The sequence below is a fragment of the Solanum verrucosum genome, unplaced genomic scaffold, assembly GCF_900185275.1.
Source record: "Solanum verrucosum unplaced genomic scaffold, falcon-dt-bn FXZP01000023.1, whole genome shotgun sequence".
Taxonomy (NCBI): Eukaryota; Viridiplantae; Streptophyta; class Magnoliopsida; order Solanales; family Solanaceae; genus Solanum; species Solanum verrucosum.
This window is the reverse complement of record NW_026019842.1, coordinates 1,034,611-1,106,699: the sequence shown is the minus strand read 5'-3', so window position 1 is coordinate 1,106,699 and position 72,089 is coordinate 1,034,611. Positions and strand designations below refer to the sequence as shown.

Genomic DNA, 72,089 nt, shown 5'->3' with positions numbered 1-72,089 from the left:
TCTTCTGCATCATATCTTCAATACGCGCCATATTGCCTTCAGCTTCCCTAGTACCAGATTACCGATTTTGAAGGGGACATAAGGTCCAATCCAATCGTTTCTGTTGCCATAGTTGTTCTGGTTTTAGTTGTTGTCGTGATTGAAGTTCCCATCCCGGACATATTGACCCTCTCGGTTGTAATTGCCATAGTTTTGACCTTGGTTTCCTTGACCTTGGCGCCAATTATCCGTGTTGGATCCTTGGGAATTTGGTCGAAAACCCCCCGTCTGATCATTCACCGCATAAGCATCCTCTTCATAATAACACTCTTAAACTGGTGGTGGAGTTCTAGTCAAGTAATTCGCAACATTTACCTTTTCCGCACTTCCGCTCACATGCTTCAATACCAACCCTAACTCGGTCCTCATCTAAGCTATTTCCTCATGAATATCATCTGCAGACTGGTTGCTTGTAGTAGGAACGACAAATGTGTTTCTTCCGGTATCCGACCTCTTAGTGCTCCATGCTTTATTGTTGCGAGAGATTTTCTCCAGTTTTTCTGCAATCTGAGCGTATATGCACTCACCATATGATCCTCCAGCTATAGTATCAAGCACTGGTTTATTGTTGTCATCTTGTCCTCAATAGAAATATTCCTTCAGCAACTCATCATCAATTTGGGTGATTCGGAACACCTCTTACAAATGCAGTGAATCTGTCCCAAGAGCTACTGACAGATTCTCCAGGTAATGCCACACAATTGTTGACCTTATCTTTGTGATTGAGCTTCTTGGACACTGGATAATATCTTGTTAAGAACACATCCTTCAGTTGGTCCCATGTATAGATTGAGTTATAAGGGAGCTCAGTGAACCATACAACAACATCGCCTGTCAATGATAAAGGGAATACTTGCAATCTGATAACATCCATATCCAAGGCTGGTCGACCTACACAACTTTTGCAAACCACCCTTAGCTTGGCTACGTGAGCATGTGGGTCCTCCGATGGCGACCTCGAGAACAAGCCCCTCGCTGTAAGCATCTGCATCAAGCTACTGGTCACTACAAATGTGTGCCCCGGAGGCAAAAAGGGTAGGACAAGAGGTCCATCTGAGTCAGCAATGTTTACGTTTCCCCTAAAGGGTAGTAATTATCTCCCAATTGATTTTCAGCTAGAACTTGGTTGTCTCCACCAACTACCCTCGGAGGTGGCAACTCAACTTCATCACCTAGGTTACCTCAGATAGGATTAACTTGAACTCCTTGATTGTTCATTATTCGCAAAGTTCGATTCAACTCTGGATCATAAGGAGTAAGTGGTTCACCTTGGCTCCATGTACTTGGCATACACTGGAGTCAGAACCTGAGATAGACAAAAACAAAAAGAAAAAGTAAAATTAGGAAATATGTGACCAAAGTTCAGTAATGTAGTTAAAATTAATCTAAAAGCCAATTTCCCCCGGTAGCGACACCAAAATTTGATACACTCAAATTACACCTCCCAAAAGAAGCGTAAGCGATCGTTATCAAGTAAAGAACCCAACTTGTAGGTTGGGGTTGATCCTGAAATGACCCAAAAGGTTCTTAAAAATGTGCTTCGGAAGTTACCGGAAACTTGTTTAGCTATATCAAAAAAAAATCCGTTTCGTTTTTTTTCAAATCCGACTTCATATTCTTGTTTAGGGGGTCAAATTGAGTGGGAAATGGGTCTAACCCAAATTTTAGAGCAACCGTATCAAAATCCAAAATTTCCAAGTGAAGCCTTTTTCGAGGGTCTACTTTGGAGGGACATATCTCCTAGCACACAAATTATTGGGTGGCCAATAACATATCCATGGAAAGCCCTTTGAGTTAGCTACCTAACGCACTTAGTTTCACCTCATTCGGAGTTCGGACGAAGAAGTTATGTCCATTTTCGTAAAATCTGTCCGGTAGGAAATACAATTTCCAGTGAGCGTTTATATCTCACCACCTAGGATGCTTGGGGTGTGACCAACATCAACCATATGAGAGGTTTATATCTCACCACCTAGGATGCTTGGGGTGTGACCAACATCAACCATGTGAGGGGTTTATACCTTGCCACCAGGGTGTCCGGGTGTGAACGACATCCCCCATCCTAAGTTGGGGTTATAGATTGGTTGGATCATGCATACACATATGGTATCTACTATTAGTATGGATTTACTTAATCATGTTTTGACTTCACTTTGATCATGCATCCTCATATTGTTATTCATAATGCCTATGAAACTATTTCTTGTATTTCGATTGTGTCCTTGTCTATTGTTGTGTTGCACCCCGCATACTTAGTACATTCTAAGTACTAACACATATTTTGCCTACATGATGTCACCATGTAGGGACCGGAGCTACTCTTGATCCTTCTCTCCATTCACGTGGCTAGTACGGTGTTTATCCGAGTTGTTGGTGAGTCCTCAATGATTCGAGGGCTATGTTATGTTTCCTACTCCTATGTTTTGAGACTTTAGCTTGCAATTGTATTTTGACTATGAGGGGAGCCGGTAGTATGTCATGGCCCCGTCTTATCTATGTATGTAGAGGTGTGCGTTGGACAAGTATTTTGTAAATGAGCTTGACTCTTGTTCTATGATGTCTTTTTGAAATGGTTTGCCCTTAGTCCCTATTTCCCGTTAATTAATGTTGATTGTACTTCCGCGACCGATGAAGTGTGATGACAAGTTTGAGAGGCTTGTTTGGGGTTCCTTCGGGTTCCTCATTCGCCATGTCACGTCTAGGCCCTAGGCTTGGGTCGTGACAGATCCCACGAGGAAAATGGTCTAGACTTAACTTTAACCAAAAATTATATTAATTTAGTCAAATTACTTCCAGAAACAAGTAATTAAAGAGGAGGGAGTTTCGTGAAACAACTTGTAAGAATTTAGTAAGTAATTAGTAAACAAAAGTCAATTTCGGTTGTTATCAAGATGAGAGAATTAACTAGGGTATACGTGTTCCCCACAAGCTCATAACGCAATAATCCTAGTAATAACATTCCTTTCCTAGTGTACTACATGCAAAGTGATAAGTTAGGTGTCACACCCCAACCCTACGTAAGGCGGACAAGTACCATATGAACACATGATTTACAAGTGACTTGTGATTAGAAAGTAAACTACTATGCATATAGATTTACTGATGAGAAGTTTCATAAACAACACATATTGACTAGCTGAACCGATACATGTGACAAGTGAAACTATGAATACAAATGATAGCTTTACAATGTCTACAAAGCCTCTACTGGAATCCATGACTGTACCACTACGAAATACGCATAGTAAAGACTCGGTAAAGCCCCGAATCAACCTGGAGCTCACTAACAACCGCTGAGTATCATGTGCTTCTATTGGGGAGATCTACTAGTTGAGTACCTGTACCTGCAACATGAAATGCAGCATCCCCAATAAGGGACGTCAGTACGAAAGAATGTACTGAATATGTAAGGCATAATACAACCATATGTAAAATGAGAGCTCAAGTGAAACCAAATAGCAATAAATAAAGATTAGAGACCACCTTTGCTTATACTTGTGGAATTGTGTATGTTACATTCTTTTCTTTACTTTTCTTTGCATTATAATATTTATAAGACATATGATACAAATAAACAGTTGATCAGCGGTAGAAGAGGATGAACCATGCTAGGCATTTTAACCCCTGAGATGCTGTCCTAATAATTCCACAAATTAGGATCGGCCCATGCTAGGCTTTCACCCCTGAGCTGCCACCCTCTTATACCAATTGGGATCGGCCCATGCTAGGCTTTCGCCCCTGAGCTGCCACCTTTCTATACCAATTGGGATCAACCTATGCTAGGCATTTGCCCCTGGGTTGCCACCCATAATTATACAGATAGCTTCACTTAAATTCTTTATCTTTGAGATTATTGTTTTGATGTTCATAACTCTTTTGAGATTGTTTTTTGGATAATCATAACTCTTTAGATATTGTTCTTTTGATGATCATTATCTCTTTTGAGATTGCTGTTTTGGTGGTCATAATCATTGTTGAGATTTGGAACTATGGACCAGTAGTAGAAGACATATGAATATGGACTTACGATAATAACAATGACATGGGAAGCAAATGTGACGTGCACATGTAATACTTAGGAGCATATGACTCAGTTGAGAATTTTGACATCTCAAATTGAAGTACATATCAAGTGAAGACATTTAACATTCAGCCAAGAGATTTGAACTCTATATGATAGCCGGATACTCACTAACTAATATCAAATACAAGGTATACATGAAAGTGGAACCAAGGGAGAACGTGGGCAGAATCAACTTAAAGACGGATACATATTCCAAGTAAGTACATATAAAATGTACAACAGAGCAAGTAGGGATCTTGTGAGGTAACATTATAGTCTAACACAGTGGGAGTAATAACCAATAAAGGGAACATATGAACATGTGACAAGATGACATATATATAAATAATTGAAGCTAGTTGGCATGATATGGGCAAATTGTATATCCAACATACAAACATATGTACCATGTGTAATCTAGGATCATTTTGATTTATATAAGGGAAATACGTGCCAAGGGTAATTTGACGGTGAAACAAGTTTAAACCTTGCATGCTAATACTTGGTAGAGTAAGCACATACATTTAGTAACAAACTCATATTAGAGTACTCACTTTAATGCTCTAGGGAGTAGGAACTGCACCTATGGATCAGTCACTACCAAGGGAACTTAGAAAGTTTACTTTTTGTAATGCAAGTGTTGGATTCATGCCAAAGAAATAGGAAATCGAATATCCTTACATACCTTGCTGTACAATTCAAAAAGTATGACTTAAGCTCCTTCTCTTCAGATTACTAATCTACAATAAAATAAATTGTAAGACTAGTATTAGTAGCTAATCAATCAATTTGAGCTACTTGATCTCACCAAAATAATAACCACGCAGTAAGCATGCAATTTATCTAGTCAATGTTTTATTTCCTTCCCTTTCCCTTAAATCGCGTCTATATACTGTACAACCTTCGTATCAGGTCCTCCCCAAACCTCCCTGCAATATTTAAGTCCTTTAACGTCTCCATAACTTACCCACACATCCAGTCACATCCCTTATCATAACATACATAAAACAATTCTTAAACATAATAATGTAACAGAAGAAATATGAATCATGGTTTCTGATCACCATCACTTGAAGAGTTAACATTACTTTTAAGGTGCTCAAACAAGCTCATGACTAAAGTTAAAGAGGACTCCCCTCCATGGCTGTCCCAACATGCACTAATCACCAGAACATCCTCCCCAATATTACACCATGTAAAAGTAACAATTTCCAACTCACTAACACATACCAAGTGTCCTAATTAAATCAAGCACAAGAGGGAGAAAATTGCAGTAGCTTACCTTGCTGGACAGAACTATCACTTGCTAAGACTTGGATTCTTCAAGGTAAAGGTTGTCCTCCTTAACTTGTCTTAATTTATACCTTCCAATAGTTTGAACTCCCTAATATTCAAGAACCCTATTGGTATTTAATGGCTGCTGTATGAAGCTAAGAGAGAGAAGAGAGAAATCTCTAGAAATCAGATTTTTGGCAAAGTAAAAATGGTTGGAAAAAGCTGATATCAATCCCTTTTAAAGGGATCTGCTTTGGCTGACTTTCTCACTCATTTTGGGCCATAATTGTTCAAGTAGGTGACCCACCTACTTGGACTTTTCACTTGGGCCTTTTTGGACTTGAGAACATTGGGTCTTTTGCCACCTTTCTTGTACTTCTTTTGTAGCCAAACATGTGTCTTTAATTTAGGCCACACATTTAAGTAGGTGATGCACCTACTTTTCCATTCAAATTATTTCTTGTGGGCTTGGAAAGATTGGGCCTTGGCTGTCCATTTTCCCCTTATTCTTCTATTCAACTTGGGCCAGATTAATGCAAGTAGGTGTAGTGTACTTGGCCCAATGACCAAAATAGTCTTAGTAGGTGATGCACCTACTTGGTCCTTTGGGCTGGTCAATAAGTCAAAGTAGGTGATGCACCTACTTGTCATCTACTATTTTAGTGAAGTCAAGCAAGCACCTTAATATTTTATTCCATTTCTGGACCTTAATACCTTTAACTTAACTTAAAACTTATATACACTATGTCACTTTAAACTTTAGACTGAAATACCAACTTATGATCTCAAGTTTAAATACTTCCATCAATTTCAACTTAATCGGGTCACATTAAAATCTACAGACAATTCACTTTAAATCTATTCTATTGTCACTAGTTGTATAGGAAACCGAGTCCATAACTATACCACAAGGAAGTTTTTTAAGCGTAATAAATAGAACTAGTACACGTAGAATACGGGGTGTTACATTAGGTATCTCTAAATCCTTGGTCCGACATCTAGAGAATTTTACCCCGCACCTTGGTCCGGCTACGTGTGTATAATTTACTAACCCTTACCTTTACCTCATATTAGACATCACATCGATGTTTGGCTTAGTTATTACTTCGCACCAATCGACACTAGCCTATTAGATAGTATCACACTAAATCTATGTTGATAATTCTTTTCTTGTTGATTACCTCCTTGGTCTGGCAAGTAGCAACAAGGTGGTTCTAACACATGCACTCGTTAAAAAGACTTCTAAACGAAAGAATTATCAATGCATGCAACAACACTATTCAAGAATTGCTTAATTACTATTCATACTTTGTTAATCGCTCATGGTTCCCATAAACCTAGTTATGGAGTTTAGTTACCCATAATCATATGAACACAATTCATTTTTTAGATGAAAAAATTATGAACTTACGTAGGAAGAATAATAAACCCAGAAATTCAACTTGAATTGCAACACCAAAATCTTCAAAACGAACTTAGGAAATCAAGAATTGCTAAAGTTGCAAGTTAATCTCCCAAGTCAAGAACTAGAATAAAAGTAATAAAGTCTAACGTCCCAAAATGAGGTTTACATGCCCTATTTATAGAAAACAAGTCCTAAATTAAAAGGGAAACAAAATAAGAAAAGTTTGTTCAGGCACACGTCTTTATTCCACAAGACTGACTCACGGACCGTCAATGGATCTACGGTCCGTGAGTCCCTTCCGTTAGCCAAGACTTAGAAAATATTGCAGCTTCCAAAAACCAGCTTTTCTAAAGCAAACGACGGAACTCCAATACGAACCGTAGATCGATCTACGGTCCGTCAATCCCTCTCTATAGCTCCACACTTATAATCTTCAAACATCAGGTACTGGATCCCTTGCAGTATCATTCTACGGATCAACAGTACGGTCCGTAGATCAATCTACGAACCGTCAATGGCCAACGTGGTTCCACACTTGGTCAAATTTCCCTGAGTTGATTTCCATGCCTTGCCTGCTGATCTACGGTCACCATCTATGGAGCGTCAATGGATGTACGGTCCGTAGATCACCTCCATAGATGCCTTGTTCTTCATTTCTTTCAGCTGTATCTTTACTTCCGTGCCTAAATATCTTTCCTGCAAAACATGATAAAAACACATCAAAACCAATACAAAAAGACCCTAGATACACACAACTCTCAAGTGAAATGTATTAAAAATACCGTAAACTCACAGTATATCAGTACACCTAGCTCATCTGCTCATACTACTTCTACTGCTGCTTCTACTTCCCTCCCCCTGTTGACACAGGCGATGCTGTATAAGATGGGCCATCTAGCCTAGTCGGCTGATATATGTGCTTCTCGAGTTGAGGCGGCTGTCCCCTGATTGATTGAGCAGGCCATTGCTGCTGCCTTTGCTCCTATCTGAGTCTAGTTACAAGAGCACCGAGAGTTGATTACTACATATGGCCTAGCATTGGACGCCCTCACTATGTGAGTTGAGGCATGTGAGCAGGGAGGTTGCCAGTCCGATGATGTTACAACCTTGAGGGTCGATATTGCATGATTGAGGCATGATGTGGATGAGCTCAAATCCACTAATTTATCTATGTTCTTCGACACTGTGGACCTTCCTGAGGTTCCGAGTTCAGAGATACTAGTTATTTCTAAGATCCCTCCGGCCACTGCAACTGGAAATGCTATTTTAGCTAATGATGGTGATGAGTCGGACACTGCTGAGACTGATGATGAGGAGCTTAGGACCAGGATGCGGTAGTTTATGATGAGCTGGAGGACTTGGAAGGTGCGATGGCGTAGGTGGTGATGGAGGCCTTACTTTAGGATACCTCGATGATTGGATCCACTAGAGCACATCCTTCTTCTAAAGGTGGGCCAAACACTGATGCCCTGATAGAGACAACCTCTGATGCATATGCTTATCTTGAAAGGGGATCTTGACTCTTTTCCTGTTCTATTTCAGAGAATTTTACATTGAGGACACTGCTTAGTTTTGTTTGGGGATGGGGGGCTATCCCCTTAGGTTGTATTTATTCTATTTTGAATGATTGTCTTCTATTTTGGATGATTGTTTTGCTACTTTTGGTTGTGTCCAAAATTGAGTGCTTATTTTTGATCCCATTGGTCCATTCCATGATTTCTTAATATGTGATTGTTGTGGTTGTTCTCTTGCATATTTGCATATCGGTTGTGATCAATATCGATGACTTGAATAGTGCTCTTGATTGAATGATATGTTTGCGCAAGTCCAATGAGGAAAAATTGAGTTGCTTAAGTCATGTGTGAACTATTAGTATCTCATTGTGACTAGTCGATTGTTGAAGTGAATCTGATGATGATCGTTGCACACGAGCTCAATTTGTAGAGGCATGATCGATGATTGTGTTGAATGCCTTGTGTGATGAGATTTTCTTGAAATATGTTCTTGGTGATGCCTAGAACTTGCCCCATTGGTCCAATTGACTAATGTTGGTGAATGAAAGAAATGATCTTAGGCACAACTATTTTGGCTATTACCTTCTCCATTACTATGTTCTCATATGCAAGAATACCCCCGTTAGCCGGCATTCTTGATAGTGAATCAAATTGCTATTATACCTCTTTGTGACCACCTTGTGAGAGTGTGAACCTAGCTTGGTACTATTTGAGCCTACCCTTTTATTTGGATGAAAGATGAACCCATTTAGCCTTTTTCCTTCCCTACTAAAACCTTCATGAAGCTTTGGTTCGTTTGAATAGCCAACTTAGGCCAAAAGCCTAAGTTGGGGGTGTGGTGAAAATTGAGGAGAGAAGATGAGCAATAACTTTGTAAAATTTACCCTTTAGAAATTGTGTTGAAAAAGATTTTGAAACAAAAGATAGAACTCCTCCATATAAAAAAAAGAGGAAAAAGAAAGCAAAAGGAAATAAGATTGAAAAACAAGTGCATGATGGAAAGAAAAGGGGTGTCCAAGTGGATTGTGAAAATCAAAGAGTGGAAGAAAAGGAGAAGAAGTGAAATGCAAGCCATGCTTCATGAAGGTAGAAGTCACTAAGCCAAAACAATCATACCTTTACCCTCTGACCCGTTACAAGCCTTGAAAGACCTTGTTGAACTTGAAATTGCATTTGAAGCAAAAAGTCCAAGATTTGGACTAATTTAGGGATTTATTTACAATGATTTAGTGTCCTCAAATGCTTATTTTGTGCCAATAACTAATGTAAAACCATTAATTTCTAAGTATATGGATCGAGGAACAAAGCAAGAACACTAATTTGAAAAAAGGAAAATAGTGAGCTGAAAGAACGAAGAAATGCATGCTTGGTGGTTGCCAAGTTCACTTGGCGACTCGCTGAATGGCCACTTGACCGCGTAAAGTTCCAGTGTGCCAAACCCTGAAGGAAAGAACCAAGCCGGTGAGAGAAAGGAGCATTCGGTGGATCGTCGAGTGGTTCCGCGATGCATTGTTGGATCGCCCAAAGTTACATACCTTGAGGATGCTAAAGGCTAAAGTAGAAAGGCGATGGAATTGACCAAAGGGCAGATTGCCGAGTGGATTGGCGAGCCCGACTTACTTTACCTCGTGACTCTTCACAGCATATTTTTAGCGACTATAAATATATTTTTAAACATTTAGTTTAGTATCAATGAATGATTATTCATTCTGAATAGTATTTGTGTTCATATTTTGAGAGTTTTCCTTAGATTTGAAGAATTGAAGTTTTTCACTTTTGAGAAATATGAAGTAGGTCTTTGAGATTCTTTAACTTGGACCATTGTAAAGACGAAATCAATCTTACCCAGTTGATGGAAACTCAATTTGTGAACGATTTTTATCTTTTTATAATGTCTAGCTAAAACCCCAATTCTTTAGGGTATGATTATGTGATTATGGGCTTATTTAGTTTATGTGTATTGCTAATTGTTAGTTTAAATGCTATTTAGAAGTGAGTTCAATCATTAATTATGGTTTAATTTAAGAATTGTAGTTGCAAATGCAGTTCTACCTTTGTGTTTTTGGCTTGCTCGAGAGAGAGGTTTTAAAACTAAGATCATTGATTGATGGTCTATGGGTATTGGGTTGTCATGGGTCTATGTTCGAGAGAAATCGACTTGATTCGGGGTAAATTGTTCGAGACAAAGTTTACCTCCTCTATAGTTCGTTCTTTTAAGCCTTTTTGTTCCTTTTGGCGCCTAAGTGTCCATGCTTCCACTAAACTTCAAATACCTGAAACTTAAGAGTTTTCATTAGATATTTAGACAAAATAAGCATTTGAGGACACTATTCCTATCAAATTAAATCCCTAAATGAGTCCAATTTGTGGACTAATCAACATCCTCCAACTTAAACTTTTTCTTGTCCTCAAGAAAACTCAAGTTCAGCCGTTCAACAAGTTGTCTCAAATAGTGATACGCAAGACTAAATCATGAATGCACACAACCAAACTCAAATTTACTTATGCAAGGATCAATTGTGTACTCAAAGATTCAAGTTGTGACACACCATTACCAAAGATTCTCATGCTCGCAATACTTGCTACTTGTGCAATCAACTCAACATGAAGTATCTAAGTGCCCTCACATCAAGAATGATTCCATATTCATACATAGAGGTTAATCGATTCAAGATCAGGAATCAGATGCAACGCTCACACTCAAAAAAGAGGAACACAATGCATGTTTTTACCCATAGGTTTGCCCTTATTTTCCAATCAACTTTCGATTCGGCTTACTCTAGATCAAAAAGGTATTTCTAAGGCTTGTAATGGGGATGAGTGCAAATGTATGGTCATTTAGGCTCAGTGACTTTTTCCTCATGAGATGTGGTATTCTCAAGGCATTCCCTTTTTTCCTTTATCAATTCTTTTTCTAGTGCTTCTAAGTCATCTTTTCCTTCACCTCTATGGATTGCTTGGAAACCCGATTTCCTTGGTACTTTATTCCACATTTTTTCCCCGAAGGGTTTCCATTGTTCTGCAACACCAGGGGTTAAGAGAGACTTTTCTTGCACTTCTTGATTTCTTCTTTTCCTTTTTACCACACCCACAACTTAGGCTTTTGTCCTAAGTTGGCTATTCGCTAAACCATAATCAAGAGGATTATAGGTAGTAGGTCAAGTAAGGTCTAGGGTTTATCAAGATTATTTCAAAGAAAGGTAAGGCTCGAAGGGTGTTCAAAAGAGTTTCACACGCTCACGGGTAGACCACAAAAGAGGTATATGTCAAATTTGGCTCAGACTCTTTAAAGTTGCCTAAGATCATTTTAAGAGCACACCTTTCTAAATCAATTAGACTAAAAGGGAAAATTCTAGGTTTATTCATGCAAGGTTCAAGGCAAGCTAATCACAGAAGGCATTGACACTTAAGTCCAACAAGACCACACACTTTCGCTAGTGTGCAATGGCCATTACAAGAGAATCAATCTGATAAATGGCTAATCACAACGAGATGCAAAGAGTTTACATATTGCCTATGCAACTTCATTTGGCCTCATCGTAGCCGTACATTCATGTTCGTTCGATTGATAACACTATTCAAGTCCTCGGTATTGATCGAAACTGGGACTCATTTTTTTTGCAAAAGAACAACTACATCAACTCACAAGTTGTGGCAAAAATGTGCGAAAATTTCAAATTTTTTCAGAAGGGTCAAAATCATTTTGCAAATAAAAATAAACGGAGCCACAAGTTCAAACAATCACGAAGCAGTTTTTTAAAAACACAATTAAAAACAGACGACCCAAATATATACAAAACACAAATCACCAATAGCACACACAAGTGGGCCTCACCCACCACAAATAAAAATCTTTTGTCCTCAAATGCAAATAATACAGAATCCAAAAGGCAAAGTAAAGAAATACAAAGAGGGGGGTGGAGAAAGGTCCTGTCTAATGGGTCGCTTCATCTGTATGGACCTCAGAACTAGGAGTGACTCCCTGAAGGACCAGCTCCACTAGATATAGCAACAGGAGATTTTGCAGAAGAAGCTTGGTCTCTTCATACATCTCTTCATGAATCTTTGCTTCTGACTCATGGTTGGCTACCTGGTTCGCTCTACCCCCATGTCCATTAATCTTCTAAGGAAATTCAGGCATGTCTGGTATCTCCACTGTTCCAATGACCATGGACACATCGGTGGCCTTTAGGTGGTCTACATCATTTCTTAGTTCAGCAATGGCAGCTTTTAACGCCATCACCTCCTCTGTGGACCCTTGTTGTGCTTACATACCACTATTCTGGATGCTAGGGCATCAATGGCAGTGTTCAGAGGTGTCATAGCATCAGTTAAGACAATCTGGATCATGCCTGGAATAGAGGCCTCTAGGCTAGCAGCTCGACGATCAGCAGAAAGAGCCAGCTATCCTATTCGGAGTAGGGACGCCCAAGTGAGTGGAAGCCGGGAAACAGAAGCAACAGTAGTGGATCTTGGCGATTGTGCAGCATCAGAAGAACCTGGAGTATCTACGGGAGTAACAGTGGCAATGGATATACCTGAAGGCCCAGGGGCCGGAGCAGGCAGAGATGCCTTTGTAGACGATGATTTTGTGTTGACTAACTCCATCGCTGCTTCCTTCTTCCTTTCTGCTTGATCCTTAAGGTACTTGTCTTCGATCTTCCGGATATCAGTAGAGGCTATGGGCATCACTTCCACATCCTTCTTGGTATCTCAAGGCACTTTGGCTCGTTTGCATAATTCTGTGATCAAGACTGGGAATGAAAGTGAGGTTCGACTCTGCCTTGCACGCATGAGTATCTCTGAAGCGATGATTGTACCCAAATTTATATGAGTTTCCTCTATTACGCAACCCAGGCAAGCTGCCTTGGCGAGGCGAATGATTGACTAATTCTGGGATGGCATAATTGCGCTGCTGATAAAACTGAACCAGAACCTTACTGCTATGTTTAGTTCTTTCTTTTCAATCGGAACTCCTTTTGCCAACCACTTGGGAGTCTCATTTACAATTAGTGGGGCTAACCACTTTTTCATCTTATCCAGTTGCTTTTTTCTAATCAAGTACTGACAATGATCCCCAATGTTTGTGGACAGGTCCAAGACTGCGTTGATTTCCTCACTATCACACTGCACCCTTCTATCTCTGACAACCACATAGTCAACTTCTTTGAAGGCTGCTCCTAGTTGCTTTTGCTGGGGTATTAGTGCACTGTATGCACTGTAGAATTCTCTTACCCAGTTTGGAATATAACAGCCACGTGGTTTGGTGAAGATTTGAAACTCTGGGTGCCTGTCTATAACCCTTCTATGGACAAACGCTTTTCCTCCAAATATTTTCTAAGCCCCTCAGCCTTTACTTGATTCATAGATTTGGGCGGAGGACCTTACACTGGAGGTGTTAATACCATTGCCTGCTTTGGAACTGGAAGTATAGTAGTGGTAGGCTGGTATGTCCTGGCCCTGGATGAATCATTCAGCTTCTTAATTTGCCGCTCGGCCCTCTGTGCTATTAACATATCTTCTTTATCAGAACCCACATCTTCGCTTTTAGATTGGTTGGGGTTATTTCTATAAAAGCCATTACTGTCAGTGCTTGCATCTGTCAATTCAAAGGTCTTGTGTTTGCCCTTCCCTTTTTCACCATTTGTGAAAAGTTTAGCAACTTTGCTTGTGAACACATATATATCCTCTTTGATTGTGATCCCTTTTATTTTACTACTAGGTGACTTGCTTCTTCCTGCAACTTTAGATCTAGCCATTTCTGCAAAGAATCCGGAAGAAGTTAAAACAACTAAATCAAGTTCAGAGGGATGCAATTACAGACAAACTCACCGGATAGATCGGTGAGTCTCCAAGTTGCTTTGGCGATCACGACTTTATCTGCTAAAGTATGCAGTGTAGAAAGGTTCGGGAATGTAGACAAAGGGCAACCAATGAGACCTTCAGTGAGTCGACGACTACGTTTGATGATCATGGGTTTTGGCCGAGAGTTACAGAATATTGACTACAAATAGTATAAATTTAAAAGCGAGATGGAGTCCCTTGGGCGAACTGCCAAGTGATTCGGCGAGCTCGCCTCAGCACACCGAATAGCCTAAATTTATCAGAGAGGCACAACATATGACATAGGATAAAATTATTTGGAATGAGAGCATAAATATCATAATTAACTGTAGAGTTTGGAGAACCAACCTTTTGGGCAGATTAGGTCGAAACTGTGATGCTAGGCGGCAAGTTATTACAGATCCAAGCACTACTAAAGCAACTAAAATACTTACGAGGTGCGAAGATTCTTAAAATACTAAGTAGGTGTGATTTTGCAAAAATCGAGAGTGAGAGAATAGAAAAAGGTTGAAAGTCCATACCCGTGGTTTTATAAAATCTTTCCAGATCTTATCCATTCGGCGACATTAGTTGGATCTGCTTCGCTACTCGGTGATCCGCTGAGTGTTCATCTATCTCGCTGAGTTTTACAGGACCCTCAGTCAAAGTGAGGATCCAAACGACGGTTTTGGTAGTAGTCGTTGATCTAGTTGGCGATTCGCCAGTTGGACTTGTGTAATTCATCCTGCACTTTTTCAAAAACTTTTCATGCCCAATCCTATAAAATCAAAACACCTTTATTTCAAAAATAACAAAATTACAGTAGTTAAGGGCTTTGGGTTGCCTCCCAAACAGCGCCTTAGTTAACGTCATGGCATGGCGCAGGTTAGCACCTAAATTTCACTTTTGGGGTTAGCCAAAACATCATTTGGTGACCCTTTGCCTTGTGCTTGATAGAGATGAGGCATTACATGACCCAAGAGAGTTTCAATTAGTTGGATGGATCTAGAGTGAGAACCGCTCATTTGGTTTAGCACTTCTACATTTTCTCTAATTTTCTCCAGCACTTTATCTTGCTCATTTAGCTTTTGAAGAATGGTTAATAACAAATCTTCGATATATTTATTTTCAATGTCCATAGATCCTCCCTGCTCAATAGGTGGTCTACATTTGCTCTTCTCTTTGGCCATCACCTCCAGTTCCTCGACCTTTTGGGTCAAGTTATCCATCTGCCCTAACAAAATGATCAATTGCTGATCCTTCTCAGTATCCTTGTTGGTTTTCACCACAAGGTCAAGGAATTTGACTGCGGTCTCATAGGGATATTTCTCACGACCACCTGGCATAAGTTGGCCGATTAACCCTCTGTTTTCGGGATTCAAACTCCTATAGAAGCATTCTAGTAGAACTAAATCGGGGATTTCATGAGTTGGGCACTGTGTCAATAGTGTTTTAAACCTCAACCACAACTCATAAAAGGGTTCTCCTTCTAGATGCTTGTAGTTCAAGATGTGATCCTTGAATCTCATCACTTCTACTGGGAGGTGCTCCATTGGTCCACCATCCCCATCATGTATACTCATTATCCTGTCTCAACACACAAACAAGATAGACAAAACTAAGAGTTAGGTAAGTAGACTACAACTAAAAAGAACAAAAAATTCTACTAATCTAAAAATTCTCAAACAACACCACTCCCCGGCTGTAATGACCCGAGAGCACCCTCTAGTCGTTACCGGCGTTTCAACCTCTCGGAGGTCTTATACAAGCCCTTAGCATTCGTCATAGCATTTATCATAGAAAAATAGTGGAAAATTTAAAACTTTTTCATAATATAACACAAGACTTAAAAAGTCACCTCATTTAGACCTTCAATACAAAATTGGAGTACTACGTCTCAATGTAGCCATCTTAAAACACTACTACAACACAAGAGGGACGCATCCCTTACAATACAAAATAAACTACTATCTAGTACATTGAACTTAAGGAAACTCTTTAACATAAAGGTCCTTGAATCTTTAAGGACACACCCGAACTTGGGAATAGTAAGCCAAGCTCATCACTTCTAGGAAAGGTCCTTTAGCCACCATCACCTACACTTGGTGTAAAAAGATGAAGAAGAATAGTGTTAGTACAAGAATGCACTAAGTATGATAACCATGCAAAAACATGCGTTTAAAAGGGACATTTAGTTGGAAACCATGCATCATGCCTTTTTAGAGAAACTTCAAGAACATTTAGTACAATAGGAACAATATAAACCACATACATCATCATACACATGGAAACCATTCATAATAGCACAAAGAGACACTTATAACATTTTAGGCACATTCAATGCATACAATACATTACCTTCCTCTTTATCTTAATTCCTTTCCTCAAGCAATCCTTAGGGAATACTTGGTGCAATGTATCACCTTAAGGTTTCCAAGGGTGAACTTACATATAGCCTTCATCAATCCAACCACATATATTCATAGAGTCATAAGCACACCATAAGACATAGTCTTCACATAGGAACCATCACCTAAGACAACCCCCAAGTCACACTAGTGCAATGTGCAAGTAGCATCCCATAATACTACTCACACCAAGTGTTCCTAGGAAGCCACCATAGACTAGGCACATCATATTCAACAAGTCATAACATCTTCATTTAACATTAGACATAAGACCAACATACTTCATAACATCATATAAGGACTCATTCATTTACTACATCATTAGTCATAACCCATTTAGTTCATATCATAGGTAAACCACCCTAACAACCCTTTCACAAGCTCACTTGTGCAATGTACACATGGAGTCCCATACCCCCACATATACTAAGCAACCCATTAAGAAGTCATAAGTGTAATTCACATGCATAATCATAATTCATGTCTTGACATAAGTAAAGTCAACCTTAACATGCTTTCATATTAACATTCATAGACCATAGTCTTCATTATATAAAGAGCCAAATCATAACCTCCCTTAGAGTCCACTTTTGCAATGCATAAGTAGGGTCCATAGTCCTACCTACACTAAGTAACTCTTCAAGAAATCATGACTAGAGTTCATATTCTTATCTTAGTTCATTTCTTAACTTTTGGGAGACATTGCCATAACCGACATAGACCATGTGAGCTACATGGAATTCGGTGTTCTACTCCCACACCAAAAAAATAGGGTACTACTTGCCAAGGTAGGACCTACATACATAATAGCTATCTAGTGGATCCAGTAAGCTAAGACCTACGGGGGTACGTAGTTATGGAACAAGGAGATTGCTACTAGAAGCCTTGACTTGCTAGGCGTGGAGGTTTCCATCTCATGAGACAACATCTATGTTGGGAACCCGGACTTGCTAAACGTGAAGGTTCTCTTGTGGGAAGCTGGACTTGCTAAATGTGAAGCCCCCACTCTCATTTTTCATGTTCACTCGATGCTAAGCTCCAACTCTCTTTTTAAACATCTTTAAGCCTTTATTTAACATTAGTTCATAAAGTAGGCTCTAGGGACTTAATCCCTCATATCATATAGCTCAAATGTTTCTAAGATGAGAATGACCTTTCATCATAGAACCTACATTATGTGAGAATGACCTTTCACATAGTCATACCACATTCATAACATAGTCTAGTTTAGAGTAAAATTGAGGAAACCTTTCAAGAGACTCACTTTCACTAGATTATCATAAACCTTATTCATTCATTCATGTGTGTGTGTATATATGTGAGAAAGCCTTTCACATAAACACCTTTATGAAACACATATTTATACCTTGATAGAACTCCTTGAATGAGAGGTTATTCAAGAATCAAGAGTTACTATACCTTAATTATTGAAGACCCATGAAATTGAAGAAAAATTTAGTTGAAAACCCATCTTCTAGCTTGAGCTTCATCAAGGTCTTCAATGGAGTTTTTGAGAGAATCTACTTTTGAGAAGGAAGGGTCAATTTGAATAAAGGGGTCTAATTCTAGGTTTTGGGGTTTTAACTAACTTAAAATACCCTAAAATAGGTAGAATGATCTTTTATAATAATTCCCCAAAGTAACCACACTACCGTTCACTTAGTTGGACCTTTTAAACAAGTCAAACTTGAGTTTTATTTTCACAGATTTCGTCGAGAAATAAGTCCGCGATGTGGAGGTGTTCCATGGAGTTTCTGGAGATTAAATTTTGAGACAATAGAGTCTGCGGTGTCTCCGCGACGCGGGGCCACTTTTTGGCCATTGGTGGAGTAGGTCCCCGATGCGGAGCCACTCCCTTCATGAACAATTTCAAGTTCCCTTGGCAGCTTGTTTGGCCAAGGGTTGGGGTCCTCTTCGGGAACCCTTAGGGTGGTCCCGAGGAGTTGTACCCGAACGTTTTGACCCTAAAATTTTTTATTAAGACACTTGGGTCACATCCACTGATTTTTGACTCCAAACAACACATAAAAACATGAGCAACATACTAGAACACACCAAAACGTAAGAGACTAGTTTCCGAACGTCTTGGTCGTCCCTTGATGTTTGACTTCCAAACTCTTTAAAACTGACTAAAAAGGTTATTCTTCATTATTTTAACAAGTTATTAATGTATAAAACCCATGTGAAGCTCTACTTTATCCTACTTCATTTTGAGGGTTGTTACACTGGCAGCGACGCCATTTTGATGCTTATTGTGACCAACGCCACTAACCTACAGTACGAGTGTCTACAATAGTCAATAATATAGTAACCTAACCAAGGGTTGGGGTCGTGTCCCAAGGGAGTGGTTTTGAGAATTAGTAAAACAATAAAATTTAGTTCAAACTAATCGTAGCTAAAGACATTAACGATTAAAAACATTGTAAATTAAAAGGGGTGACAAAAAGGTGTCAAATATCAAATGGGGGTTTTTTCACAAGTAGTAAAAAAACAACAAATATAATAAGAGGATCAAGTATGGGGACATGTTTTTGGGGTGTGACCGCAATACAAGTTGAGATAAATCGTTGGGTACATACTTTAGATGGAAATAAGTTCCCTCTCGAGCAACTTACCCCTTTTCAAATGCGTTCCTCTCGGACACCCATTTGCCGCATGAAGGCCAGCCTACGCCTTACCCCACTCACTCTCTTAAGCTGAGTGTTAGGATATGGGACTAGGGCTCACCCTCTCGGGCTGAACCTCATGTCGACCCACTCCTTAGGCCATCAGTCTAGCGGTCTTGGTTTCGCGATCTCCCTCTCGGGCAAGCCGAAAATACACGGGTGGTTTTGTATTTGCAACTACAAACCCATTAAATTAAACCACAACCACTAGGCAAAATCACGATTAAAATACATCTATCCTATCAGCAAGAAAGATCCAACAATAATATCAACACATATTTGCTAAATCACACCTCAAGAATGGGATTTTTCAGCCACACATCAAGAAATAAAAAATACACCTAAAATGATACTAAAATCAAATGGGTATAAGGAATTAAACCTTGATTTAAGAAAAGGAAGAAGAATGGAGAAGACCCACTTCCAACTTGGGGAAGATGAAATCCTTCTTTCTTCAAGTCTCCTAAAAACCCTCTCCAAACTTGAGAGAAAATATTCCAAAAAGTACTATTCTATTATAAAAATTAAAAAAGAATGTTCGACTCTTAAAAATTAATAACAAGTTTAGTATTTATACACTTCAGAAAATAGTGTTGGCGGATCTTTCAGCGAGGTTAGTCGAAATCGCTGATTAACTCAGCGATTTGCCCTTTGGTGTAGTTCGTCATCGTCTTGCACTAGCCTTCAACATCGTAGTGCTCTATGTCATTGGGTGACCTAGTACTACTTTGCGAAATTATTCGGTGAAACACCAACTGCGCCTTTCATTGCCTTTTTGATCCTACTCCTTCAAGGCTTCACGTACTGGAACAAAGAGCGGAGTGTCTCCGTTCGGCGAATCGCCAAGCATGCTTGGCGATGTGCAGGTTTCAACTTCTTCGTTCTTTTAAGCCTCTTTGTTTCTTTTTGAGCCTAAGTGTTCATGATTCCACTAAAACATAAAATACCCGAAACTTAAAAGTGTTCATTAGATATTGAGACAATAAGCATTTGAGGAAACTATTCCTATCAAAATAAATCCCTAAATGAGTCCAATTTGTGGACTCATCAGTCGTGCGGAGTAGTTTGGAGTTTTGCAGATTAAGGTGAGCTCCTGCGTCCGGAGCTACCGATTTTCATCTGTTTTGGCTGGCTTAGTCTTTACATTGTATTTATAGAAAACCTCTACTTTTATATTTTTTTTGTAAAAACCTTGTACTGTTATTTTTTATTAGATGCCCAATGATAAGTGGTGTCACTCTTTTGAGGCTCTTTTCTTATTAGTTTTGACTTACTTTAGGTAAGAATTGGTTCTTTTAATATGGTCTTCTTCATATTTGTAGGATAATGAAATGGAGAGTTGATTTAGAAGATATTTTAAGGAACCAAGTGAACTTGAGGCAAAAGGAGGTCAAGGGCTGAAAAATAAAAAATCTGGTAGAGAAAAGACCATTCGCGAATGCTCCCAAAGGACCGCAAACGTGGAATCCTGGTCAATGGAGGACCACGAATCCGCCCAAAGGACCGTGAACATGACACTCTGGTCAATGGAGCACCGCTAATGAACCCAAAGGACCATAAACGTGGCATCCTGGTTAATGGAGGATCCTGAACCCGCTAGCATTACAACAAAAATGATCTTTAGTGGCAATAAGTTCTTAATTGCCGCCAAATATATACTTTTAGCGGCAATTAACACTCTTTGTATATGTCCCTAAAGCCTTTAGTGACATTGGATCTAATGACGCTTAATTAGTGCCGGTAAAGACTTTAACACTCTTTATTAATATATTTATTTATTGCCGCTAAAAGTTGTTTTTGTTGTAGTGTAGGAGGACCATGGATGCGCCAGTCTGGTCAACTCAAGTTTGCAAACGCGAAAAACTCTCCATGAATGCGGAGTGTCATGTTTTAGGTAGTTGGGCAGAATAGAAATTTCACCAAATCAATCCCAAAAACCCTTTTTACACTCACCAACAATCATTACTCAGATGATGCTAGATAGATTAGAGAGAAGTTCATCTTCTTAGCTTAGTTTGGAGAAAGTCTTGTAGATTTCTTAATTTGGGTTAACTTTAAAGGCAAGTTGCCTTACAATTCACATTTGGGTTTGAAGATTGTGTGCTTGATAGTAAAATCTCTTGTTCCCTTTTTCATTTCCTTGTTTTACATTGATAGAAATGTGTATTTAAAATTGGGGTTTTGTGCTAGAAATAGACAATTCATTTGGGTCTTTGATATATCATTCTATTGTTTTTGAGATTCCTTGATTCAGTACTTGAATTCATGAAATCGTTTGAACCTAGTTTTCATGCTTTTATCCATGATTTGAGAGTGCATGCTTGAATCTAGCTTTAGATCTCAGTGGGTCACTCGAAAGAAAATTCATGAAGTGGAGAATTAGGTTAATAATCAAATTTGGCTTCGTGTCCTAAATTTGAGACCAAAAGGAGTAGATTTGGGTCTACTTTGTTGAATGCTTAACTTGCTAGAAATATGGGTTTAGATTTATTGAATATGATTGACACCGAAAAAAGATTTCTTGATAAAACACTATGAGTTCAAAAGGAGATTAGTGTTGATTGATGATGATCTAGCCTATTTATGATTGATTTAGCATATGATGAATTACAATGGATTATTGAATGAGTGACTGAATTCCAAATTTCCCAATTCCCATATATCCCCTGCTTATAATGTGTTGGCCCAAATCCATCATTTTGTTACCAAAATCGCTCTTAGTTCTATAATCTTGTAAATTGTGTGTTTAGGTTCAAACTTGTAGTTCGTAATCCTTTGTCTTTTCTATCTCCGGCAAATTATTCCTTGTGGAATTCTATCCTGACTCTTTTCTTGAGCTTTTATTACTAACAACTGATTAGTCTTCAAACTTCTTTTGAAGGTAATTTGAGTGTTATCACCCAACTACTGACTGATGCCATGTCCTAGGGTGGTTCTTGTGTTGTTTTCTGTTGATTCTCCTTTCTTCACTTTTTTTTGATAAATAAAAAGTTTTATTAACCAAAGTGAGCAATACAAAACACTTGAAAAAAATAGCTAAGCCTGGACATCCCCAGGATTGTAAACTTCCAACATCAAACAATCAATTCCTAACCATTATGCACCATATCCCTCCCATTTTAGAAGTTAATTACATAGGGTACCAATCTAACAACCGTAGTTTCATGCTCAACTTCAGCTTCATTCCCCCTCTTACGTGAACTTCCTGTATAATCTTTCTAACTAAAACATCACAGCTTCTTATAACCTTCTGGAAAATCCTCTGATTCCTCTCCTGCTAGATATAATACACACTAGCTGTTAGAGATATACAAAATATTTCAGCTTCTGGCAGTTTCCCTTTGTACTGCTCTTGTGCCCATGTTTGTTCCTCATTCCCTGATGCTTGCCTTTGGATAGCCTGCCATCTTAATACCTTTTGCCAAACCTGACGTGAGTAAGAACAATTGAAGAATAGGTGTTCAATGTTCTTACTTTCATCATCACACAATATGCACTTGGTATTTTCCACACTGCTCCAATTAAATAGTCTTTCCTTTGTCAGGAGCCTCCCATGTAGTGTTAAGAACAGAATAAAACTCCATTTTGGGCATGCATTTGTATTACATATAGCTTCCTCCATACTACTTTTGGATATTCCCCTCTCATCAATTGGTATACTTGCTTAATTGAGAACTTCTCCATTTGTATCACTTGTGGTTCATTCCATCCCACATCCTCAAACACTTTATATGTTTGTATGATCTTCCTCACTATCCATGAGGCCTGGTTTGCTTGTATATTCCACACTGTCCCTTGCTTCATATAGTACATGTGTACCCATTGTACCCATAACTTGTCCTTTATCTTACTCAGATTCCACAATAATTTGCAGATGGCTGCCTTGTTCCATTCGTGTATACTTACAATGTTTAAGTCTCCTGCAGTTCTTGGTTTACACAGTTGGTCCCATGAAACCAATGCTTTCTTTGATATATTTGACCCACCTGTTGATAAGAAACTTCTACAAATACCTTCAATGCATTTAATTACTTTCTTTGGTAAGATAAACACTTGTGACCATAATATTTGAATAGAAAATAGCACATTCTTGATGAGTTGTACCCTTCCTGCATATGATAAAAACCTTGATGTCCAGCTCTGTATCCTACCTAGGATTTTATCAACCAAAAAGGTTGGTATTGCACCATTGATATTCTCTTAGTACTTAAGGGAACTCCCAAGTATCTAAAGGCATTGTACCTAATGGAAATCCTAACTCCTTCATTAAGGCCAACTGCATTTCATTTGTTACCCCTCCAAAATAAATGGAACTTTTATCCACATTTGCTTCCAAACCAGAGGCTGCTGAAAAAACTTTGAATATCTCATAAACGTGCTTGACAGATGTGAGTTCACCTTTACTAAATAAGAGCAAATCATCAACAAAACTCAGTTGTACCAGCTGCAGTTTAACACATCTAGGGTGATACTTGAAACTTGGAGATTTTTTCAGTTGTTTTAATAATCTTGTGAAATACTCCATGGCTAATACAAAGAGGTAAGGGGATAGTGGATCCCCTTGTCTTAGCCCTTTCTTTGCCTCAAATGGTGTACTAGGAAATCCATTAACCAAGACAGTGTATGACACTGTGCTTATGCATTGAATTATCCAATCCACAAAGTTAGTTGGGAAAATCAGTTGGGTTAGCACCATTTTCAAGAACTCCCACTCCACTGAATCATACTCTTTCCTTATGTCAACTTTCAGCATACAGCTAGTTGATATCCCTTTTGTCCCATAACCTTTGACCAGTTCAGTACTTAAAATGATGTTATCATTAATCAGTCTTTATTTTAATAGATTTAGTGTCCTCAAATACATATTTTGTGCCAATAATTGATGTAAATCCTTGATTTTTAGGTATTTGGATTGAGGGACAAAGCATGGACACTAGTGATGAAAAAGGAACAAGGCTGCTGAAAGAATGAAGAAAAGAAGGCCTGATGATTGCCTAACCCATTGGGGGAGTCACCGAATGGCCATGATATCTCCTAAAGTTCTAGTGTGCGAAGCCCTGAAGGAGAAAATCAAGTCGGCGATAGAAAGGAGCAGTCGACGAGTCGACAAATGATTATGCGATGCAGTGCTAGATCTCCCAAAGTTACAGAACTTCAAATGCTGAAGGCCAAAGGAAAAAGGTGATGAAATTAACTAAAGGGCAGATCGTCGAGTGGATTGGTGATACCAACTTATTGAGCCGAATGGTCCTTCGCAGTACATTTTTGGCAACTATAAATATAATTTTGAATATTTAGTTTAGAATCTATCTATCTTAGTAATATCATAATTATCAGTTTTGAAGTTTGGAGCTTAGAACTGAGAGTATTGAGACAATATTTTCCTTAGTTTTAAAGATTTGAAGATTTCCATTTTTGAGAAATTGGAAGTGCATCTTTGAGATTCTTCAACCTTGACCTTTGTAAAGATGAAATTAATCTTACCCAGTTGATAGAAACACAATTTGGTAACGATTTTTATCTTTTTATAATGTCTAGCAAAAACCCCAATTCTTGGGGTGTGATTATGGGTTGATTTAGCTGTTGGGTATTGTTAATTGATAGTTTAAATGCTATTTAAAAGTGATTTCATTATGTAATTGTGGCTTAATCTAAAGGGTTGTAGTTGCAAATGCAACTCTACCTTCGTGTTCTTGGCTTGCTCGAGAGAGAGAGGCTTTAAAACAAAGATTACTGATTTGATGGTCTGTGGGTATTGGGTTGTCATGGGTTCAACTTGAGAGACTGAATTCTAAACCCTTTTCCACACATTCAGCTCGAGAGAGTGAATAGGCTAAAGCGTAGACTGTTCTTAATTGCAGCTTATTGGTGTTCGAGAGAAACCAATTTGATTCTGGGTAAATTGTTTGAGAAAAAGTTTATCCCCACTAAAGTCTAGCTTATTCACTGATTTACAGCTATTTACTATCAGTTGCAATTACCCATTTGTCTACCTTAACCCATAATCCAATCACATCCCAAGAACCCGTCTCTTTACTTGTTTTATTCGTGTTATTTGCTGTTTTAGTTGATAAGTACAATCAAACCCCCCTGTTATTCGACACTTGTGTCATCCCAAACTTGAACCATGCTTTTATTTGTAAATGTTTTTACCTATGATTGACTTGAACAAATTATACTTGGCTCTTGAATCTTAAGCACGTATCACTCCCTGTGGGATTCGACCCCAACTCACTTAGTTGGGTTATATTAATGACTAACGATCGTTGACACTTAGTATTGAATTAAGTGTCTTGATACATGAAATCAAAATGGCGCCGCTGCCGGGGAGTGGTGTTGTTTGAGAATTTTTGGTCAAGTTGAATGTTGTTTTTGTTAGTCATAGTGAACTCACTTAATTTTTAGTTCTGGTTGTGTGTTTCTGTTTTGAGCAGAAAATTGGAGCATATCTAATAGCAGCAGTGACCCAATGGACCACCCTTCTTTGAGATTGATGATTCTTAGGGATAACATCCTAAATTTCAGACTATTGGAGAGTGAGTCCATTTATGAGTTGTGGCAAAGGTTTAAAATCCTATTGCATCAATGCCCAACTCATGAAATTCCGGATAAACTACTTTTGGAATGCTTTTATAGGGGTCTTGGCCCCAAAAATAGTATGGTGGCTGACCAAGTCTCTTCGGGTTGTTTGATTCGACAATCCTATGAAACAACAACCCAACTCCTTGATTGCGTGGCCAAGACCAACAAAGAGACTTAGAAGGACCAATACTTGGCCACATTGTTGACTCAGTTGGAGACCTTGACCGAAAAGGTTAAAGACTTTGATGTAATGTCCAAAAATAAGGACATGTACATTCCCCCTCACGAGCGCCGAAGAATGAAGAAGCAAGAGGGGGGACAATTAGAAGAGGTACTCTTTCTCATTCTTGAAAAAGTCGAAGAACACGACAGAGTGTTGAGTGAGGCAAGAGAGAATGTCTTGATGTTGAATTGGATGACAACCTCTTATGCCATGTTTATCCAGCTTCTAGAGTCCCAAATGGACCAGGTGCTATCTTCTCTCTACCTAGAGCCAGAAGAGGGGTTGCCTTATGAAAATGAGGAAAACCCCACTAATGGAACTTAAGGGGGGACTTGCGTCATGCCACGACATTAACTAAGGCGCTTCTTGGGAGGCAACCCAATTGCTTATCGCTTTATTTTTATTTTAGAAATAATGGTGTGTTGATTGTTCAGGTTGAAGTGTAGAAAGTGTTAGGAAAGTAGAGGTTGGCGAGCTAAAAGTCCAGTCAGTGCATTGCCAAAGAGGTTGGCGAGCCCAACCTAGACCGTCGTTGGACTCAAGATAATTTTAAATCGGAGTCTGTTAAACTCGACATGCCTAAGAGCAACTTGGCGAATCGCCAACTAGGTCGCCGATCACGATCTAGTCCGCCGTTTGGACCCCACATTAACAGGAGGTCTTATAAAACTCGGTGAGGTAAGTGCCCACTCGGCATATTGCCGAGTGGGTCGGCGAGCAAGACTAATGTCGCCGAATGGGCGAGAACTGGACGGTTTTTAAAGGCCAAAGGTTTAAACTTTCAAACTCTTTCACTTTTCCTCACTTTTAATCTTCCAAAGCTCACACCTGCAAAGTATTTACTATATTTCTTGCATTTTTATCGTATTTGAGTCGTTGATTGTGTGTTCAGAGTGGAATACTTTGCCGCCTAGCATTTCAACCTTGATTATTTGGCATCTAAGGTTGGTTTTCTGAACCCTGTGTTTATTTTTAGCGATTTTGTACTCATTTGCAATGATCTTATCTTAGTGATGTGTGCTGGGCCTCTCTGATCTTAATTGTTTATGTATGTGCCTGTGTTAATTTGATAATCTTGCCTGAAATGTTTATATTATTGAATTCCCGTGAATTTGTTCCTTAAAATTTGTTAAAATTTATGGGATTGTGCTTGCATGTTGTTGGGTCTAGTCGGGTGAAGTCTAAGTATCCCGTATTTGTGCCAAATGACGTATTTTGCCTAATGATGGAGTGATTGACATCATTCTTGAGGGTAAAAGTCGTCAAATGGCCAAAACTGGCAAAACCGAGAGAAGTCTGAGTATCCCTTGGGCATGGGTGTATTGGGTCAGAGCTTATTTTGATAAGTGTGTTTTTTGATTTTGTTTTCAGAGGTTGCGGGGTTGAATTTGAGGATTTGGGTTGAAAGTAGGCACGTTGGGTCATTTGGTGAGGTGGGTTGAGCTCGTCGAACTACTCGAGGGTTCACCAAAGTTCCACATCTCGCCTTTAATTTCATGCTAAATGAGTAGATTGGTTCTGTAACTTTCGGCGAGAAGCTTGAGGTCACCGAAAGCACTCGGTGACTCGCCGATAGTTCTTTTTGATTGCCCTTTGTCTGCGCCCCTGACCCTTAATTGCATTGTAACTTTTGGCGAGCTAATCCTTGCTCGCTGAATCCTGTTGGTGATTCAACGAAAGCCCCTTACATCACCGACATGCCCAAATTTTCTGAGATTTTTGAGCCAATCCTTTCGGCGAGCCCGATCTAGCTCGCTAAAGAGATTCGATGACTCGTCGACCGGTTCAGTGAGTCTGTCTGCAATTGTTTTTCTTTGATCTTGCTTGAAGTGTTTCTCACTTTTCTGATGCTTTTGCAGACATGGCTAGATTGAAAGTTGTTGGAAGAAACATGCCACCCCGAAAAAAGATAAAAGGAATAAAAATCAATGAGGATGCAGCTGCATCCAAAGCCAAGGCCACCAAATTCCAACAATTGGTGGGAAAGGCAAGGGAAAAGGAAAGGCACATGCGTCATCAGAGGCTAGCTCCAACAGTGGCGGTATCTACGCCACACAACTCACTACTTCTGAGAGTGAGGGTGAGCACTGACAGGATTGGGCTTCAGCTTCGGAGCCTGAAGATGATGAACTTTTGGCAGCACAGAGGGCTAAGTTGCGATAAAAAATGATGAACGATCTGTCTAGGATCAAGACTCCTCAACCCACCACCACTCCTCCTCCAGTTCCAGAGTAAGCTGTGGTCCTAGCACCACTAGTATAGGGTCCTCCTCCCAATTCTATGAACAGACTGAAGACTGAGGGGCTAAGGACCATTATCGAGGAGAATCGTCTGTCCACTGATGGGGTCAGCAACAGGTACCTAGAGATTATGAGCTGTCTGAAGTCTTATAATTTCCAGATCTTCACCATGCCCCGTGGCCCGTATATTCCAAATTGGGTCCGGGAGTTCTACGCTGCTTATGGGGCCTTGATACCATAGAGAAAGAAGTAGGCAACAAAATTTAAACCGGTTGACTATGTAGTTGTCGGGGGAAGAGGGTGCATTATGGTTTTACTGCCATCAATGCTGTCCTATAATGCACTACGAGACTTGAAGATGACTGCCTGCATATGATCACGACAGAGACGCTGGACAACATGAATAAGTGGCTAGCCCCACTAATATCTAATGGCACTCCGAAGTGGTTGGAGGTAGGGGCTCCAATAGAAAAGAAAGACCTGAATGTAGCTACAAGGTTCTAGTTTAGCTTCATCAACAGTACTATCATGCCATCCCAGAACAAGTCAATTCTTTGCCTTGCCAAGATAGCCTGTCTGGGTTGCATCATTGATGAGATGAGGATCAATCTGGGGATGATTATGGCACAAGGGATGGTCATGAGGGCCAAGCAGCGCCATACTTCTCTCCTCTTTTCGGTGTTGATCACCGAGCTATGCAGACGAGGTCGGGTTCCAAGAGATGCAAAGAAAGATGTGAAATTGATTCCCACATCTTCTACTGATATCTGGAGGATCGAGGCAGAATATTTAAAGGATGAGGCAGAGAAGCAGAAGACAGCCCCAGTGTACTCTTCCTCAGTTGTGGACACAGACTCACTACCTGCAGAGGCATCTTTGCCTACTCCGGCCTCTAGGCGTTCAAGCACTTCTAGTGTTGTTCCTTCTGACACCCCTAGTTCCTCTGCTGCTACATTGCCTCCCAGAGCTGCTGCTGTTGCTATTTCCTGGACCTCGCTCACTCAGGCAGCATTACTCCGGATGGGGCAGCTTGCCCATTCTGTCGATCGTCGTGCTGACTCAAAGCCTCCATTCCGAGCATGATTCAGACTGCCCTGTCTAATGCTGTGAGACCATTGAGCACTACCATTGATGCCCTTATGGCTAGGATATTGGTGTGTGAGCATGGCCAAGGGGCCACCGAGGAGGTGACGGCTTTAAAGGCCGCTATTGCTTCGCTGAGAAGTGATGTGGATCAACTGAAGTCCACCGACATATCCATGATTTTTTGAGACGGTGGAGATTCCAGATGTGCCAGAGATGCCTCCGACTACCACCAGAGATGAAATTAGAGTTGTGGGGGAGGCTAATCCCAAGTCTCAGGTGGAGACAGATGGAAAGATGCTTGGGGTTGCTGAGGAGGTTTCATATGAGGGCCTTATAGAGATGAGGAGGCCATGATCGATGCAGCTGTGCATACCTCTTTGGCAGATACGCCTTTAGCTAACCCTAGTAGAGCTGATGATAATATGGATGTGACTCCGGGTACTGAGGCCCGAGATTAGAGTGATACACCGGGCACTGATGCCCAAACAGATGGAGCGACTGTTTAGACATGATCCCTCTTTACCTCCCTCTCTGTCTTACTTTTATTGACTTTTGGATACTATTTTGCTTGCATTTGAGGACAAATATTTTTTGTATTTGTGGTGGGGTGAGGCCCACCTTTTGTGACCTATTGTGACTTATGGTTTTGTTTATATATTGGGTTTTTGAGCTCTAAATTGTGTTAATACTGCATTTTGTGGATTATTGAGCTTGTGGCTCTGTGTTTTAATTGCAAATGATTTTTGGACCCTTTCAAAAAATTGTGTGCCACCTCTTGTTTGTGTTTGAATGTGGTTGTTCTCTTGCAAATTTAAATATCGGTCTTGATCAATAATGGTGACTTGAATAGTGCTCATAATCGAATAAAAATGAATGTGCGGCTACAATGAGGCCAAATGAAGTTGCGTAGACAATATGTGAACTTTTTGCATATCGTTGTGACTAGCCAAGTATCAAATTGAGTTTCTTGTGATGAACATTGCACACTAGCGAAAGTGTGAAGTCTTGTTTGACATTGGTGTCAATGCCTTGTGTGTGATGAGCTTACTATGAACCATGTGTGATGACACCTAGAATTTTCCCCGTTGGTCCGGTTGACTAAGCGATGAAATCTCTTGATATGATCTTAGACAACTTTGAAGAGTGTGAAACAATTTGACATTATACCTCTTTTTGCGGCCTACCTTGTGAGTGTGTGAACCTCGATTGAACACCCTTTGAGCCTTAACCTTTTCTTGGAAGAAACTTGATGAAATTGTGACCTTTCTTTATCCATTACCCATAATCCTCATGATTTGTGGTTTGTGTGAATAGCCAACTTAGGCCAAAAGCCTAAGTTGGGGGTTTGGTGAAAAGAGAAAGTAAATCAAGAAGTGCAAGAAAGTCCCCTTTGACCCATGGTTTGAGAAAAATGGAACCCCTCCATATAAAAAAAAGAGAGAAGAAGAAGAAAATAATGAAAAAGTTGTGGAATAAAGTTCTAAAAGTGCAAAGAAAATGGGGTGTCCAACAGACCATGGAAGATGAATAATGGGGTGACTTTTGATCATGAATGAGAATGATAAAGAAAAGGAAAGAAAGTGTTGTTGTTCACACCACATGTCATGAGAATTACATCCTTTGAGCCTAAATGACCATACCTTTACACTCAGCCCCGTTACAAGCCTTGAAAAGATCTTTTTGATCTTGGGTGAGCTGAAACAATTATTGGTTGGAAAATAAGGGCAAACCTATGGGTGAAATCATGCATTATGTTCATCTTTGTGAGTGTGAGTGTTGCATTTGATTCTGGAGCTTTAAATTGTTGAACCATTGTGTGTGAATATGGAATCATTCTTTGTGTGAGGGCATTTGAGTACCTTTGTTGAACTTGAACTTGCATTTGAAGCAAGTATTATGAACTTGAGAATCTTTGATAATGGTGAGTCACAACTTTAATCTTTGAGTGCACAATTGATCTTTGCATGAGTAAGTTGAGTCTTTTGTGTGCATTCATGATTGAGTCTTGTGTAGCACTATTTGAGACATCCTTTTTGAACTGCTGAACTTGAGTTTTACTTGAGGACAAGCAAAAGTTTAAGTTGGGGGTGTTAATGAGTCAACAATTTAGACTCATTTAGGGCTTTATTTTAATAGATTTAGTGTCCTCAAATGCATATTTTGTGCCAATAACTGATGTAAATCCTTGATTTTTTTGGTATTTGGATTGAGGGACAAAGCATGAACACTAATGAGCAAAAAGGAACAAGGCAGCTGAAAGAACGAAGAAAAGAAGGCCTGATGATCGCCTAACCCATTGGGCGAGTCGCCGAATGGCCATGATCTCGCCTAAAGTTCTAGTGTGCCAAGCCCTGAAGGAGAAAATCAAGTCGGTGATAGAAAGGAGCAGTCGGCGAGTCGCCGAATGGTTCTGCGATGCAGTGCTAGATCGCCCAAAGTTACAGAACTTAAAGATGCTGAAGGCCAAAGCAAAAAGGTGATGGAATTGATCAAATGGCGGATCGCCGAGTGGATTGGCGATCCTGACTTATTGTGCCAAATGGTCCTTCGCAACACATTTTTGGCGACTATAAATACATTTTTGAATATTTAGTTTAGAATCTATCTATCTTAGTAATATCATAATTATCAATTTTGAAGTTTGGAGCTTAGAACTGAGAGTATTGAGACAATATTTTCCTTAGTTTTAAAGATTTGAAGATTTCCATTTTTGAGAAATTGGAAGTGCATCTTTGAGATTCTTCAACCTTGACCTTTGTAAAGACGAAATCAATCTTATCCAGTTGATGGAAACACAATTTGGTAACTATTTTTATCTTTTTATGATGGCTAGCTAAAACCCCAATTCTTGGGGTGTGATTATGTGATTATGGGTTGATTTAGCTGCTGGGTATTGTTAATTGATAGTTTAAATGCTGTTTAAAAGTGATTTGATTTAGTAATTATGGCTTAATCTAAAGGATTGCATTTGCAAATGCAACTCTACCTTCGTGTTTTTGTCTTGCTCGAGAGAGAGGTTTTAAAACCAAGATCACTGATTTGATGGTCTGTGGGTATTGGGTTGTCATGGGTTGAAGTCGAGAGAGTGAATCCTAAACCCTTTTCCACACATTCAGCTCGAGAGAGTGAATGGACGAAAGCGTAGGTTGTTCTTAATTGCTGGTTATTGGTGTTCGAGAGAAACCAATTTGATTCAGGGTAAATTGTTCGAGAGAAATTTTTTCCTCACTAAAGTCTACCCATTTTTCTACCTGAGCTCATAATCCAATAACATCCCAAGAACCCGTCTCTTTACTTGTTTTATTCGTGTTATTTGCTGTTTTAGTTGATAAATACAATCAAAACCCCCCTGTTATTTGACACTTGTGTCACCCCAAACTTGAATCTTGCTTTTATTCGTAAATGTTTTTACCTATGATTGACTTGAACAAATTTATACTTGGCTTTTGAATCATAAGCACGTACCACTCCCTGTGGGATTCGACCCTAACTCACTTAGTTGGGTTATATTAGTGGCTAACGATTGTTGACACTTAGTATTAGATAAAGTGTCTTGATACGTGAAATCACCAAGTACAAAAGCAGACTGTCCTTTATCTATTAAATTATCCATCACTCTCTGCATTCTGTTAGTCATCACTTTCGAAATGATCATCACTTTCGAAATGATTTTGTATACAACAATACAATAAGAGATAGGTCTATACTCTGTTATTTTTGAAGAGTGCTTCACTTTGGGAATCAGAGTTACTGTGGTACAGTTTATAGCTTTATGTAATTTCCCTATTACGAAGAACTTTTGGACAACCTCAATGATCTGTTCTCCTACTATTGCCCATGTCTTATTGAAAAAGTATGCATTAAAACCATCACACCATGGTGCTTTATTTTCATTTATCCCATGCAAAGCCTGTACTATTTCCTCCTTTGGCACAAGTGCTATTAGTTGAGCTTGTTGGCCTCTATCTAATTGAGGTCCATCTTTCATTACTTGACAATTCACAGCTGGTAATTGAGTTGCACAAGTTCTCAGTAGTTTTTTTTGTAGAAATCAAGTATCTCATCTTCTATATCATTAGTGGTTGTCACTATGTTCCCATTGGCATTGATTAAGCTAGTATTTCTATTTTGAGCAATCCTGTTCCTCAAGCTAGCATGAAAATAAGCTGTATTCCCATTTCCCAATTTCAACCATTGAACTCTAGACTTTTGTCTCATGATGCTTTCTTCTACCTTCAACCATTTCTCCAAATTCATTTTGGTCTCCCTTTCTGTTTCAATCATGCTTAAGGGTTCCCCTGGTTGTCTCATAGCTCTTTAGATATCATGTAATTGTTGCCTGAACATCTTTATTCTCATTTCCACTCCTTGAAACTCAGTTTTGTTTAAGCACTTCAAACCTTGCTTCACTTTTTTTAATTTCTGCCACACCCTCATCATATTTTTTCCTCCTGCACTATCTTGCCATGCTGTCTGCACTGTCTCCTGGAACTTTATATGCTATGCTAGGTGATTTAAAAATCTGAATGGTCTAGATCTCAGCTCAACTCGTTGTACAAAGTTAATACTGAGTGGTGAGTGATCAGAACAACTAGGGTCCATATTATGCACCTCTATGTTAGGCATAGTCAGCATCCATCTTGCATTTACTAGAGCCCAATCTATTCTATTATATGTGTGCCCATTAGTCCAGGTGTATTCTCTGCCAGTGTGTTTTAAAATTGTCAGCTCCATGTTAGGCATAGTCAGCATCCATCTTGCATTTACTAGAGCCCAATCTATTATATTATATGTGTGCCCATTAGTCCAGATGTATTCTCTGCTAGTGTGTTTTAAAATTTTCATACTTCTGGCCCTCAGAAACCCATCAAAATCTCTTATTTCTGCATCTTGTACAGGATCCCCCACCATTCTATCTTCCCCTCTATGAAAAGTATTATAATCTCCCATAGCAACCCAAGGTGTCTGCTGGTTATTATGAATACTCCTTAATTGCTCCCACAACTTTCTTCTATCTGCTACAGTATGTAAACCATAAACAACTGTGAAGCTAAAACTAATATTTATCCCTCTACAATCTACCTCTATATGAATATGTTGCTTAGACCGATCCACTAGATTGCATCTAATCACTTGAGGATCCCATAATATCCATATTCTACCTTTACTACTAGATAGAGAGTTAGTTATACTTTCCCATCCAGGTGCAACTTTCTTCAAGATGTGACCTTCATGCTAGACTTTTATTTTATGTTCTAGAAGTGCTATAATACTAACTTTAGTAGTCTTTATAATCATTGCAACTTCTTTCTGCTTATAAACTTTATTCAAACCTCTTACATTCCAAGTAATTATCTTCATTTATGAGGGGTGCTGGTACATTACTGTAACACCCCAGAAATTCTATGACTTAAGTTAGAGCCTCACTTTATGAATAATGACTTAAAAATAGTTAAAATTATGTTTCTAAACCTAAATTAATGCAATCGACTTGGTTTGGAAGAGTAAAAGTCTAAACGTCAAGAAACGACCACGACATCCGAAAACTACAGAAAAATGTGTTCTAGTGTGTCCTTAGGTTTTGGGAAGGTTTGGGAGTGTCGTATAATGGTATAATCTTGTAAAAAGATTTAAATTAGGTAAATATATGTTTATAGGGTCAAAATGTTCAAATACGACGCCCCGGGGACGCCCTAAGGGACCCCGAGGAAGACCTTAACCTTGGCCAAGCAAGCTGCCAAGGCAGCTTGCAAATTGCACTTGGAGGGAATAGCTCCGCGTCGCGGACTAGCTCCCCCAAGGAGCAAAAGTTTAGTTCGCGACGCGGTCGTGTCGCAGACTCTACTGTCTCTCTCTACTCTCTCTCTCTTCTCAAGGACTCCATTGAAGAAGATTGGAGCTTCAAGAAGAAGACCAAATCTCCAAGGTTTCAACTCGGATTTTCGTGGTTAATTCGTCAATAAGGTATGGTTGCTTATCACTCTTGGGATTCCTTTCCCCAAGAGGCCCCTTCAAGATGAATTTCAAAACCTCCATTCTAGGTTTCAATCCAAAAACGTGGGTCTTCTTTCTAAAGTGAAATTGATCTTATAAATTGACTTTGATTGATGTTATGTGAACAATTATGGATGAATTTATGTTGCATTGGTGGTTTCTTGAAGAATTCCCCATGATACCCATGTTTCTCCTTCTTTTCCTAATTCTAACCCTAGTTTGTGTTGGATATTGATTGAAGGCTATGAATTGGATGTGATGTTATGTAATTCATGTTTGTATGATGATTCTACCCTAGGTTATGTATAATTTCTATGAAATTAGGGCTGAGTCTTTGAATGAAGCCTTGAAGGCTATGAAGGGAATATGTCAATTGCTTATATTGATGTGGATTATGTTATTACTTCATAAATTACCTTGTATTATGTATTGGTTATGAATTGTTTGGTAATTGAAGTATGAATGTCCCATGAAGGGCAAGAAGGTATGAAGGTTGGTTCTTCTTTGAACTCAAGTATGAAAGGTGAATTACTTAGATTGTAATGATGCTATACCTAATGTGTTGTTGATGACCTAGTTTCCTCATCCTTAACCCTCTACACTTGAATTAGCTATGAAGTATGTATGTATGTTATGGTATGATTGCTATATGATTGAAAGGTAGTCCTCATGATTATAGTGCAATGTAAAGTGAAATGTTTACTTACTTGCTAAGTGTTTCTAAAGTGAAAGGATTGTTACTCACTTATGAATACATATGAGCTATTATGATACGATGTCTACATAAGAGTCTAGTAAAGGCTAATGTGAACTTATGTGATGACTAAAGATGATTACAAAAGGGAATTAGATGCTTAGCACCGAAAGGGCATGTAAATGAGATGGGGGTCTCACGTTTAGTAAGTCCGGCTCCCCACATAGGTTTCCTCATGTTTAGCAAGCCCAGATTACCCACGGTAAGTGTTGTCTCATGAGATGGAAACCCCTACGTTTAGTAAGTTAGGGTTTCTAGAAGCAATCTCCTTGACCCTTAACTATGTTCCCACATAGGACTCTAACTTAGTGGATCCACCTAGATAGCTATGTACGAATGGTTACACCTTAGGCAAGTGTTAACCCTCTCTTTTCGGTGTGGGAGTAGAACACCGGATTCCATGTAGCTCTCATGGTCTATGTCGGTTATTGAAATATTTCCCTAATGTAAAAGTAAATGAAGGTATGAAAGATGTGAACTCTTACTAAGGCTTTCTTAAGGGTTTCTACATAGTGTAAGGGAGGGTATGTGACTTCTCTTGCACATTACACTTGTGGGATCCTAAGAGATGGTTGTAGTAGTGTTCTCTTATGATTATGATGATTATGACTTATGTATGTTGAAGCTATGTTATGTATGATCATAATGAATATGGTAAGTTATGATGAAATATGATCTTATGAATGTATGTATGAAGTAGGTTGGTTAATGTGATACTTGGCTTTTGATAGGGTTATGGGATCCTATCCTTTGCATTGCACTAGTATTGCTTGGTTGTTTACATGTGGGATGATAGTATGTTGGTTTGGCTTATGATGTTTACCTTATGTGCATAATGGGTTTTTACTTGACAAAAACATGTCTTTAACTAAAATGTCCTTTTATGCGTGTTTTAATGGTTTTTATGCATAGTAGTCATACTTAGTACGTGTGTTGTACTAACCCATATTTTCTTCCCTTTTCCCAAACAATGTAGGTTCGGGCCTTTGACGAGATTCAAGGCTATTTCTCAAGATACTTGGATTTGCTCCTCCAAGTGTGTGAGTCCTCAAGTCCGAGGACAAGACCCCTATGTTCTAGCTTTTTTAGTCTTTTGCTTATATTGAAAGACATTGTTGTATTTTCCTATTCTAGACTTCCTATTGGTGTAAGGGCTAATTCCCAATTTCTATACTCCTATGTCTAGATTGTATGTTGAGACAAAGTTAGTTTATATTTTTCATATATGAAGGGAAGTTGAACTTCCAAAGTAAAAGTTTTAATTTTTCCGCTATTTTTCTATGATATATGCAATGATGAATGCTAAGGGCTTGTATAAGACCTCTTAGAGGTCGAGTTCGCTGGTAACGACTAGGGGGTGCTCCCGGGTCGTTACAATTACCTTTCCCAAGCTCCTTCCCTGCTCCTCTTAAACCTTTATCTTTATCAGCTGCATGTCTCGTATCATGGTCATGCAATGGATTAAACTCATTTGCTATGGGAATTATAACCTTTCTATGCTTTGGCTTTGCCCTTTTGTTGTTGATTTCCCTCTTGCTTCCTCCCATTTTCCTCCAATGTCCTGTATTTGTAGCCCTCTGCTCACCTACAAGTTTACTGTATCTTCTTCTTACTGATTGATATCCTGCCTTGAGCTTATCACTTCAGCTAGCCCACTATTCTCAAGAGTGTTGCTAGATTCTGCTTGTAGCTCAGTTCTCTTTAGTTGCCACTCTGTCGTCCTCTTTACTGCCTTATATTTTTGTTTATGTTCTTCCCCTTTCTTATGAAATTTGTGCCCAATGATCAAACACTTAGGACAGTAAACCGGCACCCATTCATAAACCACATTCTGAGTGAATTCTCTACCATTTGGATCTTCCACTTTAATGTCTACTGGCAGTTTTTGAATGATATCCATTTCTATTAGAACTCTAGCATAAGAAACTCTTTCTATCTGCGTAATGCATTCATCCGCAAAAAGAGGAATTTCCAACCCACGACTAATTCTACTTAATGATTGTATGCCCCAGCAATTCAATGGGAGGTTTGGGAATTTCACCTATACTGGGATAGTTTGCATAATCTCCTTTCCTAGATCAAACTCAGGGACCCATGTCTTCACTATGATTGGCTTATTCCTTAGCATATGAGGTCCTGAATATAACACTTTTCCCTATCCTCAAAACTACCAAATCTTACCAAAAAATAACCATCATTATGGTAGAATGCCTTTGGTTTTGCTATATAGTTCCACTGCGCCGCTATGTAGCGTTCTATTACAGCAATTGTTGGCTCAACTCCCACCACATAGAGGATTAAAACATGTTTCCATCTTAGCGTCTCCACATCTACCTCATCTTTGCATAGCTCGATAATTTTCTCCCCATTACAAACTGTGGGAGCTATATAATTCAGCTTCATTCCCTGTTTAGCCATACGGTTTCTCTGAAATAGGTTCAACCATTTCTTTCGTTCAGGCTCTTCCTCCTTCCCTTCTTGTCCTTCCTTTTCTGGGATTAGCTCCACCAACACCTTGCTTGTGCTCTGGGTACTTTCAATTTGTGGCGTAGGTTCCCATTCTCTATGTGTTCCCCTCTACTCCGATCTAGTCTTCGAGTTTGGTGATGTAATCAGAACTGGGGTTTTGCTTAATTTCGGCCACTGCTCAACTGGTTTCGTCCCTCTATTATTAATCTCCCCTGTACTAAGTGTGCTTCCATTCCCTGCGCTCGTATGTCCGCCAATGACCATCTTCTTCTGACCTCTTGCCATGGTAGGCGTACGTTAGCTTACCTAACGTGCGCCGAGAGAGGAAATTCTTCACTTTTGTCATGACCAAAAGTACACCCTAGACGTGATATGACGTATAAGACCTCAGAGGCCCTACAGAAGTCACTTGACATACATATACACAACATAATATAGAAAAGCAAGAAATCTTATAAGATGTAAAGAGTTTGACATAAGTGGAAGTACAACAAAGTCTTGACAAGCCATCTATTACCTCAAAAGAGTGGTCAGGATGTAACCGGTACACCACATACAAAGTCTAAAAACTAAAATAGAAGGAAAGGAAATAGAAGTATCATGGTCCTCGAAACACGAGGACTCACAACTCTTGATCTTCGAATCTTCAATGAGATCAACAAGCACAAGTAGAGGGAGAGAAATCATCACGCCCTACATTAATGAAACAATGTAGGCACAAGTATGCATTAGTACATGAAATTTACTAAGCATGAGAGGAATGCAATAAAACATGAGATGTGATCATATAGGACATAATGGAAGACATGATATGTATGACCAAGCTAACATAGTAAAAACCTTTAAATAGAATCATAATCATAAACATGGCCAATGCATCTTAATATCATAATAGGAAGCTTCATAAAACATTTGAAAGCCACTTAGTTCATTTTGTGAGATATTTACTTTTAACCGACATAAACCATGTGAGCTATAACACGAAATCTAGTGTCTTGTTCCCACACTGAAAAGAGATGTCAATACTTTCCAAGGCAACAACCTTAAATTTCTAGCTTAGGTGGATCCACTAGCTATGTCACTATAGACAACCTATGGGGGCATGTAGTTAGGGACAAGGAGATTGCTACTAGAGACCTGACCTCTACTAACAGGAGAGCCTCCATCTCAATATCCTCTGGGTGCTAAGTAAAAATCCCAGCGGAATAGTCATATACATAAAATCATTATCATCCATGGAAAAGCACAATCCTTCAACTAAGAGCATCCGCCACCACAGTCGCCTTATCGGGATGATAAATGATACTCATATCATAATCCTTTAACAATTCAAGCCATCTCATTTAGTGAAGATTCAAATCCTTATGAGTGAACATATATTTCAAACTCTTGTGATTGGTAAACATATCTACATGAACACCACACAAGTAATGTTTCCAAATCTTAAGAGCAAACACCACTGCTGCTAACTCCAAATCATGAGTCATATAATTCTTTTCATGCACTTTCAATTTCCTAGAAGCATAAGCGATGACTTTTCCATGTTGCCTTAAAACATAACCAAGACCTACTCGTGAAGCATCATAATAAACTACAAACCATCTGATCCTTCTGGTAGTGTCAAAATAGGGGCTGAGGTGAGTTTGTCCTTCAAATCATGGAAACTTTTCTCACAAGCTTCCAACCATCGGAAATTCACTTTCTTTTGAGTCAACATTGTCAAAGGCGAAGCAATAAAGGAAAATCCTTCCACAAACTTTCTATAATAACCGACCAAAGCTAAGAAACTCTGTATATCTGAAGCAGACAAAGGTCTAGGCCAATTCTTAACCACTTCAGTTTTCTTAGGATCGACTTGAACACCTTCACCGGAGACAATATTGCCAAGGAAAGCAACAAACCTCAACCAAAACTCACACTTTTTAAACTTAGCGTACAACTCATGATCCTTGACAATTTTCAACACAATCCTCATATTCTCAAGATGTTCATCCTCACTCCGTGAGTAAATCAAAATTTCATCGATAAACACAATCGCAAACCCATCAAGGTATTAATTAAAAATCCTATTAATCAAATCCATAAACACTATTGGGTCATTAACCAAACCAAATGACATTACCAAAAACTCATAATGACCATACCGAGTTTGAAAAGCCGTCTTAGGAATGTCTGTCTCTTTCAACATCAATTGGTGATAACCTAATCAGAGGTCAATCTTAGAGAAATAACTTGCTCATTGGAGTTGATCAAACAAATAATCTATCCTTAGAATAGGATACTTATTTTTAATGGTGTCCTTACTCAATTTCTGATAGTCAATACCCATTCAGAGAGAACTATCCTTCTTTTGAATACAAAATACCGGAGCAGCCCATGGTGAGATACTTGGTCTAATAACACCCTTATCCAACAAATACTTTAATTGGTCCTTAAACACCTTTAGTTCTGTCGTGGCCACATAGTAAGGTAGAATAGAGATAGGCTAAGTATTTGGGAGAAGGTCAATACAAAAGTCTATTTCCCTTCTGGGAGGAATACCAAGAAGATCATCGAGAAACACTTCTGGAAATCAATTACAGTTGGAACTAATTCAAGAGTAGGGATTTCATAATCTGTATCCCTAACCTGAACTAGATGATAAATGCAACCCTTGGAAATCATCTTTCTAGATTTTAAGCAAGATATAAACTGACCCTTAAGAACATAATTTCCCCCTTCCCTTGACATGATAGGTTCATTCAGAACCTTGAATGTGACCAATCGGGTCCTACAATCTATGGAAGCATAACATGCATGAAGTCAATCCATCCCAAGAATAACATCAAAATCTGATATATCAATCTCTGCAAGTGTAACACCTCAGATTTTGGAAAAGGAAAAAAAATCATTTTTTTGCTACTGCTTGTGTTCTATCGGTCCAGTCTACGGGTCGTAAAGAATTTTACGGACCGTAAAAGGCATCTGTAGAAAGTGGGATTGAGTTTTGGGAAAACTCAAGTTTCTGAAGTTGAGTCTACAATTGACCAGGTTAGTACCTCAAATGATCTACGAGTCGTAGATATGTCTCGTACGAAGTTCCTAGACTTAGTAAAATTTTGAAAGTCAAAGTTGAGTTCTAAGGATGGGGTCTACGGACCGTAGAAATTTCTATGGGCTGTAGACAGGTATCGTCAAAAGTTGGTCAAATTTAAGGCTTCTGTACTTTTCTGTGGATGACCAATACAGTCTGTAGTAAGTCCTACAGATAGTAGGTCCAAACCATAGAAGGGTTTGACAGTTATTTTTAAGAGTTTTTTGGGTCTCCCCCTAAGTGTTTAATGCCTACAATAAGTCGTTTTGATCCGAATTATAAACTCTATAAATTCCCCTCAAGTCCTAAAACTACCCTTTACAAATCATTTACCCACATTCCCAATTTCCCTCCAAGTTCTTCCCCAAATTTCCCTCTCTAGCTAAGGAAGAATAAGCTAGGTTTCAAGGTCAAGTCTCCAATTCACCATAGCTTTTAAGCTTTGATCGTAAAGGTATGTTAGTATTCACCAATGGAGTCCTCTCCTCCATTGGGTCCCCAAAGATCCAAATTCTCCAAGTTAAATTTAATTGATCAAAGTTAGGATTTTCTCCAATCTTCATGGGTTCTTTTTAATTATGATTCAATTATCTATTTTCTATCTCCTAATACATGAATTGAAGTATTTACATGATTTTGAGTTGAATTCAAATGAACCCATGTATGATCCATGATTTTTGACTATGAACACATGACGAAACTTATGAACTATGAACTATGAATTTATGAAGATATACATGTTTTTTATGAGAATGATGTTTATGAATTAAGCATGCTTTTAGATGAAAGTATCAATGAAAATTGTGAAGGGTTTTCTCACATATTAATATGATCATGATTATGAAAAGATTTCTCACATAAAGATTCACAAGGTTTAAAGGTTTTCTCACCTAAGTTTAATCAAGATTTAAGGAGCTATCCTAAATAACTTTAGGTTGGATTGGTAACTTAATTTGCCTTTCCATGGATTATAATATGAATATGATTAATGACTATTCCATGGGATTTTACTTAGCAACGAGAGGCTATTGAGATGGAGGCTCTCCTGTTAGTAAAGGCCAAGTCTCTAATAGCAATCTCTTGTTCCTACTACGTGCCCCCATATGGTGTCTTAGCTAGTGGATCCATGTAAGCTAGAAGTTTAAGGTTGTTGCCTTGGAAGGAAATGATATATCTTTTTGGTGTGGGATAGACATCAGATTCCATGCTTTAACTCACATGGTCTATGTCGGTTAATGGTAAAAATCCCACAATAATGAACTAGGTTACTTCCGAGTACCTCACTAAGGGTTTTAATATGTTATGATTGCATTGACCATGATTATTACTTGTGTTTTCTAACATCTTATATTATGCTTTAGCTTGGTCATTGCATGTCATGTAAAGTTCTTTTTAGCATGATTTCATATCTTTTATTCATTGCTATCATACTCAGTACATTCCATGTCCTAATACATACTTGTACCTACATTGTCTCATAATATAGGGTCTGACGCTCCAACCGCGCACACTTGTGGCTAGTTGATCTCTCTTAACGATTATTGATTGGTGAATCCTCAAGCTCTAAGGACTAAGACACTTTTATAACTTTTTCAGTATTTCAGTTTTCAGACATTTTGTATGTGGTGTATGAGTTACGTCCCAACCACTTCTTGTGATGTATTAGATGGCTTGATGAGACTATGTTAGACTTCCACTTTGTTAAACTCCTTTATGATATGAGAATTGTTCTTTAGAAATCTTTATTTCGATCATCTTGTATTATGTATTCTAAGTGGATTGTGTAAAGCCCTTTTTGTGGTTCTATATGCCATGTTACACCTAGGGTATACTTTGGGTCATTGTCACGACCCAAGCCTAGGGCCTAGATGTGACATGGCGAATGAGGAACCCGAAGGAACCCCAATCAAGCCTCTCAAACTTGTCATCACACTTCATCGGTCGCGGAAGTACATTCAACATTTATTTAACGGGAAATAGGGACTAAGGGCAAACCATTTCAAAATGACATCATAGAACAAGAGTCAAACTCATTTACAAAATACTTGTCCAACGCACACCTCTACATACATAGATAGGACGGGGGCCATGACATACTACCAGCTCCCCTCATAGTCAAAATACAATTGCAAGCTAAAGTCTCAAAACATAGGAGTAGGAAACATAACATAGCCCTCGAATCATTGAGGACTCACCAACAAACTCGGATAAGCACCGTACTAGCCACGTGAATGGAGAGAAGGATCAAGAGTAGCTCCGGTCCCTACATGGTGACATCATGTAGGCCAAATATGCGTTAGTACTTGGAATGTACTAAGTATGCGGGGTGCAACACAACAATAGACAAGGACACAATCGAAATACAAGAAATAGTTTCATAGGCATTATGAATAACAATATGAGGATGCATGATCAAAGTGAAGTCAAAACATGTTTAAGTAAATCTATACTAGTAGTAGATATCATATGTGTATGCATGATCCAACCAATCTATAACCCCAACTTAGGATGGGGGATGCCGTTCACACCCGGACACCCTGGTGGCAAGGTATAAACCCCTCACATGGTTGATGTTGGTCACACCCCAAGCATCCTAGGTGGTGAGATATAAACCTCTCACATGGTTGATGTTGGTCACACCCCAAGCATCCTAGGTGGTGAGATATAAACCTCTCACATGGTTGTCCGGTTCTTTTCCCCCGGACCGGGCATGGTCATGCAACACTTTATATAGGAAATTCCCATTAGGCTCTAATGCAATCTCACGTATGGAATGAACATATACACAAGCTTAGTTTGTCATCAACACATCTCTGGATTTCCATACACCTCATAACTCAAGCTTTAAAGCATCGATTCATCAATTCTCCATAGTTGGACATTTTGTCAAAAACCTTGAAGGCATGTAATGGAATCAAAGAGCATGGAAAATAGGGTAGTAATTATGCAGCCAAACCAGTGAACAACCTACAACAACACCTTTTAACACCCACAATACCACATGAAAATCTCCACATCCATTCCAAATTTAGATTCAAGTTCTAGAGTCACAACATGCTCAAAACAATCACTTTTCATGTTTAAAATTCAATGTGCAGGAAATTATTACAAAGAACAAGACTAATTTATGAATCTTAACTTAAACCATGAATTAGTGAGTAGAATAGAGTCTAGGCACTATGGGTGGAAGGACCCATGAGTTCAACACCACATACCTTGAGTTCTTATGAAGGTCTTGAGAGTGTCTTCAATGGAAGCTTCGAACTTGGAGCAAGAGTCTCTTCAATCTTGAGGAAGGTTTTGGATTAGGGTTCTTGAGAGAACTTGAGAGAAAATGTGTCTATGTATGGGAGAGGTGTTTTGGGAAATGTTTTAGAGATGGGAATTGAACTAATGGTATATAGGAAATAACATATGCCCTTTGGAAGAAAATGGTCCAACACTTAGAAAAAAAAATGAGGCGGGTGAACAGTAAAAACGCTCACTGGAAATTGCATTTCCTGCCGGACGGATTTTGATACGGTTGCTCTAAAATTTGGGTTAGACCCATTTCCCACTCAATTTGACCCCTAAACAAGAATATGAAGTCAGATTTTTGAAAAACGAAACGGATTTTTTTTTATATAGCTAAACAAGTTTCCGGTAACTTCCGAAGCACATTTTTAAGAACTTTTTGGGTCGTTTCAGTCATGACAAACTTGGTATTCAAAGAACAAGGTTTAGAAAGGTCCTAAGATGTCTCACAAGCCACATCAACTAAAGTCTTGTGTATGAGTTTGAAGCGCGCCACATTTATGAATAGCAGACTATAAGATGTTTAGGAAATTATATTTTATCATCATTCTAAAGTCGTGTGATAGAGTGTAACTCTATATGTCTCTCTCCTAATCCTTATCTGATGATTTTTTGGATGTGGTCCCTCAAAGAGCTTATGTGAGAAGGAATGTGGGTAATGACAATGTCCAGCCCGATGTTCCTTAAGTTTCAGTTCATCCTTTGGTTTAGCAAGTGACTCATACCAAATTCTAAACCGCTCTCCAAGTGTTGGCTCAATCTTTGATGACTCAAACCAATAGAGAGGTCAATGCTCCCGTGAATCCAAATATGGGTACGATGACATTAAGGATAAGGGACTTCAATAGGATGAATCGTTCAAAGTTTCATGGTTCCAATGGGGATAAGAATCCTCAAGAGTTCGTTGATGAGGTTCACAAGATAGTGGAAATTATAGAAGTGACTGCGGTTGAGAAGGTGGAGTTGGCCGCTTATCAACTAAAGGGTGTTGCTCAAGTTTCTCAACCAATGAAAGGAAGAAAGGGCGGTGATGTGGGTCCTCTTGATTGGAAAAAATTTAAGGTTGTGTTTCTTGAGAGGTTCTTTTCCCTTGTGATGAGGGATACAAAGGTGCTTGAGTTCGTTAACCTAATTAAAGGAACATGAGTGTTAAATAATATGCCTTGAAATTCACACAATTGTCCAAATATGCTCCTTCTAAGGTGTGTTTAAAAGTGGTGGTTAAGGAATGTCGTACCAATATGCTCATTCAAGAAATGGATATTTCCCATTTTACGACACATCTCCAACAAATTGAAGAGGAAAAGCTTAAGGAAAGGTCTAGGGAGTCCACTAGGGCAAAGAGTGGTGAGGTATTTTTTTACATTCAAGGTCCAATGGACATGGTTGCTCTAAATTCTGACAAAGTATTTCTGGTCAAGGTTTCTCTAATGCTTCGGCTCCAAAGTTCAACAAAGATAGGGTGTCTAAACCTAAGCCTCAAGGAGGAAATGATGGTGGATCTTCTTTTCTACTTGTGCTAGGTGTGGAAGAAAGCACGATGGTAAATTCTCAATCGGTAGAAATGCTTGCTTTAGTTATAGTAAGAGTGGTCACAAGATGAGGGATTGTCTGCCCCTTGATATTAAGGGAAGAGATGGTAGGCAAGCTCCGCCTAGTGATTCAGATTTGAGTGGCCCAAAGCAAAACAAATTCTATACACTTTAAACCTGACATGATTAAGAGGGTTCTCCTGATATGTTAGTGGTATGTTGAAAGTCTTTCATCTTGATGTTTATGCTTTGCTTGATTCCGGTGCTACTTTGTCTTTTATGACGCCATATATGGCTATGCAATTTGATGTTTCTTTGAATGTGTTGATATACCCTTTTTCTGTCTCTACTCCTATTGGTGAATCTATTATTTCTAAGAGAGTCTATAGAAAGTGTCCCGACTCCTTATACCATAGAGTCACTCATATTGATCTCGTAGAACTTGATATGTTGGATTTCGATGTTATTTTTGGTATGGATTGGTGTTATTCTTGTTATGCTTTTGTTGATTGTAGAATCTGAGTGGTTAAGTTACGATTTCTTAATGAGCTCATCCTAGAGTGGAAAAAGGGAAATTCTATGCCTAAGGGTCAATTTGTTTCTTGTCTAAAAACTAGAAAATTGATTTCTAAGGGTTGCATATACCATCTTGTTCGAGTTAAGGCTATGGATTACAAAACCGTTATTCTTGAGTCAGTCCCCATTGTAAATGAGTTTTGGGAAATGTTTCTTGATGATCTACCTGGTGTTCCTCCCAAAAGGGAAATAGACTTTGGTTTTGACCATCTCCCAGATATGCAACCTATCTCTATTCCTTCTTACTATATGGATCCGGCAGAACTTAAGGAATTAAAGGAGAAGTTGAAAGACTTGTTGGATAAAGGTTTCATCCGACTGAGTATCTCTCCATTGGGTGCTCCCATTTTTGCTCGTTCATAAGGATGGTTCACTTTGCATGTGTATTGGTTCCCGACAATTGAAAAAGGTTAGACCATTAAGAATAGGTATCCTCTTCTAAGGATTGATGATTTGTTTGATCAAGTCCAAGAAGAATGTTATTTCTCTAAGATTTACCTCTGATTAGGTTATCACTAATTAGGGGTGAAAGAGAGTGACATTTTGGAGACGGTTTCCGAACAAGGTATGGTCATTATAAATTCTTGATAATGTCGTTTGTTTTGACCAATGCTCCAGCCGCATTCATGGATTTGATGAATAGAGTGTTTAGACAATATCTTGATATGTTTGTGGTAGAGTTTATCAATGATATCTTGAATTATTCTTAGAGTAAGGACGAGAATGCTGATCATTTGATGATTGTGTTGCAAATTCTTAAAGATCGTGAGTTATATGCTAAGTTCAATAAGTGCTAGTTTTGGTTGAGATCCATGATTTTTAACGTTTAAAGCACACCTCATCCGATTCTAGGTGTCAACGATTGTAAATCAATATAAAACCCAACTAAATGAGTTAAGGTCGAATCCCACAGGGAGCGGTAGATGTTTGGAATTCAATTAAGAAGTATGAATGTCGTCTAATCAGCCATAGGAATAAACATTATCGGAAAGAGACATATTAAATTAAAGGGGTGACACGAATGTCAAATGTGTGTTTTGATTTGCAATTATCAACTACATAGCAGTCAGAAACAATTTTATATAACAATAAGGAGATAGATTCTCAGGATGTGATCGATTATAGGAAAATTTGATATATGGGTAATTGAAACTACTAGTAAACAACTGAAAATCAATGAGTAGGCTAGACTATAAGGGAGATAGCTTTCTCTCGAACAACTACCCTGAATTAAGTGGTTTCTTTCGAACATCAACAAGCACAACAATGAAGAACAACCCACACCTTAATACATCCATTCTTTCAGGCTAGATGGATGGCATTGAGTTTATGATTCACTCTCTCGAGCTAAATCCAGATCAACCCAATACCCACAAATCATCGATCAATAATTTTAGTCCTAAAACCTCTCTTGCAAGCCAAGAACACAATTGTGGAGTGGTATTTGCAACTGCAACTCATAAATTAAACGACAATTAAGGATAAAACTCACTTTTAAATTTTCAATTAGCAATACCCATAAACTAATTCAGCCCATAATCACACCCCAAGAATTGGGGTTTTAGCCAAACATCATAAAAAGGTAAAAACTATTACCAAATCGATTAGCCATCACTGGGTAAGAGAGATTTAGTCTTTACAATGCTCAATTTGAGAAAAAAAATATGAAACCCACTTCCAAAATCTCCAAATTAAATCTCTAAGGTTCTTCAAAAGCTAAGAAAAACTCCATGGAAAACTTGTTCTAAGCAGTTTTAATGAAAAATAGATGTCCAAAGATGTAAAAGATGTAAAACTAAATGTTCAAAATCTAATTTATAGTCGCCGAAAATAAGCTACGAATGGCCCTTTGGCGAAGTAAGTCGGGCTCACCGAACCACTCGGCGAGTCGCCCTTTGACCTCTTCCATCGCCTTGTCGCCTTGACATTCAACATCCTCAAGGCCTGTAATTTTGGGCGATCTATCTTGGCTTCGCAGAACTACTCGGCGATCTGCCGACTGTTCCTTTTCATCGGTGACTTGGTTTTTTCCTTTAGGGCTTGGCACACTGGAACTTTAGGCGGTCAAATAGCGAGTCATTGATTCCCCAAATGCCCTTAGTGATTACAAAGCTTGCCTTTCTTCATTTCTTCAGTTTGTTTTATTCCTTTTTGCATGTTAATGTCCTTGCTTTGTTCCTCAATCTATGTACCTAAAAATCAAGGATTTGTCATCAGTTTATGCCACAAATTAAGCATTTGAGGACACTAAATCTATATAAATAAATCCCTATATAAGTCCAAATCTCGGACTCATCAACACCTCCAACTTAAACTTTTGCTTGTCCTCAAGTAAAACTCAAGTTCTGCAGTTCAATAAGGATGTCTCAAATAGTGCTACATAAGACACAACTTGAATGCACACAACAAGACTCAACTTACTTATGTAATGATCAATTGTGCACTCAAAGATTCAAATTTTGACTCACCATTATCAAAGATGCTCAAGTTCATAATACTTGCTTCAAATGCGAGTTCAAGCTCAATAAATGTACTCAAATGCACTCACAACAAAGATGATTCCATAATCACACACAATTTCTCAACAATTTATAGTTCTGGAATCACATACAACTCTCACACTCACAAAGATGAACACATGCATGACTTCACCGATAGGTTTGCCCTTATTTTCCAATCAATATTTGTTTCAGCTCACTCAAGATAAAAATGGTCTTTTCAAGGCTTGTAATGGGGCTGAGTGAAAAGGTATGGTCCTTTATGCTCAATGGCTGCTACCCTCATGAAATGTGGTCCAACCATCATTGTCTTTCTTTTCTTCGACATTTTGATCATGTTCATAATTCACCCCATTATTCACTTTCACATGGACTTCTAGATACCCCATTTCTTTGCAATTTTCATCACTTATATCACAATATTTTCATTTTTTAAATATATATTGAGGGTTTCCATGTTTTTCTAGATCGTTGCTTAAAGGCGAATTGTTCACACTTCTTGAATTACCTTCTCTTTTCACAATACCTCCAACTTAGGCTTTTGGCCTAAGTTGGCTATTCAAACAAACTACACTTCATGAGAATTATGGGTGAATGGATAAAGAGGGATCACAATTGTTCAAGTTTATTCCAAGAAAAGGATAAGGCTCAAAGGGATTCAACAAGGTTCACACATCTCACAAGGTTGGCCACAAAAGAGGCATATTGTCAAATTGTTTCACTCAAATTGTTTCCTAACTCATTTCAAGTGCTTGCATCACTTAGTCAACCGGACCAACAGGGCAAATTCAAGGTGCCATCACACAATGTTCAAGGTAAGCTCATCAAATAAGGTATTGACACCAATATCAAACGAGACTCATTCGAGCTAGTGTGCAATGTTCATCACAAGAGGCTTCATTCGATAACCGGCTAGTCACAAAGAGATGCAAAAAGTTCACACATTGTCTATGCAACTTCATTTGGCCTCATTAGCCGCACATTCCATTTTGTTTAATTAAGAGCACTATTCAAGTCATCGGTATTGATCATAAATGATACTGAAATTTGCATAAGAACATCCACAATCACACACAGAAGAGGTGGCATAAAATTTTCAAAATAGGTTAAAAACCATTTCCATTCAAAACAAGGAGCCACAAACTTAAACATTCACAAGATAAGATCAAAACCAATTAAAACACAAAACCCAATATTTATATACAAAATCAAATCACAAGAGGTAGGTATGGAAATACCTCACCACACCCACAAAAGAAAAGCAGTTGTCCGCAAATGCAAGTAAAACAACCAGAATCAATAAAAATAACAAAGAGGGAGGTAAAGAATGATCCTGTCTACTTAGTTGCTCCATCTGTCGGGGTATCAATGCCCGAGGTCACACTCTGATCTTGGGAATCAGTGCCCGAGGTAACAGCAACACTGGCTCCACTATTGACTGTAATGGAAGTATCTGTCAGCGACGTCGAAATGACTGACTGAACTATCGTCTCCTCTAAATCAGGCAGGTCCTCATAGATAGTTGCCTCCTGAGCATCAAACATCTCCTCATCCATCTCCGCCTCTGACTCAGTAGCAGCCACATCATCCATAGGCTCATCTCCGACGGTAGCTGGAGGCATATTAGAACTAGACGGAACACCTGGAGCCTCAACTAACCCAAACAGTGAAGTGAAGTCTGTGGACTTCAGATAGTCCACATCCTTCCTCAAATCAGAAACCTCATCTTTCAAAGTCGTAACCTCAGAAGTAACCCCCTGTACTCTCTCACAAGTCTCTACTCTCGCCGTGAGAGCACCAATCAATGTCTGGAGGGGTGTCAAAGCAGATGAAATAGCCCACTCAATCATTCAGGGCACCTCAGCCTCTGTAGGGAAGCCCGAACATAGGTAGAATGGGCTAGGGCCCCATCTTGAGGAGCATGGCCTAAGTGATCCTAGTAGACTGGGAAGCAGAAGAAGAACCTCAAGTCTGGGAAGGAGTGGTAGTGGGGTACCTAAAGGCCCTGAGGTCGGAGTAAGCAAAGCTACCTCTGCAGGTATAGACTCAACATCAACCTCCGGGGATGTATCCACCAGAGCTGCTCTCCTCCTATCCGCCTCATCCCGTGTGTACTCAACTTCAATGCGCTAGATGTCTATGGAGGATGTGGGTGTGACATGAATGTCACTCTTCTCGTCAAGAGAAACTTCACCCTGCCGACATAGATTTGTAACAAGAACTGGGAATGGCAGGGATGTCTGGCGCTGTTTGGCCCTCATGGCCATCTCTTGCTCTATAATCAGTCCCAAGTTGAGCCCCTTCTTGGCGATGATGGTTCTAAGACAGGTCGTCTTTGGGTGGCGGAGGATAAACTCATTCTGCAAGGGCATGATAGAACTTCTGATGAACCTGAACCAATACCAGACTACTATATTCAAGTCCTTCTTCTCGATTGGGGCTCCGGCCTTAATCCTCCTCGAGGTGGTGTCAGAAATGAGGGGAGCAAGCCAGCCCTCTATCCAGAGTCTGTGCTATAGTCATGCCCTCGTAATCATGCTCAAAACCTGTAGCTCTGTCAAGTGCCACATTGATATGATCGCTGCTGCATCCCACTGTCTTCCCCGAACTACCAGAGACTCTACCGGTCTTAAGGCACTTATCTTTTTCTTCCCCTGGGTTACTAAGTCACCGTATGTAGTGTAGAACTCTTGGACCCAGGTGGGAATGCATAGGACACGGGGCCTGGTGAATAAGTCAAACATGTGGTACCGGAGTGTGTCCCACACAAGAGGGTACATGTCCACCACACCATCCGTGGACAATCTCTTCTCTTCAAGAATGGTCCTCAGTCTCTCGGCCTATAGAATGTTGAGTAGCCAGGGAAGAAGATTTTGAACTGGTGGTGCTGGAACCACTGTCTGTGCCGGAGTTGGCACTGTATCAGCAACAGGAGGGGTAGACTCCTGGATCCTAGACGGATCTTGATGAACTCTGGCACGAATCTCAGCTCGCCGGGTCTAAAGTGGTTGGTCATTCTCAGGCTCGGAGAATGAGGCCTGAGAATTAACAGAATCCCCATCACATCACTGCTAGAGTTATGCTCCAGTCTCTTAGCGATGGCTGCTTTGCCCTTGCCTCCCTTCAGAGGTGCTTTCTTGCCTTTTTTGGAGGAAGCAACAACTCCCCCATTGATTATGATGCCCTATGCTCATTTGCGGGGCGACATTCCACTTTCGTCCCAATTGGTCCTAGCCATACCTAAAAAACACATTGAAAAGAGTTAGACAAATTTCAAGAAAATTTGCAAAATTCATGAAGTTGCAGATAAACTCGCTGAACCAATCGGCGAGTCACCAAGTCACTTTGGCAAGCCAAATTGGGCTCGCCGAAAGGACTGGCAATTTTTTTCTTTAGAAACAAGGCAGGTCACCGATGTACAAGGCCGTTCGGTGAATCGCTGACATCACTCGAAGAGCTTAGACTAGCCCGCTAAAATTAACAGTGTGTTTTAGGGGTTATGGGCGTAAAAAGGGCGATCAAAGGAACCTTTCGGCGAGTCACTGAGGCGAGCTCATGCTTCCCGCTAAAAGTTATAGACTCTAACCAAGCCAAATCACGAAATTAAAGGTGATCAAGGGGGACATTGGCGAACCGCTGACCAGTTCAGCGAGCTCGACCCAGCTCGCCAAATTGCCCAACGTGCCAAATTTCAACCCCTATTCCCAAAATCAAGCCCACAACCCCCAAAAACAAAATCAAACACACACATTATGCAGTTCACGCAAGACCCACAAGACCCATGCCTCCGGGGTACTCAGACTTCCCCCGCTTTGGCCAAAATTTGCCATTTGATGAATTTTGCTCTTAAGTATGACGTCAATCACTCCATCATTGGGCAAAGTACGTCATTTAGCACAATTAAGGGTTACCTAGACTTCACCCAACTAGACCAAACATAAATTTACCTCAACCCAATAATTTATGATCAATTTTAATGCACAAAACTTGGGAAATCAACATTTCAAGTAATTAGACACAATTTCGAAACTAAAACAGGAAAACCAACACATCAAATACAATTCCAACACAGGCCCAACACACAACAACACAATTTTAGCAAATGCATTTGAGTTCAACCACTAATCAAGAGTTCGGGGTTCGGAAAACTAACCTTTAAGCCGAATGAAGAATTTGATATGCTAGGTGACAATGTAATCCAAATCTGAGCACGAGATCAATACACAAAAAGTGATAAAAATGGGAAAATATTGAAAATTGAGAGTTTGGGTGAGAGAGTACGAGGTTAGAAATAGGAGAATGCAAAAGATTTTGAAAATTTAAACTGTTTGTCCTTTTAAAATCTTTCGGTTCACGTCTCTTTCGGTAGTATTAGTCTATCACGCCGGACCTCTCAGCAATCGACCGAGTGGTGACTTACCTTCCCAAGTTTTACAGGACCTCCAATCATTGGGGTCCAAACGACAGACAAAATTGGGCTCATCGACCGGTTTGGTGAGTCACCGATTCATCCATTGGCCCGCCAAATTTTATAGACTTCCACCTGATATTTTGTGAGTCCAATGGTGGTCCAAGTCGGGCTCGCCGACTTCTTCGGTGAGTCGCCGATTGGACTTTTGGCTCGCCAACCTGCACATTCTTAGACACATTCCACTTTTCAACCTGCACAATCAACACATGTTATTTAAAAGCAAACTTAAAACATTAAAAACATGGGTTGCCTCCCAAGAAGCGCCTTAGTTAACATTGTGGTACGACGTAAGTACCCATTCAAGCTTCATTCTTGGGGTTTGCCAAAGTATCACTAGGCAACCCCTCTTGTTGTCTTGGGTTTAGATGCGACGAAATTTGACCCATTTGGGCCTCTAGCTGCTTAATCGAGATAGAGTGAGAAGTCACCATCTGGTTGAGAGTCAAACATCCTCTTTCATTTCTTTCAAAACTTTATCGGACCCTTCAACTTTGTTGATAATGTGTGAAAGCATGTCTTCCAAGTGGCGTTAAGATCAAGCCAATCTCTATCACGGTCTCTCCAGCCCTCATCTCTATTCCAACCTTGGTTTCCAACCGGTCTTGGGTAGTTAGCACGATAACCTCCTCCTTGGTTGGCTAGGAAGTTCACTTTCTCATTGTACAATGCTTCAAATTTGGCGTTTACACCACCAACACCCACAACACTAACACTCCTTGTGCCAGCACCTATGACATTTTTGGCCAAGATGTCCAGTTGGGTCATTATCTTTTCCATGTTTTGGTCTCTCTCTTGATCTTTTTCAATCTGCTCCTTTGTCATTTTATAAGTAAGAGGAGAGACTTGGTCTTCGCGAGTGTACCATGACCGGTTAATTTTGGTCATCTAATCAAGGAGTTGGGATGCTATTGCATATGGCTGTTGCATTAAGCCACCTGGAGAAAGGTGATCAACAACTCCTTTGTTCACCGAATCCAGGCTTCTATAGAAGTATTGGAACAATACATTATCGGGCAATCCATGAATTGGGTATTCCAACACCATCTTTTTAAACCTTAGCCAAGTCTCATGGGTTAGCTCACCCTCCAAGCGTTTGAAGCTTTGGATGTTGTCCCATAGAGTCATCATCTTCGAAGGGGGAAAGAATAGCACTCGGAATGCAGTAATAAGTTCATTTCATGAAGTGATGGAATATCTTGGCAACTCAGTCAACCACTTGCTTGCCTCTCCCATCAGAGAAAATGGGAACAATCTCAGATGGACTGATTCTTGAGATATGTTCTTAAAGGAGAATGGTCCACAGACATCAACAAAATTCCTAATATGCTTATGGGGATCCTCATGAGCCAGCCCCCCAAACAAACCTTTCAATTGTAGGAGCTGAAGCATGGTGCTTGTTATGTGAAACACAACATTTCCTTCAACTGGAGGCAAACGAATGTCCCCAACATCACCCATTTGGACTGGGTCATTGACATCATTGAGGTTTCCAACATCATCTTGGTGGCCCACTTGGCTACCATTACTTTCGTTAACCTCCTTTGTTTTAACAAGAAACACCAAACCAAAACTAAAAGTAAGTAGATTCAACTATGACTAAAAAGAACACAATTCAACTTCACCAAAAGAATTTCAAACAACACCACCAATTCAGGGTCCTCCTACCTGACAACGGTGCCATTTTTTTTTAACGTTACAAGGATACCTCATCCGATTCTAGGTGTCAACGATCATAAATCATTATAAAACCCAACTAAATGAGTTGGGGTCGAATCCCACAGGGAGAGGTACGTGTTTGTAATTTAATTAAGAAGTATGAATTCAATCTAATTAGCCATAGGAATAAACATTATCAGAAAAAGACATTAAATTAAAGGGGTGACACGAATGTCAAATGGGTGTTTTGATTTGAAATTATCAACTACACAGCAATCACAAACAATTCTAAATAACAATAATGAGATAGATTTTTGGGATGTGATCGATTATAGGCAAATTCGATATATGGGTAATTGAAACTACTAGTAAACAACTGAAAATTAGTGAGTAGGCTAGACTATAAGGGGTATAGCTTTCTCTCGAACAACTACTCTGGATCAGGTGATTTCTTTCGAATATCAACAATGAATAACAACCCACACCTTAATACATCCACTCTTTCGAGCTAGATGTGTGGGATTGGATTTAGGATTAACTCTCTCGAGCTAAACCCAGATCAACCCAATACCACAAATCATCAAAAAATAATTTTAGTCCTAAAACCTCTTTCTCGAGCTAGCCAAGAACACAAAGGTATAGTTGCATTTGCAACTACAACTCATAAATTAAACCACAATTAAGGATTAAACTCACTTTTAAACAACATTTAAACTAGAAATTAGCAATACCCATAAACTAATTCAGCCATAATCACATGATCACACCCCACAAATTGGGGTTTTAGCTAAACATCATAAAAAGGTTAAAACTATTACCAAATCGATTAGCCATCAACTGGGTAAGAGACATTTGATCTTTACAATGCTCAAGATGAATAAAATCTGAAACCCACTTCTAAAATCTCAAAATTGAATCTCTAAGGTTCTTCAAAAACTAAGAAAAACTCCAGAGAAAACTTGTTCTAAACTGTTTTAATGAAAAATAGATGTCCAAAGATGTAAAAGGTACTAAACTAAATGTTCAAAATCTAATTTATAGTCGCCAAAAATAAGGTACGAAAGCCCCTTTGGGGAAGTAAGTTGGGCTCGCCGAACCACTAGGCGAGCCGCCGTTTGATCTCTTCCATCGCCTTTTCGGCCTTGGCATTCAACATCCTTAAGGCCTGTAATTTTGGGTGATCTATCTTGGCTTTGTGGATCTACTCGGTGATCCGCCGATTGATCCTTTTCGTCACCGACGTGGTTCTTTCCTTCAGGGCTTGGCACATTGGAACTCTAGGTGGTTAGATATCCACTCGACGATTCACCAAATGCCCTTGGCGATCACCAGGCTTGCCTTTCTTCATTTCTTCAGTTTTTTTTTTTGCTTTTTGCATGTTAGTGTCCTTGCTTTGTTCCTCAATCCATGTACCTGGAAATCAAGGATTTTCCATCAGTTTATTGCACAAATTAAGCATTTGAGGACACTAAATCTATATAAATAAAACCTTAAATGAGTCCCAATTTTGGACTCATCAACCCATGACTTTCTGTCATGACCCAGTGGTAACCCCTAGATGTAATATGGTGACAAGCCACTTAGCTTTCATAACATAAGATAATAGAAAATGGTGCGGAAATTTAAAACATATTCCATTCAATCAAAATCTTTTATAAAATGAGCGGAAATCTATTGCAATTTGTCTCAAACCATCTAAAACCAAAAATGACTTTGGGACGCATCCCATACAATAGTTCTAAAGATAAAATGAAAGTGAACATAATAACATGGTGACTATCTGCTCGGATACTATAAGGGCTCACCAAAGCTTCAATCATTGCTCTACTATGATCCTAGCCATGGAGATGGAAGTCAATATCGTCGAACCCTACATTTGATAAGAATGTAGGCAAGAGTATGCATTAGTACAAAATGTACTAAATATAATAGCTAGCATAACATCATCAAGATCATAACATAAACATTAGTCAACATAAGACATAAGCCATAAGCATAAGAGATAACAACATAGTCATAAACATAATCTATGCATCTAGATCATCATAATGTAACATGAACACTTCTCAATTAACCTCAACTTAACCTTGTCTAGGACTTGGGTAATCCACCTCTAGTCATACATATCAAGGAAGACAACTCTAGCACCAATCCAAGCTAATCATACATCATACAAGCAATTTCTCATATTAAAGCATAATTACGATACTTCCTTGAAGTAACCTTGATTCATCTTAAACATGATTCTTTGATTAGGGACTTGTCCCTATTTAGCTCTTTAGCTCTTGCTACTATTCATGGAAAAATACTTCTTTAATAGTCCAATACAAATATTTCTCATGAATGATTACGATTAACCAATTCAAGGATATCAAGGAAAAGCACCTCATTATGCTAGACCAAGCTATCATGGAAAGCACAATCTCATGCAAGTCCAAGCTACTCAAGGAAGGGTGCTATTTCTCAATCCAAGCTACCAATGAAATGGTTTGGCCTTACCAGGTCATGCTATCATGCAAGCATTTTAAAATGCTAGTTCAGGCTAACCTTAAGAAGGGTACGATTTCTCAATGCAAGGCTATCCATGAGATTTACTACTCAAGCAAAGATGCATGGTCTTGTCTTACAAATTCAAGCTTATTCATGAAGGGATACCATATCACTACTTGAAGCTATCTTAATTAACATGCTTTGATAATTTTAGGTCAGCAAACCTTTCAACCTAAAATCATTCAATGTGAGAAAGCCTTTCACATTCATGCATTCATACATTCACACGGTAGATTATGTGTGTAGAGTTCTTCCACAACACTTCTATCTAATAGTCTACCATTATCATATAAGCTTGACTCTCAAAGCCTTAACATTCATAATTCATCATATTACCTTTACTCTCAAATCCCTAGTAATCAACATTCATAACTACAAGCTTTACTCTCAAAGCATTTCTTCTTACAATAATAACATATATCTGTGATCTCAAGACATTCTAATCAAATGCTTCATTCTTAAGCAATTCTAATCTTATATCATCATATAGGCTCAAATACTTAAGCAATACTAATCATAATCCATCATGTATACTTTAATATAATTTAATTCATATCTATATGGTTTAATCTCAAGCAATTTATTATACATATTATCAATCCTAGAAGATTATCTCTAAATCCTCAATTTCCCCTTCCAAGGCACAAAACCCACTTACTTCAATTTCATCTTTCTAGAAATGGGTTAGGCATGGAGACATGTAATTTCATCCTAAAATTATGATTTTCCACTAATTAAATCATAAACAATCATTATCCACTCAATTGGATCAACATTCATCATAACCCACAACATTGAAAAAACCCTAACTTGAATTGGAGAATTCTTCATCAAATTGGGGGAATTCTTGGGAACTCCATAGATGAAAGAAATCCATGGATGAAGAGCTATCATACCTTGCTTACAAATACCTCAAAAGTTTGAAGATTGGAAGTCTTGATCTAGATTGAACCCTCTTGTTCATCATCATCATCATCATCATCATCATCATCTTCTTCTTCTTCTTCTTCTTCTTCTAGAGAGAGAATATTTGGGAAAGAATTGAGTTTCTTTTGGGGTTTTGAAATAATGATTTAGGATCAATGAATTTAGGGGTCTAAAGTACTTATATAGGTGGTGTAAACTTGGGTAAAACGACACCACTTAATTCTAATTAAAACTGGAAAATACCCTTATGCCCCTAACTTAATCGCCTTAACTGCCCACTGGTCCCAACCATAAGACCACATTGATGGACCTTGGATGGACCTACGGTCCGTCCTGGTCGGGCGCGGTTCATGGTCAGAGGGTCTGAGATTTGGGCCTTTGACCTTTGACCCCCAACCACGGGCCATGGACCCATCCACAGTGGGGTCAGTTCTGGCCCTGGTTACTGCCTTACATAGATTTCTATGGGTCCCATCCACGAGGCCCACCTATGGGACTTGGGTCCAACCACGGGGAGTGGTTGGCTTTCGTGGGTGACACCTGAAAATTCTCAAATTTTGTAAGCTCCCCTCTTAAGGCTACTAGGTGTTACAATATCTCCCCTTGGGATCATTCATCATCGAATGATGTTCTAGGCACTTCGTAAAGGTCACGACTCAAGACTAGAAACCCATCACGCATGCAACTCATCTAAATGCACACAACTAAAGGAGGAACTTCATCTCCAAGCTAAACATCCTCAATGCATCACATGGAAGTAGGAACTACATCTAACAACCTAAAATGCATGAATTTCAACATCTACTCATGTTTAACGAGGAACTACCATCTCCAGACTAAATCATGCTCAACACAATCTCATGGAGCTCATATGCAATTCAATCTCAAAAAGAATATATAAACATGTTCATCAACTCATCTCATGAAGTCTATAGGCAACTCTACTCAATGCACCACGACATGAGGAAAACAATTCACATAAGTCATTTCTTTCAAGTTATAAGCTTTTTCATGAACATGCATATAGAAAAATCATGGAAACACATAAAACACATATGACTTTCTAAACAAGTAGCTAACCATGAGGGACTCTACCTCATAGGAAGAACTTTCATCTACTCCAAAACCTTATGAGGGAACTAGGGGTGTCGGATCTCGAACACACTCTTTTCTACCTAGAGACATGGAAAACCGAATGCACCAATGCCACTCATTTGGCAAAGCTAACTTATAAGCAACCTTACTAGATGTCTCAAGATTTCTCATGGGCCTACAAAATGGGGACTAAGCTTCCCTCTCTTACCACACTCACTACACTCTTCTTGGGTGAAGTGTTTCAAGTTAGCCCAAGTCACAAACATTTGGATCACACAATGACCTTCTCCCCCTTGGGAGGAAGCCTCAACGGACTTTCTAAGCATCGTCTCTAAGGTTGAATCAATACATTGCTTAACTTTCACATCTAACACATAAGACGATCTAGAACCATCTTAAACCATAACACTACCCTTGGTAGAGTCTTCTTAATCGAACAACATTACCTAAAACTCATAATGACCATGCCGGGTTCTAACAGCCATTTTTGGGACATCATCATCTTTCACCCTCATTTGGTGCTAACCCAACCTAAGGTCAATCTTAACAAGGTAACTAACTCCTTGAAGTTGGTCAACACTTGAACCTTTCCCCTTCACCTTAACTAGGTGGTTCATGCAACCCTCGAAGTCATATTCAAGACAAGAGATAACCCAAATTTATGACATAGACTTACCCCCTTCCACTCTCGAATAGGCTCATTTGAGAACTAAAACTTGACTACACTAGTTCTAAAATAAGATAGAAACATCATAGGAGTGCAACCAAACCATCACACAAATTACATCAAAATCTAACAAAGCATAAACATCAATTAAGAAGCTTTTAACATACTGGGATCCACATTTGGAGCACACTCATGGTCACCTCTAGTTGGAAGTGCATACAACTGGTTTTGCTTAGGAGCATCCTCTCTTCCTTTAGCCTTTGCCATAGGACAATTCCTCATTTTGTGACCACTTTCACCACAATTAAAGCAACCCTCCATGCCGGCTAAACATCTACCCTCATGTCTCTTTCATCACCTAGCACAAAAGTAGGCCATAGGGATTCATTACTAATTCCTTGTGGCTTAGAGTTAGACACCGTATCTTTCTTATACCAGGAGCATTGGAATAACCTTGCTAGGAAGACCTTTGTCGATTCCTAGAACGACATCCATAGGAGAACTTATCATCATCCATTCTAGACCTCTTTTTCTCCTTAGATCTCCCTTTTAACTTTGCCTCCTCAATTTGTTAGGAATGAATCATAAGACGAGCAATATCGATATCATGAACAAGCATAGCCGTACAACATTCTTTCACCACTAGATCAGACACTCCCGACACAAACTTACTCATCTTGGTCGTATGATCCGCCACAATAGAAGGAGCATACTTAGATAGTTGGGTAAACCTCAAGGCATATTACTTAACACTCATACTACCTTGCCTAAGGTTAATGAACTCAAGCACCTTATTCTCTCTCATCTCTAGAGGAAAGAACCTATCAAGAAAAGCAATTTTGAACCTTTCACATTCCATGGGACCCATCTCTACCATTCTTTCTTCTTTCCATTGGTTGAACCAAACTTGAGAAACCCCCTTAAGTTGGTAAGCGGCCAATTCCGCCTTCTCTACCGGGGTAACTCCCATAATATCTAACACCTTATGAACCTCATCAATAAACTCTTGAGGATCTTCCTCAATTTTTGACCCACAAAATTCTAGAGGGTTCATCCTTGTAAAGTCCCTCACTCTTGAAGCCACCGTACCCATATTTGGGTTCACGGGAGCTACCACCTCTCTATTGTCTTGGGCCATCACAACTTGAGCCAACACTTGGAAAGCTGATCTAAACTTCGCATTGGTTACATTCTCACCCAAAGGGTCGATCAGATCTTGTGGAGGAGCTTCTTGAGCCACCATGTCTTCCTCATTCCTTATAGCATTGGCCCTTGTAGTAGTCATATCCTGTAGACCATCGGGTAAGAATTAGGAGAAATACCTTATGGAGTTAAACTTATGTGGTACGACTTAGAGAAATGAAGAAGTGGATTTCCTGATCATCTAATAGCTTCCCATTCATAAATGTGGCATGCTTCACACTTATGAACATAACTCTACTAGACGTGGTTTTCAGACATCCTAGAACCATTATAAACCTTATGTTCTAATTACCAAGTTTGTCACGACCCAGGGGTACCCACTAGAGGTAACATGGTGTACAAGACCCCGAACGACCCCATACAGGCCACTTAGCTTTCATAACACAAGATAATAGAAAATAGTGTTGAAATTTAAAACATTTTCCATACAATCAAAGTCTTTTATAAAAATGGGCGAAAGTGTATTACACTTTGTCTCAAACCATCTAAAACCATAAGTGTCTTTGGGACGCAGCCCATGCAATAGTTCTATAGGTAAAATGAAAGAAAACATAAGAACAGGGTGACTATCTCCTCGGATACTATGAGGACTCACCAAAGCTCCAATACTTGCTCAACTATGATCCTAGCCACGGGGTTGGAAGTCAATATCGCTAGACCCTACATTTGATAAAAATGTAGGCAAGAGTATGCATTAGTAAAAAATGTACTAAATATAATAGCTAGCATAACATCATCAAGATCATAACATAAGCATTAGTCAAGATAAGATATAAGCCATAAGCATAAGAGATAACAACATAGTCATAAGCATAATCTATGCATCTAGATCATCATAATGTAAGAGGAACACTTTTCAATTAACCTCAACTTAACCTTGTCTAGGACTTGGGCAATCCACCTCTATTCATACATATCAAAGAAGACAACTCTAGCACCAATCCAAGCTAATCATACATCATACAAGCAATTTCTCATATTAAAGCATAATTACGATACTTCTTTGAAGTAACCTTGATTCATCTTAAACATGATTCTTTGATTAGGGACTTGTCTCTATTTAGCTCTTTAGCTCTTGCTACTATTTATGGAAAAATAATTCTTTACTAGTCCAATACAAATATTACTCATGAATGGTTACGATTAACCAATTCAAGGATATCAAGGAAAAGCACCTCATTATGCTAGACCAAGCTATCATGGAAAGCACACTCTCATACAAGTCCAAGCTACTCAAGAAAGGGTACTATTTCTCAATCCAAGCTACCAATGAAATGGTTTGGCCTTACCAGGTCATGCTATCATGCAAGCATTTTAAAATGCTAGTTCAAGCTAACCTTAAGAAGGGTACGATTTCTCAATCCAAGGTTATCCATGAGATTTACTACTCAAGCTAACATGCATGGTCTTGTCTTACCAAGTCAACCTTATTCATGAAGGGATACCATATCACTACTTGAAGCTATCTTAATTAACATGCTTTGATTAATTTTAGGTGAGCAAACCTTTCAACCTAGAATCATTCAATGTGAGAAAACTTTTCACACTCATGCATTCACAAGGTAGATTATATGGGTAGAGTTCTTCCACAACAATTCTATCTAATAGTCTACCATTATCATATAAGCTTCACTCTCACAGCCTTAACATTCATAATTCATCATATTACCTTTACTCTCAAATCCCTAGTAATCAACATTCATAACTACAAAGCCTTACTCTCAAATCATTACTTATTACAATAAATACATATGCCTATGATCTCAAGACATTCTATTCACATGCTTCATTCTAAAGCAATTCTAATCATATATCATCGTATAGGCTCAAAGCCTTAAACAATACTAATCCTAATCCATCATGTATACTTTAATCTAATTCAATTCATGTCTATATGCTTTACTATCAATCAATCTATTATACATATCATCAATCCTAGAAGATTATCTCTAGATCCTCAATTTCCCCTTTCAAGGCACAAAACCCACTTACTTTAATTTCATCTTTCTAGACACGAGTTAGGCATTGAGACATGTAATTTCATCTGAAAAACATGATTTAATACTAATTCAATCATAAACAGTCATTATCCACTCAATTGGATCAACATTCATCATAACCCACAATATTAAAGAAACCCTAACTTGAATTGGGGAATTCTTCATCAAATTGGGGGAATTCTAGGGAACTCCATGGATGAAAGAAGTCCATGGATGTAGAGCTATCATACCTTGTTTAGAAAGACCTCAAAAGCTTGAAGATTGGAAGACTTGATCTATCTTCTTCTTCTTCTTCTTCGTAGAGAGAGAATATTTATGAGAGAATTGGGTTTCTTTTAGTGTTTTGAAATAATGACTTAGGATTAATGAATATAGGGGTCTAAAGTACTTATATAGGTGGTCTAAACTTGGGTAAAATGACACCACTTAATTCTAATTAAAATCTGAAAAGACCCTTATTCCCGTAACTTAACCGTCTTAACTGCCCACTAGTCCCAACCATGAGACCATGTTGATGAACCGTGGATGGACCTACAGTTCGTTCTGGTCGGGTGTGGTTCATGGTCAGAGGGTCTGAGATTTGGTCCCTCGACCTACGACCCTCAACCACGGGCTGCGGGCCCATCCACGGGGAGTGGGTCCTAGCCGTGGTTACTGCCTTAGGAATATTTCCATAGTGCCCATCCATTAGGCCCATCTATAAGGCATGGATTCAACTAGGGGGTGTGGTTAGCCCTCGTGGGTGATACCTTAAAATTCTCAAATTTGCTATGTTCCCCTCTTAAGGCTACGGGGTGTTACACTTTCCTTGGTCACATTATTTCTGATAAGGGAATTGATGTTGATCCTAAATAGATGGAAGTGGTTAAGCATTGGCCTAGACCTCTATCCCTTTTGGATATACAGAGTTTCTTGGGTTTGGTAGGATATTATAGATGGTTTGTGGAAGGGTTTTATAACATCTTAGAATCTAGTATTCTAAGCTAGGGGCTAAGTGAGAGATTATGAGCCAAGGAAGTAAGCTTGGGCAACCTTTATGAGGACCCATGCGGGTGGTCGTGAAGGGCACCACGAGTCGTGGTGCTACCCATGGTAGCTTACAGTAGATAAAAAAGCAGTGCTCACCTCCCACGACCACTATGACTCCCCATGATGGGAACCACGGGTCGTGGTGAGAGGCGTGAAGGCTAGGCAGTGTGCTCCCAAGAGGCTACCTAAATGGAGATGCTCCCACGAGCCATTTGATGACTCATGAAGGCCACTACGAACCGTGGAGAGGGTTGTGAATGGAGTGGACTTTAAGGTGGCCAAGCCTAGCCACTGGTCAAGGACCACAAGCACCACTATAGGCCGTGAAGTCCTTGACGGGCCGTGGTGCCCCTCATGGATGTGGTTCGATAGGATTTAGTTAGGGGAATATGGGTCTTTTCCAGTTTTAAATGAATTAATACTATGTCGTTTACCCAAGCCTAGGACCCCTATTTAAGTGATTTTAACCCCAAAACTCACCCATTCAAGTCATTATTTCCAAAACCCAAAAGAAATCCCAAGTTTTTCCTCTCAAATATTTCTGTCTCTAGAACTTGAAGAAGAAGAAAGAGTTCAAGCTAGGATCAAGGTCAATCTCCAATCCTGAAGCATTTGTGGGATTTGAATCAAGGTATGATGGCTTTTCTTCCATGGAATCCTTTCATCCATGGAGTCCCCAAGATTCCCCAATTGAAAAGTAGAAATTCCAAAAATTGAGTTAGGGTTTTCTTCTAATGTTGTGGGTCTTGATCAATAATGACCCAAATGATTGGGTTATGATTTTTTATGCTTGAATTTGTAGGATTACATGTTTCTAGGATGAATTTACATGTATCCATGCTTAACCATGTTTCTAAGTTGAAATTGATGTAAATGGGTTATATGCCATGAAAGCAGAATTTATGGGTTTAGATGTATTCTTATAGGATTGATGAGATACATTAGAATTACTTTGACATTGAAGCATAAGTGATGATAATGATATAAATTGCTTTAAGAGTGAAGCATATATGATGAATATGAGATGTAGTGCTTTGAGAGTAAAGCTTATGTTATGAATTGTTGATTATTGATGTAATTGTTGTGTAAGGGATAGTTCCCACATGAATTGCTTAAGTATGAATGTGAAAGGCTTTCTCACGTTGATTGATTCTAGGTTGAAAGAATTGCTCACCTAAAATGAATCTAGACTAAAGACTAAGAAATTGATGAGGCTAGAGGTGATTACCCTTGACCTCTAGATGAGAAGGATACAAGGGGATTCCCCATATTCCTTTGAGGAGAGTAAGATGTGTCTACCCTTATTCCCTAAAGTGGACATGGAGGTGAGTACCCATGATCCTAAAGTATGTTGGGCATGGAGGCGAGTACCGATGATCCCTTATTGAAAGATGTGGAGGCGAGTACCTGTGTCTTATGATGAAAGATGTGGAAGCAAGTACCCATATCTTGTGATGAAAGACATGGAGGCAAGTACCCATGATTCTTTAGAATATGACATGGAGGCGAGTACCCGTGTTATATGATGATGGACATAGAGGCGAGTACCCATGGCCATTTATGTAAGGCAAGAGGCGACTACCCATTAGGCTTTATAGGAAGGAAATTAGGTAATTCCCCATGTCTATAAAAGATAAGCTAAAGATGTTATGATAGGTTATGAGCTTAGATGATGGCCTAAGGTTGCTTTATATGATGAGTAAGACTAGCAGAGGATTACCCATGTCTTGGATAAGTATGCTTTGAGGTTACTTTAAGAAGTCTTCCATTATATTGAAATGAACTATTGTGTGCATTGATTATGCTTTTGACTTATATTGTCTAACTCTTATGTTATGTTGATGTTTATGCAAGCTATCATATTTAGTACATTTTTGTATTAACGCATACTCTTGCCTACATTTCTTATCCAAATGTAGTATCCGATGTTCCTGACTCTCATCCCCGTGGCTAGGATCTCTACTAGAGGCAAGGTTGAGGATAGGTGAGTCCTCATAGCATTCAAGAGGTTGAGGATTGGTGAGTTCTCATCTTGGGCCAACATTTCCTTATGTTCTTTTGATTTAAAATTTTGAACATTGTTGTATGGGCTATGTCCCAAGAATCTTTGTATTAGATAGTTTTGAGACAATTGGATGAGACTTTCGCCTCATTTTATAAAGACTTTGATGTTGTTGAAAAATGTTTTAAAAATTTTACTGATTTTTTCTGGTATCTTGACTATGAAACGTAAGTGGCTTATATGAGGCCTTTTTGGGCCTTGTATGCCATCTTACGTCTAGGGTGTACCCCTGGGTCGTGACAAGTTTTATTCTATTGCCTCTCCATTGACCTTATTGACTCAAAAAGAAGGTTAAGTTCTTATGGTTGGAAGCATGTGAAAAGAGTTTTCGAGAGTTGAAAGATGAGCTAACCTCCGCTCTGATGTTGACTTTACTGGAAGGTTCTGATGGGTTTGTGGTGTATTGTGATACTTGATGAGTCATAGATTGGACTCATTTAGGGTTTTATTTATATAGATTTAGTTTCCTCAAATGCTTATTTTGTGCCAATAACTGATGAAAAGCCCTTGATTTCCAGGTATATGGATTGAGGAACAAAGCAAGGACACTAATTTGCAAAAAGGAACAACGTGAGTAGAAAGAATGAAGAAATGCAAGCCAGATGATCGCCAAGTCCACTTGGCGAGTCGCCGAAAGGATATTTAACCATATAAAGTTCCAATGCGCCAAGCCTTGAAGGAAAGAACCAAGTTGGTGAGAGAACGGAGCAGTCGGCAGATTGCCGAGTGGTTCCGCGATGTAGTGTTGGATCGCCCAAAGTTACAGACCTTGAGAATGCTGAAAGCCAAGGCAAAAGGGCGATGGAAATGGCCAAAGGGTGGATACCCGAGTGGTTCGGCGAGCCCGACATACTTCGCCGAGTGACTCTTCGCAGCAAATTTTTGGCGACTATAAATACATTTTTGAACATTAGTTTAGTATCAATTACTATTGAGAACAATTTTTTATTAAGTTTTTGAATTGTGAAACAAGTTTGCTCTAGTTTTTCATTAGCTTTGAAGAATTGAAGTTTTTCACTTTTGAGAAATTGGAAGTGGGTCTTTGAGATTCTTCAAATTGGACCATTGTAAAGACGATATCAATCTTACCCAGTTGATAGAAACTCAATTTGGTAATGATTTTTATCTTTTTATAATGTTTAGCTAAAACCCCAATTCATGGGGTGTGATTATGGGCTGATTTAGTTTATGGGTATTACCAATTGTTAGTTTAAATGCTGTTTAGAAGTGAGTTCAATCATTAATTGTGGTTTAATTTAATAATTGTAGTTGCAAATGCAGTTCTACCCTTGTGTTTTTGGCTTGCTCGAGACAGAGGTTTTAAAACTAAGATTATTAGATGATGGTCTGTGGGTATTGGATTAACATGGGTTCAACTCTAGAGAGTGAATCCTAAACTCAATTCCACACATTCAGCTCGAGAGAGTGAATGGACTAAGGTGTGGGCTGTTCTTATTTTGTATGCTCGTTGATGTTCGAGAGAAATCAACTTGATTTGGGGTAAATTGTTCGAGAGAAAGTTTACCTCCTCTATAGTCTAGCTTACTCAGTAATATCTAGATATTTTTTAATAGTTGCAATTACCCATTTGTCTACATTAGCCTTTAAGCAAATCACATCCCAAGAACCCGTCTCATTATTGTATTTCATATTGTTTGCTGCTGTTTGTAGCTGATAAGTTCAAACCAAAACCCCCTTATTTGATATTCGTGTCACCCCTTGATTTGAATGATGTTTTTATTCGATAATTTCTATTCCTATGACTGATTTGATCATGTTTGTACTTCCAAATTGATTCTCAAACACGTACCGTTCCCTGTGGGATTCGACCCCAACTTATTTAGTTGTATTTTCTACTGACTAGCCATCGTTGACACTTAGAATTGTATAAAGTGTCCTTGAAACGTTAATCAAAATGGAGCCACTGCCGGGGAGTGGTGTTGTTTGAGATTCTTTTGGTAAAGTTGAATTTTGTTCTTTCTAGTCATAGTTGAATCTACTTACTTTTAGTTTTTTATTTGTGTTACTTGTTAAAACAGAGGAATGAGTGTCAACGGACGAAATGTTAGTCAGGTGGGCAACCAAGATGACATCGGCAACCTCAATGATGTCAATGAGCGGGATGTTAATGATCCTCATCTAATGGGTGGAATTGGTGCCATTCGCTTGCCTCCGGTTGAAGGGAACGATGTGTTCCACATTACAAGCACCATGTTACAGCTCTTACAATCGAAAGGGTTGTTTGGTGGGTTGGCTCATGAGGATCCCCATGAGCATATAAGAAACTTTGTTGATCTATGTGGGCCGTTCTCCTTCAAGAAGATATCTCAAGAGTCGGTCCGGTTGAGGCTGTTCCCATTTTCTCTAATAGGAGAAGCGTGCAAGTGGTTGGCTGAATTGCCAAAGGACTCCATCACTTCGTGGGGAGCTTGTGTAACAACCCGAAAAATATAGTAAAAACAAGCTTGAGTCTAATGGAAACTAATAGGTGAATTTAGAGTCTCACACGTTAGTTTATAGTTTGAAACTTGTTTAAATGATGAAAAATGGCTTTTAGATTTAGTATGGGGATTTTAGAAGTCAAACGTCAAGAAACGACTAAAACGTCCGGAAAGTAGTCATTTGAGCTAGTGTGTTCTAGAGTCTTGTCGTCGAAGTTTGGTGTGTTGTTTGAGGGATAAATTTTGTAGAAATGACCCTAGTACCTAGAACACCATTTTTAAGGGTTAAACATCCGGGTACAACTCCCCAAAGACACCTCGAGTGGTCCTTGGGGAGGAACCCAAAACAGTCCCCAAAACTGCCAAGATTGAGGGGATCTACGGTTGCAATCCACGGCCAGTAGATTGATCTACGGCTCGTGGATAGGCTCCGTAAGTCAAGAGTTAGTCTTGGGCGCCTTAGATCCATTTTCCAAGTCTCTGAACCAAACGATGACATGCCAGTACGGCCCGTAGACCCATCCACGATCCGTGGATGGGCAATCGTGGTGCTGCCAACTTTTGGAGTGTTAGTTTTAAGTTGGTGATTTAGAGTTTAGTTGGTTGATTGATTAAGGGCTTAGGGGGTTGGTTAGTTAGTTAGTTAATCACCCATTTAAGCTAAAAAGACCCTAAACTAACTCATGGAATCGTTTGGGACCAAGACCCCCAAAACAGTTCACCAAGACAGTTTTGAGGTGACCTACGGATGGTCATTGACGGCCAGTAGGTTGGTTGAAGCCCCGTAGGTCAATAACGTAGGTCCATACTTAGTTTTTTTAGAGGCCTGAAACATTTAGACTCCCAGACCCAAACCACGAGACCAAACCACGGACAATAGATCAATCTACGGTCCGTGGATGGCCAAACGTAGATGCGGCCAGTTTTTCAGTTTTCCTTTTTAAGTTAGAAATTAGGGGTTGGGTTAGTTATTTATTAGGGGTTAATGTAGGTCGGTTAATAGGTTATATAACCACCTATATAAGCTTAAACAAACCCTAAACTAATCATTCTAACTCACCCAACTAAAGACCCCATAACTCTCTCCAAAAATCATCTCTCTAGAAGTAAAGAAGAAGAGGAAGAAGAAAAGAGAAGAGGGCAGCTTCTTAGTCGAGATTTCACCATGGATTCAAGCTTGGATTAGGGAAGTGATTCAAGATATGTAAGCTTCTTCATCTATGGGTTCTTCCACCCATGGAGCCCCCATAGATTTCCCCCAATTGTGAACTCAAAAGACCAAATTCTAGCTAGGGTTAGGGTTACATTGTGGTAGGGCTTGGGTGTGATTCCAATCTAGTGGATATCACCCAATATTGATTGAATTGTATTTGTTTAGTGATATTATGATGATTTCATGTTATTTCAATGGTAAACCCTAGTTTAATTTGATGAATGTGATATTGTGGGTTGATGCCATTAGAGGCAAGGTTGAAGGTCCTTATGTGATCTTCCTATTACAATGTATTGAATACTAATTGATCTTAGTTAGGATCATCTAATCATGAATTGAACTAGATTCTATGCTGTTGTAACGACCCGAGAGCACCCCTAGCCATTACTGGCGTATTCGACCTCTCGGAGGTCTTATACAAGCCCTTAGCATTCGTCATAGCATTTATCATAGAAAAATAACGAAAAATTTAAAACTTTTTCATAATATAACACAAGACATAGAAGTCATCTCATTAAACCTTTAATACAAAAATTGGAGTACTACGTATTAAGGTAGCCATCTTAAAACATGATTCCAACATAAGAGGAAAATAGCCCTTACAATACAAAAGAAACTACTATCTAGTACATAGAACTTAAGGAAACTCTTTAACATAAAGGTCCTTGAATCTTTAAGGACACACCCGAACTTGGGAATAGTAAGCCAAGCTCATCACTTCTAGGAAAGACCCTTTAGTCACCATCACCTACACTTGGTGTAAAAGATGAAGAAGAATGGTGTTAGTACAAGAATGCACTAAGTATGATAACCATGCAAAACATGCTTTTAAAAGGACATTTAGTTGGAAACCATGCATCATGCGTTTTTAGAGAAACTTCAAGAACATTTAGTACATTAGGCACAATATAAACCACATACATCATCATACACATGGAAACCATTCATAATAGCACATAGAGCCACTTATAACATTTTAGGCACATTTAAGGCATACAATACATTACCTTCCTCTTTATCTAAACTCCTTTCCTCAAGCAACCCTTAGAGAATACTTGGTGCAATGTATTGCCTTAAGGTTACCAAAGGTGAACTTACATATAGCCTTCATCAATCCAACCACACATATTCATAGAGTCATAAGTACACCATAAGACATAGTCTTCACATAGGAACCATCACCTAAGACAACCCCCAAGTCACACTAGTGCAATGTGCAAGTAGCATCCCATAATACTACTCACACTAAGTGTTCCTAGGA

The 72,089-nt window shown here is 39.1% G+C and overlaps 1 protein-coding gene across 1 annotated transcript; it reads right to left on the bottom strand.

Annotated features, from left to right (window-relative positions):
- Positions 1-40,132: 40,132 nt before the first annotated feature.
- LOC125816552 (uncharacterized mitochondrial protein AtMg00860-like) lies at positions 40,133-40,516 on the bottom strand. Its single transcript, XM_049496170.1, has one exon. It carries the CDS (start codon positions 40,514-40,516, stop codon positions 40,133-40,135), a length of 384 nt encoding a protein of 127 aa, XP_049352127.1.
- Between the last annotated feature and the right edge of the window lie 31,573 nt (positions 40,517-72,089).

Excerpts from the sequence above, each read along its gene's own strand:
- LOC125816552 (XM_049496170.1), bottom strand. The coding sequence starts at position 40,516 with ATGAGGATTGTGTTGAAAATTGTCAAGGATCATGAGTTGTACGCTAAG.